A 72,089-nucleotide genomic window follows, 5' to 3' on the forward strand; every position below is an offset into this window, starting at 1 on the left:
ATATTTTTATTGTGTTTGGCCTTTGACACTTAGTTTTTCTTCTTCAATCCTCCTCTTCTCATGAAACATCTGTGAATTCTAATATTAATCCCAAGGAGTCTCTAACACACTCGGTGCACCGTTCGTTGAGGTCACCATACATTATTATTTTTTCTCTGTCCTTTCATCTTGAGACTTGGTCATATACTTTTAACTGTTTTTTATCCCGTGGAGTCAGCAATATAAGTAGTACCCTCCAATGAGTTGAATTATAAATCGCCTCTCCACTATCTTTAATTCCAAAACAATCTTCTCAGGGGGTAGAGTTCACACTTTGAGCTTTCCATGTGATACCAGGAGGGGTCAGGAGCCAAATTATACTTGAATAAATACTTCAAATTGATCTGGGAATAACAGCGGCTTTTACTTGCACATTACATTTCCCATCAACAGTAACAATGAAGTCATGAGAAAACACTGGAATCTAACTGTACTAATAAGCTTATTCCCATCACCATATTTATTTAATAAAGGATGAAAATTGTTTACATCATCCATAAAGTCTGTTTAAGTTTATTCTTTTGCACCAGACTCTCTCTTTGGTCAGCCATTCCTCTCCAATTCTCTAATCCTACAACAAACTATGCTGCAACACCCCTAACCCTATTCAGTTTTTGCCAACTGCAAAACCCTGCCAGGCTTAATGTTTGCCATTCATCCGAGTCACAGTCTGAACCATTCCTACCCTGAGTTCAGACCAGAGCAATAAATCTGATTCCTGGCCTTGATTATTTCTAATTGTGTGAGCATGGTAATCATGATCATTGGCTAGTTGTGACTTTCACATCGTGTGAATGTCATAAATATATTTTAGGTTACAGTGATCAGGTCCTTAAGCTTGTTTTGGTGCTTAGTAAGGTCCTGGTTGTTCTGATTTCAACTATGGATTTCTATCTACTAGCAGTAGTCTTTCCCATTCAAACACATGGTCCTTTCACCCATTTCCCTTCCCATCATCCAGAAGTCCAAGCAGTTTTTTCCAGGTGAAGCAGTAATTCAGTTGCACTACTACTTATCTAGTGCACTGTACAGTACAATGTTTGCAATGTGGACTACTCGACATCGGAGAAACTAAATTCAGGCAGGGTGATCATTTTATACAATAGACAATAGGTGCAGGAGTCGGCCATTTGGCCCTTCGAGCCAACACCGTCATTCAATGCGATCATGGGTGATCATCCCCAATCAGTACCCCATTCCTGCCTTCTCCCCATATCCCCTGACTCCGCTATTTTTAAGAGCCCTATCTAGTTCTCTCTTGAAAGCATCCAGAGATACTGCCTCCACCGCCCTCTAAGGCAGAGAATTCCACAGATTCACCACTCTCTGTGAGAAAAAGTGTTTCCTCATCTCCGTTCTAAATGGCTTACTCCTTATTCTTAAACTGTGGCCCCTGGTTCTGGACACCCCCAACATCGGGAACATGCTTCCTGCCTCTAGCGTGTCCAAGCCCTTAACAATCTTATATGTTTCAATGAGATTGCCTCTCATCCTTCTAAACTCCAGAGTGTACAAGCCCAGCTGCTCCATTCTCTCAGCATATGGCAGTCCCGCCATCCCGGTAATTAACCTTGTAAACCTACGCTGCACTCCTTCAGTAGCAAGAATGTCCTTCTTCAAATTAGTGGACCAAAACTGCACACAATACTCCAGGTGTGGTTTCACTAGGGCTCTGTGCAACTGCAGAAGGACCTCTTTGCTCCTATATTCGATTCCTCTTGTTATAAAGGCCAACATGCCATTCGCTTTCTTCACTGCCTGCTGAACCTGCATGCTTACTTTCATAGACTGATGTACAAGGACCCCCCAGATCCCGTTGTACTTCCCCTTTTCCCAACTTGACATAATTTTAGATAGTAATCTGCCTTCCTGTTTTTGCTACCAAAGTGGATAACCTCACATTTATCCGCGTTAAACTTCATCTGCCATGCATCTGCCCACTCCCCCAACCTGTCCAAGTCACCCTGCATTCTCATAGCATCCTCCTCACAGTTCACGCTGCCACCCAGCTTTGTATCATCTGCAAATTTGCTAATGTTACTTTGAATCCCTTCATTCAAATCATTGATGTATATTGTAAATAGCTGCAGTTCCAGCACCAAGCCTTGCGGTACCCCACTTGTCACTGCCTGCCATTCTGAAAGGGACCCGTTAATCCCTACTCTTTGTTTCCTGTCTGCCAAATACTTCTCTATCCATGTCAGCACTCTACCCCCAATGCCATGTGCCCTCATTTTGCCCACTAATCTCCTATGTGGGACCTTATCAAATGCTTTCTGAAAGTCCAGGTACACTACATCCACTGGCTCTCCCTTGTTCATTTTCCGAGTTACATCTTCAAAAAATTCCAGAAGATTAGTCAAGCATGATTTCCCCTTCGTAAATCCATGCTGACTCGGACCGATCCTGTTACTGCTATCTAAATGTGCGGCTATCTCATCTTTTATAATTGACTCCAGCAGCTTCCCAACCACCGATGTCAGGCTAACTGGTCTATAATTCCCTGTTTTCTCTCTCCTGCCTTTCTTAAAAAATGGGATCTACACAGCATCTACATTCAGTTCCTACAAACCACTTGAGCTTCCTGCTCTCAGCCACTGTAGTTTTCCATTGCCCTCTTCCGCTATGACTTAAAAACAACCTGCTGGAGGAAATCAACATGTCAGACATGTGGAGGGAAATAAACAGATGATGTTTAGGTCAGGACTTTTTTTCAAGATAGGTGTAGAGGGCAGATAGCTAGAAGAAAGAGGCAACTCAGGTGAAAGTTTGGGGAAAGGGCTTGCAAGTGATGGGTGGTGTCTGAAGAAGGGTCTCGATTCGAAATGTCACCCATTCCTTCTCTCTAGAGATGCTGCTTGTCCCCCTGAGTTACTCCAGTATTTTGTGTCTATCTTAAGTGATAGGTGGCTCCAGGTAATGAGGAGTTCATTGGCAGACATATCAAATGGGGGAGAAATTCTTACAAAAGCTCGAGGTGATAAATGGAGAACACAAAGGGCTACAGATGGTGGATACTTATAACAAAAAAGGTGAAGATTGAAATGTAGAAGCAGACCTAGTCAAGTCAAGAGTGTTTTATTGTCATATGTCTCTGGATGGGACAATGAAATTCTTACTTGCTGCAGCACAACAGAATATGTGAATATGTAAACATAGAACATGACAGGGGAAGAGACAAAAATAAAAAGTTCAATAAATAACAAAAGGTATGGGTGTGTAATAGGAGACTTGGAGAATGTAAGGGTGGGTGATTAGGAGAAGTAAAGGTTTCAAAGGTTTCAAAGGTTTTTTATTGTCACATGTACCAATTAAGGTACAGTGATATGTGAATTATCATACAGCCATACTAAAAATAAAACAAGACACACAACTACATAAAAGTTAACATAAACATCCACCACAGTGGATTCCCCACATTCCTCACTGTGATGGAAGGCAAAAAAGTCAAATCTTCTTCCTCTTTATTCTCCCGTGGTCGGAGCAGTTGAACTATCCATCGGGGCATTCGAAGCTCCCGCAGCTGGTGGTCGAAGCCCTCACGTCGGGGCGATTAAAACTCCCGCACTAGGGTGATCAAAACTCCCACGTCGGGGTGGTCAAACTCCCGCGGCTTGGAGTTCCCAAAGTCAGTCTCTGATGAGAGACTGCAGGGCTCCGTGATGTTAAGTCCGCAAGCATCCATGGTTGGAGCTCCGAGCTCGATCCTTGGCAAAGGGATCGCGAGCTCCGCAATGTTAAAGTCCCGTCGGCTCCCCGTGGTGGAGAGGAAAGAAACTGAGAGGTGGTGACAGTGAGTGGACAGAAAGGTGTGCATGAGACTACCTGGGAAGATGCGAATTAGAGAGAAAATGGAGTTGCCCAAGTAGATTTTCTCCGAGATCTTCGGTTTCCTCCCACACTCCAAAGACGTACAGGTATTTAGGTTAATTAGCTTGGTGTATGTGTCCCTAGTGTGTATAGGATAGTGTTAATGTGCAGGGATCGCTGGTTGTTGAGGTCTCGGTGGGCCGAACGGCCTGTTTCCACACTGTATCTCTAAAGTAAACTAATGTGTTCCCTTAAATAAAGGCCACCTTCTTTTGGAGAAATCCTTCCAGACTGACGAGTACCTATGCCCATTTGGGTATTGTGAGTTCCAAGGTGCACAATGATGCCAATGTTGAACCACAGACACTTCCACAGATGGGGCAGGTGAACCAGTACTTTGGCAGATGGTGTTCTCCTTTGGTCATTTATACAGGGTTTCTGTGTGTTCCTGATACCATGGTTTTAACACTACCAATACCATTCTGAATATTCCTTCTCCATTTTAAGCAGTTATGGGCCAAAGATTCCATGGAGTCAATATACCCCACGATATATACAGCAGTAGGCAAAGTAGGAAGAATTGGATAGAAAGAGTTAGATGGAAGAGTGTATTGATGGGTTATATTAAGAGTTGGTTTAAAGGCAAAAGTGTTAGAAGCTTATTTCTACATCAAAAGAAAATATGAGCACCAATATAGAAAATGTCATGAAAAAAGTTCAGTGTAGCTTAGTAGTGGAGACTTTGCTCAGGTGGAGGGCACTGACCATAATTTACTTATTCTTTCAATGAATTTGGAAGATTCTGCAGAGCTGGTGCAATTGGTAACTTTTCCAAAGCTTCTACTGTAGAGTCCTACTGTAGATAATGTATGTCTAGGAAACATATAGAGGAACAGAGTTCACTGTTGCCCAGTACACCAGGAGTTTTTGCCAAGATTGTGGACTAATATTATACACAGTGATCCAGACATGGTCTCAGCTTCAACTGCAATTATTCTTCATGCAGCCTCAAGAAAGCAGCCAACATAATCAAGGACCACTCACACCCTGGTCAGTTTCTCTTCTTTCCTCTCCTGTCAGGCAGAAAATACAAAAGTCTGAAAGCACCTGCTGTTTTAAAGCATCTGCCACCAGATTCATAACAGCTTCTGCCCTCCATAGTTTTTCCTTCTCACTTAGTTTCTTCTCTTTGAACTAAAATGATCTCTCCAGATTACTGTGCACACTTCATTTTCACGTAACTGTTCTCCATCTTAATCTTGGGCTCTATTATCATGTCTGTTTTATATTCCAGCATTCTCAATTTCTGTCAATCCTTTGACTCTCATTTGAGGACTGGAGTTCTCTCTGTAGCCAAATATTTTAACCAGGTTTATTCATGATCCAGTTTGGACTGCTCCCAATGGAGTCTATCATCTTCACATTCACAATATCTTTCCTCCGTGACTGTCCAATTGAATTGTGGCTGACTGCTTTGTTAATTGCCAGGACTAAAGGAGCTCTCCAGAGTGGAACTGCCTGACTATATACTCTATGTTCTTTGATAAATAATTCACAGTTCCTTATAGACTCTGTGATGCTAGTGTTCTCTTCCATCAGTGCAGGCTTCTGCAGTATCAATGTGCTTAATGCTTTGGCGGTCTCCCATCAACATTCCAGTCCCACACAGATCCCATCCAAATTAAAATTGACCCCGTTGTCTTAGAAATCTTTTCTTAGCTAGCTGTCATCCACATTTCACCAATATCTGATCTGGAAACATACTGGTGTTTTTGTTTATCTTACCCTATACAATCCTGTCACAATTTCCTGAGCTCAACATCTTCAGTATTGCAAATCCACGGAATTGATCGTGCAAACATCTGTGTAGTCAGTTGACCTACTTATTTTTAACATTTAACTGATGTTATCTGACTACCCAGTAGAAGCCCAAGTGCTGAATTGCAATCCTGATGTATTCTACAGAGGGAAAAATTGAAACATTCAAAAGTTGTCAAATGAATATTGTAGAAACAGGAGAGAGCAAACGATAATTCTCTGGTTCTGCAATTTTCAAACAAATTCTGTTTGCATTCTGATTATTGCATGCGGCTTTCTGTTTGGCTTCTCAGGTGGATCAATTTTCAGACTTTACTTGATTTACAGACAGTACTTGTTACCAATGGCTTTGAAGGTAGGTGACTATGAATGTCTTTGCTCTTGTATCAGGAAATTAATTTATATGATTTATAGGATGATAATAACCATCAGAAAATCAGTAAGATGCTCTAGTCCCAAAGTTTATTGATTTAAGAGTATATTTTATTGACCCATAGACTATAATCAAATGTCAGGAGAAAATGTGATTGATCTACAGAATAGCAGCATGCTACTTTTAATAGGAATATTGTCAGCATTTATCTTTGAAGGGATTGATTTGATATATCTCAATATTCTTAATCATTTCTTTTTGCAGGTATGGGATAAGGGTTCATCTAGCAATTGGCAGATTGTTTATTCGTGGCTATTTTACAACTCACTGCTACTGGTGTAAAGTCTCACTCATTATGGTTTTGCGGATGTACAGGCCAACTTACAATAGTTCTGATTATCTAATGTGTGTTACATGAAACAATGATTCCTTGCTATGAATACAGGCCACAGAGTTTATGATTTTCTTGCAAGTAACAACAAAGGAAATTTATGTTTAATTTACCTTGCATTGAATAATATAAATTGGAATAATATTTTATACTGATAAATGTCAACTCCAAAAATGTGACAAATATTAGGACACCAAATGTAGGAGCTTTTAATGTTATTATTTAACAAACCGGTTCAGTAAGTTTCTTCATAATGTATTTGAAACAAAAAAAAACATCTGTTGAGTAACCTCAATAATGAGAAAAGGAGTCACTGAATGATACTGCTCATTCCAAACAAACTACCTGATATTTTGTCAAAGAAATCCCATGGAACTCTTGGAATGCACTCCAAAGATTAGGGGCTTGCATACAGGCATATGGATAAATGGGAGATTGGCACAAAAAGCTGAGGTAACTCAGCGGGACAGGCATCATCTCTGAAGAGATCTCCAGAGCTGCTGCCTATCCCGCTGAGATACTCCAGCTTTTTGTTTCAACCATCGGTTTAAACCATCATCTGCAGTTCCCTCCTACACATGGATGAATGGGATTGCGAACTTCTGCACCACATAATTGTCAGTGTCACTTCAGTTGAGTTAGCACATGAACTCTCTTCTCTCATCTCCTAGCGCTAGCGGGGAAGTCTGCTGGGCCAGATCTGGCACGAGTGCAGCAACTACATTCATATCAAATGAGGAGGAATGGCTGAAAAATATGTAAGTTACAGGAAATATGTATTTGTTGATATAAAGTCATAGAGAGTCATAGACTCATACAGCAAGGAAACAAACCCTTCAGTCCTCAAGTAAAGTTAAGTCAATTTTAATTCTATAGCACATTTAAAAACAACTCTCGTTGACCAAAGTGCTTTACATTAGTGCAGGTACTAACTTGCTACAAATAGTGGTACATAGATCAACAATACATACATAAATACATATAGCACTCCCTCAGAGGACCTCAAGAAAGGCTTGAGAGTAGAAATAAGTTTTAAGTCTAGACTTAAAACGTATTTCTTAGTCTAGACTTAAAAGAGTTGATGGAGGAGGCAGTTCTGATGGGAAGAGGGATGCTGTTCCATAGTCTAGGAGCTGCAACCGCAAAAGCACGGTCGCCCCTGAGCTTATGCCTAGACCGCGGGATGGTCAGTAACCCCAAGTCGGCCGATCTGAGGGACCTGGAAGTGGTATGGTGGGAAAGCAGATTTTTGATGTAGGTGGGGGCGAACCCGTTAAGGGCTTTGTAAACAAAAAGAAGGATCTTGAAATTGATTCGGAACCGTACTGGGAACCAGTGGGGAGAAGCCAGAATCGGGGTGATGTGGTCCCTTTTTTGGGTGCCCATCAGGAGTCTTGCTGTGGTGTTTTTTACCAATTGCAGGTGGGACAGGAATGATTGGCTGATGCCAGTGTAAAGGGAGTTGCAGTATTCAAGATGGGAGGAGATAAATGAGTGGATGATCTTTTCGAGGTCGTCAAATTGGAGGAAAGGTTTTATTTTTGCTATCATTCGAAGCTGGAAGAGCTAACTTTTACCACGGCATTGACTTGTTTGTCAAATTTCAACGCGGAGTTAAATATCATGCCAAGGTTTTTGACGTGAGTTTTGAGTAATGGTGTAAGGCTACTAAGGCTGCCTGCTATCGTTTTGATGGATTCTGAGGGGCCGAGTAGGATGACCTTAGACTTACTCTTGTTTAGTTGGAGGAAGTTCTGGGCCATCCAACACTTTATATCCTCGAGTCCTACATGCACACACGTCCCATCTCCCGACATGTCTCATCTACATTAGACCTGCTACCCTTGCCACAAGCTCTTTGAATCACTTCCCTCCGGAAGGCGACTCTGGACTGGCAAAGCTGCCACAGCCAGGCATAAGAACAGTTTTTTTCCACGAGCAGTAGCTCTATTCAATAACCAAAAATCTGTAGCTCCTTTTATAATAATAATAAATTTTATATTTAATGGGCGCCTTTCATACAAAATCTCAAGGACACCTTACATAGTAATCGGAATAAAAACATATAATCGGAGTAAAACAAGTAATTAAAGACATCACAATGACACAAATTAAAAACAGAATTCAATCCAAAAACAGAAAATCAAAAACACAGTGTGAAGAGAGAGCAGCGGCAACCAATTCGTACCAGCGTCCACTCTCCCTTCACGGCAGCCATCTTGGACACAGACCTACAAGACTACAGTTAGACAAAAAAAAATCATCCCCCCACAGTGGATAGCACTGTGGAGGAAGGCACAATGTCCAGTCCCCACCCCTTGTTCACCCCAAAGTCAGGCCTATTGGGGCCACCGCAATTGCCTCTACGGAGGCCCGATGTCCCTGGCCGTTCTCACCGGGTGGTCTTGCCCCGGCGTCGGGAGAGTCCTTTCGGCGGCTGGGCCACTTGGAACCGCCGCTTCTTGGTTGGAGCCCGCGGCTGCCGAAGCCGACAAGGCCGCGCCGGTTTGGAGCTCCTAGGCTCCAGATGAGAAAGTCGGCGACCGCTCTCCTCACTGCCGCCTTGCCGCCTCTACGCACGCCGCCTCTCCGCACGCCGCCTCTCCGCTCCGCAAACCCGCAGCCCGGAGATGTTGCTCACGGCGGTCCAGCTCGCCAGAGCTCCAGCGCGGCGACCCAGGCAAGGCATCGCCCGCTCCGCTCCAGCGCTCCAGCGCTCCAATGCAGTGCCGCCACCCAGGCCGAGGTGCTGGGTGGTTCCCGCCAAGAAACGGCGCTCCAAGCCCGCTGGTAGGCCACGACGACGGGTCGACGGGCAGCCCGGAAAAAAGGCTGCCACACCGACCAGGTAGGGACCTATAAATAAAGTAACACCTACCCCCCCACATTAAAAGACCATATCCCCTACAAACAAAAAAACAGGACTCACTAAAAACTAAAAAAAAAACGAATTTAAGACGGACGGCTGCTGCTAGCAGCCGTTCACCAAGATGGCTCCTCCTCCTCCTTTTGCTCTGGTATTTTATTTAATTCACATGTTTAATCAATATTGTTTTATTATTAATGTTTAATGTTTTATGTGTCATTCCTAACTATCACTGTATGTCATTTTTGCACTTGCGGGCGGAGCACCAAGGCAAATTCCTTGTATGTAAATAGTTGGCCAATAAACTCATTCATTAGTCTCAGTTGCCTGTGTTTGGCTCATATCCCTCTAATCCTATCTATAATTAAATTAATATAAATATTTTTATAAATGTTTCATATATTGGATAGGTAGGTGGTAGAAGAGCGGGTGGGTAGGTGGAGGGCTGGCCAAGAGTGGATCAGTAAATGGCAACTGTAACATTATGCTACATAGAGGAAATTGAAGGTCATATTATTGGTTACAAACAAAATTAAGCCATCCTCTGAAAACCGAGCAGAGATGACAAATAATGACATTATTCAACAAGTATATTGACTTTAAAAAAAATGGAACTACAAGAATGTTGCTTGTGGGTGTTTAAGAGGATTTAACTTTCACAAAATAAGCGTCAAAAATCATATTAAACCAAGACCTCTGTAATAATTTATATCATGTCTGAGATGATGTGGCAGAATTACAACTTAATCGTCTTTTACAGCTACCAATAAATCTCCCTCACGATGAACAACTGTCAATAAAGGTCTTATTCTTAACCCCCCAAAGGACATGCCTAATATTACGTGAACAACTTTCATTCTGAAATTCGTCTCAAATCGACACCTGCTTAATCACGTAATATATCACAACTACACTTAGTCATGGAATATTGTCAGAATTACTTTCACCTTTGCACAGTTAGCTATATTTTGTTCTGGATACTGCTCTGAATTTTTGTCAATTTTTTTTAAATATAGTGGCCCTGGTGCTATTTATTACATTTACTTAAATCTGTTTTCCTAAATAAAGTTACAAAGCTTTGCATTTAAATCTGCTGACAAGGACAGTACTGATCTACATCTTGCAGAAGCTGAGTTCCAGCTCTCAGACACCACCTTGCAATGTGATTCAGCCATCGGCAAACATTAGAGCAACTGCTCCCAAAGTATTGCGGAAATCACTTCTTCTGGACATATTTTCTCCATAACCTCCAGCTTCAGTGTTCCCCCAATGTTGTACAATGTAGAACACAGAATATAGAACATAGATCGACAGTATGAGAACAGGCTCTTTGGCCCACAATGATAGATAGATAGATCCTTTATTGTCATTCAGACCTTTCGGTCTGAACGAAATTATATTGCCTGCAGTCATACACAGAATCAATAATAACAAAACATACAATAAACACAAATTAAACATCCACCACAGTGAGTTCACCAAGCACATCCTCACTGTGATGGAGGCAAAGTCTTAGTCTCCGTCTCTTCCCTCCTTGTTCTCCCTCTGCGCTGAGGCGATCGATCCAGGCCGAAGATGCCGCTCTCCAGTCCAGCGGACCTCCGTGGTGATGTCGCCGCCGCCGAAAGCCGGAACGCCGAGACGGCCCAATGTCTATGTGGAACATGATGCCACGATCAACTCTTGTCTGCCTACACAAAACCCATATCCCTCCATTCCTTGCATATCCATATGCCTATCCAAAAGTATTTTAAATGCCACTATCACATCTGCGTCAAACATCACCCCTGGCAGTGTGTTCCAGGCACTCACCACTCTTTGTGTGAAAAAACTTGCCCTGCGCATCTTTAAACTTTGCCTCTCACCTTAAAGCTATGCACTCTAGTATCTAATATTCCAACCAGGAAATAAGGTTCTGACTGTCCACTCTATTGATGCCTCTCATAATTTTTTATACTACTATCAGATCTGCAATCTTTGGTGTTCCAGAGAAAACAATCCTCTGCACCCTTTCCAAAGCGTCCACATCCTTCCTGCAATGGAGCGACCAGAACATCATGCAGTTCTCCAAGTGCAGCCTAACAAAAGTCCTATAAAGTCATAGAGCCATAGAGTCTTCCAGCGTGGAAACAGACCTTTGGCCCAACTTGCCCACACCGGCCAACATGTCCCATCTACACTAGTCCCACCTGCCTGCATTTGCCCCATATCCCTCTAAACCTGTCATAGAGTCATAGATTAATACAGTGTGGAAACAGGCCCTTTGGCCCAACTCGCCCACACCAGCCACCAATGTCCCAGCTACCCTCATCCTACTTGCCTGCGTTTGATCCATAACCCTCCTAACCTGTCCTATCCATGTACATGTCCAACTGTTTCTTAAATGATGGGATAGTCCCAGCTTCAACTACCCCCTCTGGCAGCTTGTTCCATACACCCACAACCCTCTGTGTGAAAAAGTAACTTCTCAGATTCCTATTAAATCTTTTCCCCTTCACCTTGAACCTATGTCCTTTGGTCCTCGATTCCCCTACTCTGAGTAAAAGACTATGCGCATCTACCCGATCTATTCGTCTCATGATTTTGTATACTTCTATAAGATCTCTCCTCATCCTCCTACGCTCCATGGAATGGAGACCCAGCCTACTCAACCTCTCCCTATATCTCACACCCTCTAGTCCTGGCAACATCCTCGTAGATCTTTTCTGAACCCTTTCAAGGCTGACAATAGCTTTCCTATAACATGGTGCCCAGCATAAAACACAATATTCTAAATGTGGACCCACTAACGTCCTATACAACTGCAACATGACCTCCTAACTTCTATACTCAATACCCTGACTGATAAAGGCCAAATTGTCAAACGCTTTTTTGACCACCTTATCTAACTGCGACTCGAACTTTATGGAACCAAGCACTTGTAGTCCTGGATCCCTCTGCCCTACAACAGTACCCAGAGGCTTACCATTTACTGTGTAGGTCCTGCCCTAGTTCGACGTCTCAAAATGCAACACCTAACAGTTCTCTGTATTATCCTATTCAGGTACCTGTCGAAATATTTCTGAAACGTTGCAATAGTACCTGCCTCAACTATCTGCTCCAGAAACTTGTTCCAAACACCCACTACCCTTTGTGTAAAAAAGTTACCGGATTCCTATTAAGTCTTTCCCACCTCACCTTAAATCCATGTCCTCTGGTTCTTAATTCCTCTACTCTGGGCAAAAGACACCGTGCATTTACCTGATCTATTGGTCTCTTAATTTTGTACACCTTTTCACCTAGAGAGTTGTGAATTTATGGAATTCCCTGCCACAGAGGGCAGTGGAGGCCAAGTCACTGGATGGATTTAAGAGAGAGTTAGATAGAGCTCTAGGGGCTAGTGGAGTCAAGGGATATGGGGAGAAGGCAGGCACGGGTTATTGATAGAGGACGATCAGCCATGATCACAATGAATGGCGGTGCTGGCTCATAGGGCCGAATGGCCTCCTCCTGCACCTATTTTCTATGTTTCTATGTTTCTATGTTATAATAAATAAACGAGCGCAAAAACAGCAGAATGGAGCAAGATTGTATTGCAATCTGCAGTAACAGAATAATTGAATGAGGTAAAATTAATAATAGGAGGACATGGCAACATCTCTGGAAGTGGGCGTGAAAAAGCTGATTGGTTCAGGCGTCCAATAGCAGGGAGGAAGAATCTATTTTTAATCTGAATGCCCTTGCTATCAAGCTCCCGTATCTTCTTTCAGAAGGTAGGAGAGAGAAAACGTATTTAACAACGCTCATTTCCTCCATTTCATAGATGCTGCTACGTGTGTCCATTAGTGAGATATGTGGAACAGTTTTTGTTTCAGTCCTACTCATCTACTTTTCAGTGCATATAGAATAGAATAGAATAGTTTCTTTATTGTCATTGTAACATGAACCATGTACAACGAAATTGTAAAATGTCAGCCAGTCAGTGCACCATTCAAACATTTCTAAAAGCTAACGATACATACAAGGTAAAATATTTAAAAAAGATAAACAACTAAAATAAATATCATAAAAATAGCACGCATAAACACCCAGCCCTACATCCTTCTGTCCTACTAATATACTGTATTAGTGATCGCCAATTCTGCTTGTCCTTTTCTTAACTTCTCTATCTCCATCACAAGAGGTAAATTAGTGACCAAGGTCCATTATGTGTGCACAGTCTCCCACAACTATATCAACTTCACATTGATGTTTTCATTCCATCGTCCCAATTTCTGTTGAAGAAACCTTTCATGCCAGTCCTCAAGAGATATCTTCCTTTTACAACAAACATGGTTTCCTCACCATCATAAAACGGGATTCTCAACCATGCCTGTTCCATTGCACTCACGTACACATTCATCCCCTTTCCTCTCACAGAGAGCAAGGAAATATTATCTCCTTTTCCCTCTTACCGCCGGTCACAGTCTGAATAGCCAAGCCCTTCGAGAATTCGATTTCTGTTTTGATTTCAGATTTTTAGCATCTGCAGTGTTTGGCCATCCCAGAATTTTGTATCTTATAGTCATATAATTATTTAGTTTTTTCTTCCCTTCTCTGTTTTTAATCATTTCCTTCTACTTGCACACAATCCTGACAATTCCCATGTAATTAGCATGCCCAAACCAGTTTCTGTTGGTTGGTAGTTTTGCCATTAAATGTGGCATTTATCCTATGTGTAAGAAGGAACCGCAGATGCTGGTATACATCGAAGATGGACACAAAATGCCGGAGTAATTTGGTAGGTCAGGCAGCATCTCTGAAGAAAAGGAATAGACAACGTTTTGGGTCGAGATCCTTCTTCAGATTGAGTCAGGGGAGAGATGAAAGAATGGGCTTATAGTCACAGGAATTTAGGATGAGAGGATATCTTACAGAAAAAAAAATTCTTAATGGATTGGACAGGCTAGATGCAGGAAAAATGTTCCCGATATTGGGGGTCCCGAACTAGGGGTCACAGTTTCAGAATACGGGGTAGGCCATTTAGGACAGAGATGAGGAAAAATCTTTTTCACCCATAGTTGTGAATCTGTGCAATTCTCTGCCACAGAAGGCAGTGGAGGCCAATTCACTGGATGTTTTCAAGAGATAGATATAGCTCTTAGGGCTAATTGAATCAAGGGATATGGGGAGAAAGCAGGAACAGGATACTGATTTTGGATGATCAGCCATGATCATATTGAATGGCGGTGATGGCTCGAAGGGCCGAATGGTCTTCTCCTCCACCTATTTTCTATGTTCTATGTGTCTACAAGAGCGAAACTCTATTCACTCCATTTACTCTATTTGGTGTCCACCCTATCACAGACATATACTTTATTCTCCCCATTCCTCCCCCTTGTCTGTAGCATCAAATATGCTAACTGGGGATTACACTTAAGTATAACAATAATCCCACAGATCTCTAAGCAAAAAAAAAAGAGAATCACACACTATCTTGGTACATGTGATAATAAAAAAATAATTGAACCATTAAAAATATCTCCTGTCACTCTTTTCCTATGAGAAACTCATTATAACCTTCAATTGTATTAGTATTGAAAAGGCAGTGGATGCAAAGAATTTAAAATAACAATGCCATTGCAAATAAATAATAGATTTCCACCCTGGAATTCCATTGTTTCAGTGCTTTGAGGAAATGCTCACTTAGGACAGGAAGATGGGACACTTGAGGAATGCAGCATCAAATCTGTAGGCCATGTGTCTACTGACTAAGAAGTCATTATAAATTGTTACCAAAGGCAGTGTTTGACAGCAAAATCCCGGTTCTTCCAATTCAGTCAAAGTTGAACCAACTGTTGGCACCAGACCAGAATCCTCTTTCTACCAGCACCGCAACTTTGTCAGTAACTGTTACGATTCCCGAAAGCAGGTACTTCAGAGCCGCGTAACATAATTCAAAAACCAGGTTCAAGTTCAAAAATCTTTTAATTATTCAATGGAACACAAAACCCAAACCTGATTTAAACAACCCAGTCAGGGATATGGATGGACTAACAAACAATTAAACAGTGCTCCAGCCAGCCACGTAATGGACCGTCGAACCAGAGACTCTAAAACCTGCCTAAAGAGATATAACCCTGAAACAAAATACACGAAAACACTAAGGTCAGCCCTTATCCGTCCCAATTCAATATTTGTTAACAAGTAATGGTGAAAGTACACAAAGTTCTATGCCATGTGGCCAGGCCTTCTGCAGCTCACACCAGCAGTCTGCTCACAAGTCAGGGTCGATGAAGAAGAGAGAGAATCCTGGGAAACTCTGTCACCCGTCACCTGACGCAGCTTGGCCAATTGGGTACAGGAGCCTTTAACCCCTTGATTCCAGACTCACAGCCACGAGGCCTGTACTCGGGAGAGAAACAGAGAAAGGTAAGTACATAGCATTCACCAGGGGGGGGAGCGCCTAACAGTAACTGTTAAAAGTATTAACAGCTCAGAATTTGTAAATATTTGAAAGTTCTCCCAGGTAACCTAAGGTAATAAGCAATGCACCACTGTATTTGATTTGGTTTAAATAGACCTTGCAATTGCTTGTCATCTCCATTGACCTGCCAAATTATAGACATCAAGCACTTACATTTTACCATATAACAGGCTGTCATTTATGGCACCAAAGATGTAATCTAAAGGCTCCTTGAAGAAAATCAAGATGATTATTATGCAGCAAATATTAGCATGTCATTGTTGCTATTTTTGAAGTTGCCTGGATTATTTTGTTCTTCAAACTTTTCAGTGTGATTTACAGGATGAGTACTTCAACCAGGATTAGTGACGCCACTTTGTTCTCTAAGGACATAGAACAACAATGAAACCTTGTGTGGCACATGTCCCATAATCAAAAAGACAAGCATTATTCTGAAGTTCTAGCTCCATAGCGTGATTAAAGTAGGGCACTTCATCATAAAATCTATCTAGTATTTTAGTCGCAAGTAGGATATTGGTTAAGGTTCCATCTCCAGAAGATGGATTAAAAAACTTGGATGTCTTCTTTCCTCCTATGATGTTTACTACAAAGGCAGTTAAGATGGATTAAAAAACATGTACCTCTCCAGAAATCCCCATTTGGAGTCTTATTGTCATTATTCAGTTAACCATGCTAAATCTTTGGTTTATTTCATTTTATTGTCATAAGGCCAAATGTGACAGGAGCAGGATTAGGCCATTTGGCCCATCAAATCTACTCCACCATTCAATCATGACTGATCTCTCCCTCCTAATCCCATTCTCCTGCATTTTCCTATACCCCCCTACTTTCTTGATTAGTACAGGTGTCAGAGTTTATGGGGAGAAGGCAGGAGAATGGGGTTAGGAGGGAGAGATAGATCAGCCATGATTGAATGGTGGAGGAGACTTGATGGGCCGAATGGCCTAATTCTACTCCTATCAGTTATGACCTTATGGCCTTATGACACCAGTATTAATCAAGAATCTATCTACCTCTGCCTTAAAAATATCCATTGACATGGCCTCCACAGCCTTCTGTGGCAAAGAATTTCACAGATTCATCACCCTGAGACTAAAGAAATTCCTCTTCATCTCCTTCCTAAAGGAACATTGTTTAATTCTGAGCGATGACCTCAGGTCCTAAACTTTCCCACTAGTGGAAACATCTTCTCCATATCCACTCTATCCGAGCCTTTGTCGTAAAGGGATGTTTTTAAACCAGCATCAACAAATCAGAAGAGCATGAAAGACCAATGTAAAAGAAAACTATGAACACAGTGACTAAGTTTACTAAAAGTGGTACAGTGGCAAAAATGATTATTACCTGTTCCTATTATTATTACTTTTAATAGGCAGAGTTATTCTTGGTGACAAACTATCACACAAGTCCTAAACTCCTACTAAATGTGATTTCAACTCAATGTCCAGAGGTCGCTCATTACTGGATAGATTGTGCCCTTGCTGTGCTCAAAGTAGCAACTTCTCTGAATCCAGAGGGTGGGCACAGTGGCGCAGCCATAGAGTTGCTGCATTACAGCGACCAGAGACCTGAGTTTCAATCCTGACTATGGGTGCTGTCTGTACGGAGTATGTATGTTCTCCCTGTGACCGCATAGGTTTTCCTCCCACATTCCAAAGACATACAGGTTTGTAGGTTAATTGGCTTTGGTAAAAAATATATAAATTGTCCCTAGTGCATAAGATAGTGCTAGTGTATGTGATGTTCGCTGGTCGGCGTGGATGCAGTGGGCCAAAGGGCCTGATACTGCACTGTATCACTAAAGACTAAATTCTAAAGCTGCTACTGAATCTTTTTTATTGAAGTCACTCGTTGCCACCCCACCTACCCCTGAACCCCCAGGAACATTCCACTCCCCCAGCCTGGTGTCACCGGACCATTGGTTACCTTAACATCTGATATTCTCTCACCATATTTGACAGACATTTCCTTTTTTTTCGTTGCATACCCCTTCACAACTAATCTGATCTGCCTCATTAGTTTTATAGTTGCTGCTGTATGGACAAAGGTGTCCACGGTGTAAGTCCTGTTTCAAATATTATTTTTTGCATCTTCATTTATCATGGCACACATTGTGAGACCTAGCATTGTGTTGCTAAATATATTGAAGCACAGGTCACCTCCTGAGTCATCACATTTCAATATCGACCACTTCTTAGAATATTTGAGACTTCCCGTTCCGGAACTTCCTGGAATTTTATGTCAAAGATCCTGGAATGGCTTCCCATTCTGACCTTTGATAGTATTATTTCTGCTCAGAATTCTGAGGGTTTTTGGGCTCAAGCCAAAGTGATTGCAATTGATATTGACCCATATTTTCATACTATGTCCACAGTCCGCCACTTCCTCTTTAATGTTAGATGTCTTCTGTCTCCTAAGACTTCCTGTAGCAGATTCTTTTTTCCCTGCATCCTGCTCTTTTGATGGTTCTCTCACTAATTGTCTGTCTCTTGCAGCTGCTTTTTATTTTCAGTTCCTACTATATATACTGAGTAATTCCAGCATTTTATGCTTGCCTTTTAATTTCTACACTCCTCAGAACTTTGCCCTGTTATGTCGTAATGTCCTTCTCAGCTTATAATACATTTTAGCTATCTTCCTACATTTAATATAAATGTATGTTTATAATGAAATGGGTAGGAACAGCAATTTAACTCTGCCTTCCACAGATTTGTTTTTAGAATGTAGGATCTTAGGATTTCCAGAAAACAAAGGAATTTTACTGAATTCTTTCCAAGGGCCCAGTTTGGTTTATGTGGTTTCCAGCTCCCTGTATTTCCTGTAACCTCTTGATCTCTGCATAGTTCTACAATAGATGCATTACTTCAGGGGAAATGAATGTTATTTTAAAGACTTGAAAATGTGAACAAGGCAGGAGTTGAAATATTTCCCTCACCCAAGCGAGCCATAAGGGAAGATACAGTGTTTACAAATGAGCAGGAAATCAGCAACTGAAAATTTACTCATTTAATTGAGACTAAAAGAATTCTACTCTAAGAGAAATGGTGTAGAAGATGTATTCCACCCCACACACACACACACCCTCCCTCCCCCAGAAAATTTGTGAGAGAACTATCAACAGGGCAGGATACATGAAAAAGGTTAATCTACTACAGGAAATTTTAGGAAGTCAATACATCCAACATAATTTTCATTAGTGCAATTACAAAGTTCAAAATCTATTTTTATTTAAAAAAAATTTGGAGCTAATAAATACTTTTTCCTCAAACCTTATAACTGTTATTAAACAGAAGGGATTTAGTGTTTAAGAGTCAAGAATGTTTAACTGTTACACGTTCCAGGAACGGAACAATAAAACTCTACTGCAGCTTTGCAGGGATAGTAATGCAATAACACAACAAATATACAAAATAAAAATCAGTAAAACTAGGTAACCAAATCATAAAAGTGTAAAACCAAGGTACACAGTCCAACCAAAACCGAAATCCATAGTAGATAGTTGCGGAGGTAGGATTGTGATTGGGGTTGAGAGGTATGGTTCAAGGGCCTGATGGTTGCAGGGAAGAAGTTGTACTTGAATTTGGAGGTCACAGTCTTCAGGCTTCAGTACCTTCTTCAGTTTAGTTTATTGTCACATGTACCGAGGTGTGGTGAAAAGCTCTTCCCAATGATAGGAGCAGAGCCAGGTTATGGTAGATCCTTGATGACATCAGCTATCTTTTGGAGGCAGGATCTCCTTCTGATCTCTTTGATGGTGGGGAATTCAACACCCATGATGGACCAGGTAATGTCTACAGTCTTTTTGCAGTCTTCTTTGTTCATGGACATTCGAGTTAGACAAACCAGACTGTGACATAATCAGTTATTACACTCCATACTGCACACATGTAGAAGTTAGATAAAATATTTGGTGACATACCATATCTTTTCAAACTTCTATGTAAGTAGAGGTGTTGATGAGCTTTTGTTGTTTTGTTGTGAATGCGTCAATGTGCTGGGCACAGGACAGGTCTTCAGAGATAAGCGCACCCAGGACCTTGGCAGGAGTTGCCGATTCTCTCTGCCACTGTCCAGTCGATGAAGACAGGCTCATGGATCCTTGGCTCTCTCTTTCTAAAGCCAACAATTAGTTCTTTGGTTACATGATTGAGAGCAAGATTGTTGTTCTGGCACCTTTCAATCAGGTTTTCAATCACCCTCCCATACTCTGACTCATTGTTACCTGTTATTCATCCAGCACCAGTGGTATCCTTGGGAAATGTAATGATGTTGCAGCTGTGTCTGGCTACGGAGCTATACGTATAGAGTGAGTAGAGCAAGGGACCACGCACAAAACATGAGGTGCTCTGTGCTGATGGTTATCATAAGGTCACTAATAGGAACAGAATTAAGCCATTCAGCCCATCAAGTCTATGCCATTCAATCATGGCTGATCTATCTCTCCCTCCTAACCCATTCTCCTGCCTTCTCCCCATAACCACTGACACCTGTACAAATCAAGAATCTATTTATCTCTGCCTTAAAAATATCAATTGCCTTGGCCTCCAATTCCTCCTCATCTCCTTCCTAAGGGAACGTCCTTTAATTCTGAGGCTATGACCTCTAATCCTAGATTCCCCCACGAGTGGAAACATCTTCTCCACATCCACTTTATCCAAGCCTTTCACTATTTAGTATGTTTCAATGAGGTTCCCCCCTCATCCTTCTAAACTCCAGCGAGTACAGGCCCAGTGCCGCCAAATGCTCATCATATGTTAACCTACTCATTCCTGGGGTAATTCTTGTAAACCTCCTCTGGACCCTCTCCAGAGCAAGCACATCCTTCCTCAGATATGGTGCCCAAAATTACTCACAAGACTCCAAATGTGCCCTGACCAGCGCCTTATAGAGCCTCAGCATTACATCCCTGTTTTTGTATTCTAGCCCTTTCAAAATAATTGTTAGCATTGCATTTGCATTCCTTACTACTGATTCAACTTGCAAATTAACTTTTTGGAAATACTGCACCAGCATTCCCAAGTCCCTTAGCACCTCTGATTTCAGGATTCTCTCCGCATTTAGAAAATAGTTGACACCTTTATTCCAACTACAAAAATGCTTAACTCCACACTTTGCAACACTTTATTCCATCTGCCACTTTTCTGCCAACTCTCCCAACCTGTCCAAATCCTTCTGCAGAGTTGCTGTTTCTCTAAACTACTTGGCCCTCCACCAATTTTCGTATCATCTGTAAACTTGGCCAGAAAGCCTTCAATCCACTCATCCAAATCATTAATATACAATGAGAAGAGTAGCGGCCCCAGCACCAACCCTGCGGCACATCGCTAGTCACTGGCAGCCAACCAGAAAAGCCCCCTTTATTGCCACTCTTTGCCTTCTGTCTTTCAGCCAACCTGCTTTCCATGCTGGTATCTGCCCTTTGAAACCATGGGCTCTCATCTTCCTTAGAAGCCTCACATGTGGCATTTTATCTAAGGCTGTCTGAAAATCCAGGTAAACAACATCCATTGACTTGCCTTTGTCTGTTCTATTATTTACTTCTTCAAAGAAGATGTTTGTTATCAAGGACAAAGTGTTGTTTCTAATTTGTACTGATTGAGGTCTGCCAATGAGGAAGTTAAGGATTCATTTAACATACAGACACTCAATTCTCTAAGTTGGATGCAGTTTAGAAGAGACAATGGTGTTGAACACTGAACTGAAGTCAATGAACAGTAGCCTGACGTACTGTACATGTCTTGATTGTCTGAGTGGCCCAATGCAGAGTGGAGAGCCAGCGAGATTGTATTTGCTGTTGATCTGTTGTGGCAGTAAAAGAGTAGTGCTGGTGGTGGTTGGCAAGTGACTTCTTCAACCATGCTCTACTGAAATAGGCATATTGATAGCTGGCCTATCCTCCTTTGTAATTCTTCACATTTGGGCATAATACATTGATGTATTATGGCCGATGTGTTCAGCAAAACCGGTGCATAGCACAACAAAGAAATTGAACTGCATAGGGGAGTTTCTAACAGCCCCTCCTGGTCTTCACTTGAATTACCAGGCAAACATACTGCCTAGACACAGCCAAAGTTAACCCCAGTGCTTCTGGAGAAAAATGATCAGAGGTGAAAGGTAAGCCGGAACAAGCCTCACTGTTCTCACTGTGACCACGTGGGTTTTCCCCGGGTGTTCCATTTTTCTCCCAAACTACAAAGGCATACAGGTTTATACCTTAAGATAGACACAAAAAGCTGGAGTAACGGCAGCATCTCTGGAGAAAAGGAGTGGGCTATGTTTCGAGTCGCAAACCTTCTTCAGACCCTTCTTCAGAGTCTGAAGAAGGATCTCAACTCGAAACATCACCCATTCCTTCTCTCAAGAGATGCCGCCTGTCCCACTGAGTTACTCCAGCTTTTTGTGAGTATCTTTGCTTTACAGCAGCATATGCAGTTCCTTCCTACACAGGTTAATAGCTTAATTGGTTTTGGAAAAATAATTAATTGTCCCTAGTTTGTAATGTGTGCTAGTGTAATGGGGATCGCTGGTGGATGCAGGCTCTGTGGTCTGAAGGGCCATGTTTCAGCGCTGTACCTCTAAACTAAACTAAGCTGCTATGCCATACCAGTAAGAATATGTCCAATACAATCACTACAAATGGGTTAACTCAGCAAAGCTAGTGATGCTGAGAAATGTGTTGCTTTCACTTCTGGATATCCTCATCTAATAGTAACCATGCCAAAGGTGAGTGCATGGAAATTCCAATGTATCTGATTTTGTTTGAGACCCAAGAGTCTGCAGATGCTGGAATCATTTGCTGCTTTTGTTTTTTTTTCTCTGTATGTTTTTTTGCCTGTTTTTGATAATCATTGGCTTTTCTTTTTGCAGTGGGACATATTTTACGGAACTTTGAGGCTCCTATCCAAATTATTGTTGTGTCCAGCAAGTGTTCCTGCACTACTGGGTTTCCATTGCATGTTTCCCATCTGGAGTTTTTTGGGAAAAGCGGAGGACTGTCAGGTTCTGTATCCACAGGAAACACAAAACCACATCTGCAGACATTTTTCCTCAAGGCTAATCTTGGAAGATAATTAATACTCATTCTGGCTCCTTCCCAAAGAAATGCCAGTATGATTTGCAGCCAATATACACAGCTTGGCTGCACCTACAATGATGCCTCCAACAGAACTGTAAATGTGGCAGTTCTACCTGCCAATGACCACTAGGAATTGTTGTCAAATGGAAGCAGGGCAGAAGAGACAAAGCAGGGCTATCTGCTGCAAGGAGATCTGCAGCTACTTTCCAACTGCTGGTTGGCAATGTTTAGTATTTATCAGTCAAATGTGGCAAGTAACTGCATCATCATTTTGCACATTTTTACAGGTTATACTGTAATGATGGTTACTTTTTAAATTAATTTATGAACGCATCTCAGCAACGTATTTTGGAAGAACACTCTGATTTTGATAATCCTATTGTTAAAGACACTGTGGATGGAATTTGTCTTTGCTTTTTAGTGTGAAATTGCTTTTAGTGTTAAATGGTTAACTACTGCTAGTTGAACAGAAATCATGTTATTTTGTTCATGTTCATGTTCATGTTGAAGCTTAATACACAAAATGCTGGTTAATTCCCCCCTTCTGTTATAGATGGATCCCTCACCTGCATCTCCTCTGTGTCCCATAGTTCCAATATTGCTCCCCCTCCCCCCAACGGAACAACAATACAGTTTCCCGGGTCCTCACCTTTTATTCCACCAGCCTCCGCATCCAACACATCATCCTCTGACATTTCCGTCACCTCCAATGCGATTCCACCACCACTTCCCAGCTCTACCCCTTTCCACCTCCCACAGATACTGTTCTATCCACAACCCCTTGCTTCACTCATCCCTTCCCACCCAAACCATTCCCTCCCTAGGAACTTTCCCCTGCAACTGCAGGAAATGTGACACCTGTCCCAATACCTCTTCCCATCCAGGGACCCCAGCAGACCTTCCAGGTGAGACAGAGGTTTATGTGTACCTCATCTGATCTTATCTACTGCATCATGTGTTCTCAATGTGACCACCTGTACATTAGTGACACAAAGCATAGACTCGGCAGCTGGATCTCCCAGTTGCTAACCATTTAAACTCTCCTTCCCATTCCCGTATTGACATTTCTGTGCTGGGCTTCCTCAATTGCCAGAGGGAAGCCACACACAAAATGGAACAGCACCTCATATTCCGCTCGGCTCATTTCCAACCCAACAGTATGAACATTGAATTTTCTAATTTTGGTAACCTCCAACTAAAACTCCTCTTCGACCACCTGTCCCATTTCCCCCTCACACCCCCACTTTTATTCTCACCCCCACTCCTCCACATGTGCTCCACCTAGACACCCACCTATTTCTCCCCTCACTTCCCTCCTCCTGCTACTTTCCTCCCTCTAGCTTCACAATTCGCATATATGTGTGTATGCATATGTGTATGTTTTTTATCCTCTTTAACCCTGTCTCAATTTATCTCTGTCCTTCGTTCCAACTATCTGCCTATCAAAAAAATCCTCATCTGTGTCCATGCTTTGTTCTGTCTCTCCCCTCTTCTAGCTTTCTTCTCCTTCCCACTGAGAACCAATTTGAAGAAGGGTCTCAACCTTCACCTAACAACGTCACCTAACCATGTTCTCCAGAGATGCTGCCAGACCTGCTGAGTTATTCCAACACTTTGTAGCCTCGATGTTCATGTTCTTTGCTAGGAATGACAAAACAATTCTTACACAAATGCTGGTTGGTCAGACCAACCAATCCATTTCAATACTTAATCTCAGCAGCTTTAAACCCAGGTTCCTTTATATCTATATTACTTTATCACACCTGCCTTTTGCCACTTGCTCATCGTAATACTAAATGTTGACTGCATCTTGCTTTCAACTATTAACCCCATTGTGTCATCCCTCTGAGTAAAAAGGATCCTACTACTAATTTTGCTGAATCTCTTAATTCTGATTTCAATGCTAACTGTTTATTTTGGCCTCTTATCTACTGTTTGTGCCCTTTTCCTTACATGATACCCATATGTGAAATTTTTTTAAATTCAGCAGGGAGCATTGAACACAAATCAGAGAGGAATGAAAGTCAAAACAGTGGTTGCTTATTTTCCTTCTTGGTCCAGGACCTCCATGGGCAATCATGGAATTCCAACCGCTGCTCCACATAAGGTCAAATAATTTAGATGATCAAAGATCAAAGCTGGGAATATACCCCTCCACCCACAGCAACCCCCCCCCCCAGCTTCAATGCAGCCCCTCTCCCCCAACACACACACACTCTCTCTCTTACACACTTACACATGCATACACACATTCTCTCTCTCACACACACACAATCACACACACAATCACACACACACACACACACACACACACACACACACACACACACACACACACACACACACACACACACACACACACACACACACACACACACACACACACATATATATATATATATATATATATATATATAATCCACTGGGTGGTGACTGTAGTTACCAGCTCACTGGGTATATGATGTTTACCTACAAGTGAAATAATGCTGAACATTATTCCTTTCCTATCTGTGAGCTTTCTAGATACTACAGCCAAACTATATCACAGCAATGTTAAATATGTACACAGGTATATTCAAGTACATGAATACATTTAAACCTAATACATATTATTTTGGGAATGCTGTAATTAATTTTATTTTCAAATTATAATGTTATAATGTTATTAAAGGTTTATTACATTTAGAACATTAATATGCTGACACAATGGTTTTGTCACAGAGGAAGTAACTATAATTTATTCTGCTGCACATAAATACTAAACCGATGAAGCCTATGCAGTTTGCAAAACATTGTTTTTAATATAATTTTGTTATTGTGAAGCATACTTTTCTTTCCAACATTAAAATGCAATTGTGTGTATATTAAAAAATATTTCTTTCCCAAATATTTTTCTCTAGAACTCATTGTTAATCATGGAAAAGAATCAACACTGGGGAATAAATAATAAACAATGGAGCTGATAGTCTTTTCATAACTGTTCATCTTTAACCCTCACACCCTTGCTTCAGTCTTAAGAAATGATCACCAAGGGAATAAGTACTGATTAGTCTATTTCCTCTGTTTTCAGAAATAACAATTTATAGGTACACTATAACCAATTCTGAGACAGCTGAAAGATACTCTCAACACCAGCATGAAGCCCTTGGAAAGCTAGGGGTTATATTTTACCCTTGGGTCAACTGTGGAATCTGGTGTTGGCTGCCTGATAGTCCCCGTGGGAGGCAGGAGGTCATTTTGAGGACTAGACCTCATTAGAGTCGACCCAGCGGGTTGCAACCATTGTAACTACAGTAGTTTCCCCCAGACCATCGGGAGGACAAAGAGCCAAATATCAGTCTGTGCAATGTTGGAGAAAAGTGATTGCATCGACATAAATTGCACATTTTGCACACATTTCTGGGAGAGTGAGTGCTAGCTACATGTTGCATGGGCTTTTATTAATTTTTTGGAATTTATTTTATTAGAAGCGATTGTACAGGGATAAGGCGATCGACATAACAGTTATACAATTATTGTACAGCTTCATTTTTAACATTAGAACCTAAATTTAAAAAAAAAAAAAAATACAATAAAATAGAGAGAGAAAAAAGAAGAGAATGAAGAAAGAGAAGTAAAATAAGAGAAAGCAAGCAAAAGACCCCTAAGCTACCAAAGAAGTGCAAGAGAAAATAAATAAGAAAAGAGATACACCTCCCCCCCCCCCCCCCCCCCCCCCCCCCTCACCCATCCCTGGCTTCGGGCTTAAATTTGTGTTTAATTATTCCGTTGTTGCAGAAATTCAGTAAAAGGGAACCATGTCTTAAGAAATTGATCTGCTTTTTCCGCCAAACAAGCCTAATGTTTTCCAAATGTAGTGTCTCGGACATATCAGTAATCCACATCTTCACTGTAGGGACTGTTGTCTGTTTCCAAAATTTGTTTTGTTTTTTTTGCTGTTATTAGGCCGTAATTGAGGAAACGTCTTTGGAATATCGTTAATTTAGAGCAGGCCTCTGACATACCTAAAGCGATCAGTTTTATATCTGGTCCCAATTTAATTTTAAGTATTTTGGAGAAGATATCAAATATTCCCCTCCAAAGGTTTTGTAACTTTATACAGGAGTCAAAGGAATGGGTTATAGTCGCTTCTTGGAGGAGACATTTATCACAAATAGGAGAGACATTTGGGAAGATCTTGTTTAATTTGGTCTTTGAATAGTAGAGTCAATGCAGTATTTTAAATTGTATCAGGGATGCCGAACATTGAGAGAGCAGTAGTGTATGTATAGAAGGCTTTCCTCCCAGCTATCTTTTGAAATTAATAAACCCAATTCATCTTCCCATGCTCGCCTATAAATCTCAGAAGATGAGATGTGTGCAATTAAAAGAGTATTGTAAATGTAGGATATTAACTTGCTTGTATCAACCTGTCTATTCATGCATTCATCTAGTATATCTGGACCCATAAAGTGACAATCTTGTGTATATGTTTTCACATAGTCTCGGATTTGAAGATATCTAAAAAAAATTACTTGCTTGCAAATTATATTTCTCCTGTAATTCTTGAAACGAGAGGAAAATCCCCTTCTTGTTAAGATCTCCCACCATTTTAATTCCTGAATTTTTCCATTGTGCAAACGTCTTATCTATGTAGACGGTTTAAACGAGGAATTATTAGCGATTGGTAGAAGGAGAGAGACATTTCTCAGTTTGAGGTTTGATTTCAACTGTTTCCAAATGCGTAGGGAACTGTGTATTTTCGGATTTTGCTTATATGTCGATTTATTCAGATGTGTTGGAGAAAGAAGAATCGCGCCTATATTAAAAGGCGACCAGTCTTCCCTCTCCATTTTTAACCAGTTTACCTGTTAACATATATCATCCATCCAGTAGATTAAGTTTTTAATATTAGTCGCCCAGTAATAGAAAAGGAAATTGGGAAGTGTTAAACCTCCATTTTCTTTAGATTTACATAAATGTCGTTTGTGTATTCTATGGGTTTTATAGTCCCAAATTAAATTTGTGATAACGGAGTCAAGATTTTAAAAAAACTTTTAGGGAGATAAATCGGTATTGATTGAAATAGATATAGGAGTTGTGGAAGGAAAATCATCTTTATGGCATTTACTCAACCTATAAGGGAAATAGGGAGTGTTTTCCAAAATTGAATGAGGGCATTTAATTTAGTAATTAATGGTGGGAAATTTCTTTGAAATAGAGAAGTGTATTTTCTAGTCATATTTACTCCAAGGTATCTAATTTTTTCAGTAACAATTCTGAAAGGGAATTTTTGGAGATGGAAAGGGTCTTGAACTTTTATTGGCATAACTTCACTTTTATTCCAGTTTATTCTATACCCTGAGAAGGAACCAAATTATTCTATAAGGTTTAATATATTTGGGAAACTGACTTGAGAATTGGCGATGTATAAAAGTACATTGTCTGCATATATCAAAATCTTGTTATTGATATGTTTAGTATTGTATCCGTGAATGCCCAGATGTACTCTTATGTTTTCTGCTAAGGGTTCTATGGCTAAGGCAAATAACATTGGTGAAAGGGCACAATCTTGTCTATTACCCCTGGATAATTGAAATTTAGCTGACAGAATTTGATTAGTCAATATTTTGATGGTGGGGTTATTATATAACAGCTTTATCCATGAAATAAAATGTTCTCCTAGTTGGAATTTTTCCAACACTGTAAAGAGATAGGCCCATTCTACTTGGCCAAATGCTTTTTCTGCATCTAAAGAAATAATCGTTAAGTCTTCATTTATCGTTCTGTGTGAATACATTATATTTAACAGGCATCTCAAATTATGAAACGAGTGTCGCTTAGGTATAAACCCAGTTTGGTCTGGATGTATTAATTTACTCATGTACAAACTTAGTCTTCTTGCCAAAGTCTTAGCTAATATTTTCTGATCTGTATTTAGAAGAGCTATTGCTCTGTATGATCCAGGCTCTTCAAGATTTTTGTCTTTTTTAGGTATCAATGTAATGGTTGATTCGGCAAGGGTTTGTGGTAAGGTCTGTTCTTTAAAAGCATGTATATAAAGGGTTCGTAGGACTGGGGAAATTAAATAATTGAATTTTTTATAGAATTCATTACTGAATCCACCTGGACCTGGCGTTTTCCCACTATTCAGTGATTTAATGGTCTCTTCAATATCTTTTGTTGTAATCTCAGCACCTAATTCTTCTCGTTCCTCATTAAGTGATGGAAGGTTGCAATTGTCAAGAAAATTCTTGATCTTTGCAGAGTAGGCTGATGTTTTTGATGCATATAGATTTTGATAGAATTTTAGGAATCTTTCATTAATATATTTGGGTAGTGTGAGCAGCGCACCTCTCTCTGATCTAATTTTTTGAATAGTGTGATCTTTTTCCATTTTTCTCAGTTGGCGTTGCAGAAGTTTGTGCGGTTTGTAGGGGTTTTGTGTTTCCCTTTACTCCACAAAAAGGATTCCCCTAGGTTCTAGACCTCGGAATTATGGTGGGATATGATAAAAAGGTTGAATTGACCAGAGTGTGCTGATGAGAGAAAACAGAAACCAAGATGGACTCAAAGCAAGTCTAAATTACAGGCTTTATTAAACAATGAGAAATCGAATCTCACCAACACTACATAATCAGTGGCTAAACTTATGCATTAAACTAAAACTATGGATGGAAAACTAACGGGCACGTCGTGAAACTTACTTTAACACAAGTTTACTCCCCCTCGACCTCTATCCTATTTCGGGAATTTTCACCAGGTCACCAGGATACTCACAGCTAAGTCGATGCAGGCCCACGAGCTGTCCAGCAGAGCAGGAAGAGCAGGAAGAGAGAGAGAGTTCTGGCTTGACTTCGACTTTTATACCTGAGCTTCCTTTGAAACCCCCAGGTGGTCCTCTGGATAAAAGGGGTTCTTTTGATGTTTCCCAGTTTCGATCTGGCTTGAACAATAGGCTTCCGATGATAAGGGGTTTGCTGATGTCATGATTCCTCAGCCTGATCGTTATCATCCCCGATGGTGATTGTGCTTGTGCTGGCCTGTTTACCACCGTCTGCTGAGGCTTGGTTCCTCCCTTTGTGTATCCAAGAGAATCTCGTTATCTCCGTTTCAGCCTTTCCTGTTCACACCGTTGTGTGATGTCCAAGTCCACAGGCCAGACGGGTTTGATTCTTGATGTGGATTGGGGGGGGGTTTCCGTTGCAGCCAGCAAATTTGTCTTTTAAAATATCCATGTCCTTGTCCAAGTCCGGATTGGCCCCAATAACTTACATGCCCCTACGATACGTCCAGGCTTGCACGGACCGTGTCGATTGACAAAGTTAGTGGGCAATCCTCCAGCCTCAAGAGCTGTAAACACTCCTGGTGAGTAGGTGAAATTATGTACCCCGAAAGCCCCCTTAATCGCTAAACTAGGCCCTCGAAGCACATTAACTTACACAATACACCTTTTACTTTACATCAATCCCACAAACCATACAGTACCCTCACGACCATTCCCTGAAAATGCAGGGATTACAACTTATGTACAAAAACTATTGCACTAGAGTACAGACATTTTTACAGTGATGGGGTGTTGTTACGGTGACGTCGGGCGGCTCGATTTACCAGCCGTTGTAATTTGGCCATCCTCCTCCGCCTTTTAAATTTGCAATTAATGCATAGCAAATACACCACAATTATCATCTGGCAGATGATCAGAACATGGGACACGATGCGGACCCATGCTGGTACTATGATCCAGGACTCCAGGTCCCACCAACTTGGAGACTTGATCTCTTCGATCTCCCTGGCGATATCCAGAGTCTTTTGTTCCAGGGAGAAGAAGTGTTTGTGCGACAACTCGACCGCCACCAGCAACTCTTTTAATTTTTCATTCACTGGGGGAATATCATACCCAAAATGGGCTACATAGTCAAATAAGTCAGTTACATTTTCTCGTACCGAGAGGTGAACCGAAGAAGGTTCCGGGATGGGTAATATTCGCTGCTGTGCCACATGGACTTCTGCCCTGGGTTTAAAGCAGAAGCTGCTGTGCGGTATCGGGCACCACAGCTGTGATCCGTGCTGATACCGCTGGGCACTTGTGGTGACACAGTACGTACCACTGCCTATATACGCCACCTGTGGAGGGACATGGTCTGCCGCCATCGCCTCCATGGTGCAGTTTATAGGCTGTGCCCCAACAGCCCTGAACCCACACTGAGGCCTAGCCTCAGCGCCCATGTGCTGGGGACACAGGATTACCTGTGCTCCCCGGCTCCGACAACCCAAAAGGTCAATGCCTGTCACAGCTTGCTCCCTCACTATGACATAGGGCGGGACCCTCCTGTAGCGAATATGCACCCCCCCCACGAACAACTCCCACGTTCTCCACTCGGTACAGAGGAGCTGGTCGTGCCGAGGTTCCCATCACCGGGATTCTTACGACCACTCCCATTATGGTGTGATTGGATTTTCCGCAATCCACCGGTACCGGGTAGGCCTCGGAGGCCACACGAAGCTGACAAGGACTCAAAGTGCTGTTATAAGGGTGTAGCGCTGCTAGGTGCTGGTTGCTTATCCAGGAGGGGACCCGACCTTGCCTCAGGTCTTCCAGGTTGCTCCTCCCCTCCCCCAACAACCACGCACCATACAGCCCACACACCTCATTCTGTGCAGCCTGATCGGACGCATTCCGGTCCTCTTTAATCAAAGCGTTCATCGTTTTTGCATGTGTCTCCAATTGTGCTATGATTTCTTTTAGATGTAGAGTCAATGCCACCTCTTCGTGTAGTCCCGATCCTACCACCGCATTTTCCTCCCCCAGAACCTTTCTTAACTGGCCCTTCAACTGATTGATCTGCAAGGCCAGTTCTACGTTGTCCATGCTATTAATAATAGACGTCCCCGTGTTAAATGCTGTAAACCCGTCATTAACCACCCCTCGTCTTTGCCTACCGGACCCCAAAGTGAAATCCCCTCCCCCGTGGTACATCTCTTCTATGTCTATGTCCCCAAAATCCAGGTTGTGGAATTTCTGGAACATGACTTTTAATTCCGTCTCGCGGGGGCACCATGCGGGTAACCACACTTCAGTCAAATCCGATGGACTCCTCCGTGACCCCGCGACGCGCCACGCTCATCCGGAGGCACATCATTGCCATCATCCATACGGCGGGGCTACTTATCTGGAAAACAAAGCAAAACACCTCCTTGCCTCCACAGAGCTATCCGCCTAAAATGGCATTTGGGATTTTGTTTTGAAATTCCCTTCTGTACAGGGAAGGCACTACCCACTTATCTCCCTTGAATAACATGCCTTCCTTCACTGACATGTCTTTACCCCCATACGGTCCCTCTATTTTCTCCTGCCTGCAAATGGCTGCTGAGGCAGCCTTTAAAATAGGGTCTTGTGCCTGGACCGTGGTCAGGTCCGGAGCCAAAACCACTCCCGCACTCTCCTTTTCTCGAGGCTGCTCCCTGGCTGCAGCTACCTGTCCTTCCTCATAGGGGTCCCATGCTTTCCCACTCCTGGCTCCTTCCCTGGCCAAGCCATCCGCCCTCTGATTTCCCTTTCCCCGTGGCTCCGTTTTGGAATGGGCCTTCACCTTATGGATATATCTATCCCCGCCCTTCCCTACGGCTGCTACAATCCTCTCTAATAGTGGTTTAGTGGTCAGGGGCTTCCCGTCTGATGAGGTGTACCCTCGGCGGGACCAGATGGCCAAATATTCCGTGCAGGAATTGCATGTGAACATGCTGTCTGAACATATGGTGTATGGAGTGGGGAAACGCTCGGGATGGGTCACCACGTACATTACCGCCGCCAGCTCTGCCTGCTGGGCGCTTAACGTATGTGGGAGTTTAAGAGCTAGGGCTATCTCTGCCTCGGGGTCCCAGATCCCACAGCCCGTGAGCCGTATGCCCTCGGATACGAAACTGGACCCGTCCACGTATATTTCCCTACCCATGGGATGTAACCCTGCTCTAAGCCCAAAGTCCACCTCCCATACCCCTTCCACCGAGCAATGGTGTGGCTCCCCTGGGTACACCAAATTGGCTGCGAGCTTGGGCTCACATAGCCTCTCAACCCGTAAGGCCATTTGGGAAAGGAGAAGGGTCCAGCGAGTGATCCTCGCACTGCTAACGGTCCCATCCTTAATCCGACCGTCCAGCAGCATCTGGGTTGGGGTATGGTGGGTCAGGAGGGTTATGGGGGACATTCTTATGAAGACCTGTACCTTCTTCACTGCCCAGTATGTGGCTAGCAGGTGCCGCTCACAGTTTGAATAGGACCTTTCTACCTATGTGAGGACTCTGGAGGAATACACCACTGGCCTTAACTTGCCGTGCCGTTCCTGGAGGAGCACTGCGCTCAGGCCATCGCTGCTTGCGGCTACCTCCAGGTAAAATTCCTCCCTGTAGTCAATGGCTCCCAGAGCTGGGGCCTTTTGCAGGTCCCGCTTCAAATGGACGAATGCCGACTCGCACTGCTCATCCCACTCCCACTCTACCCCTTTGCGTAGCAGCCGGTGCAGAGGTGTTGCGGTCGCGGCATAGTCCTCTATAAAGTCTCGGCAGTAGCCCGTGACTCCCAGAAATGATCTTACCCCCCCCACGTCCATTGGGACTGGGAGTTCCTGCACTGCCTGCCTTCTTGCTGTATCGATACCCCTTTCTCCGGCCCTAAGGGTCAGTCCCAAGAACTTTACCTCTTGTAACCCTATCTGTGCCTTCTTGGGATTTATTTTTAAACCGCTCTTACAGAGCAGCTTCAGCAGTTCATTTACTAGGGGCCCATGTTCCTCACTGGTGTCTGTGAATAGCAAAATATCGTCCACATACTGGACGATCTTGTGGGGCTCACTAAATTCCTTTAAACATTCCGCCATACATTGGTGGAAAATGCTGGGGCTATTGTGGAACCCTTGGGGAAGACAGTTCCACGTGTACTGCTGCCCCTTGAATGTGAAAGCAAATTTGTACTGGTCTTCCTTCCTGACTGGGATAGACCAGAAACCGTTCGAGATGTCTAGCACCGTAAATACAGATGCAGACGCTGGAATTTCTGCTAATAGGTCTGCTACAGCTGCCACAGTTGGTGCGCAAGCCGGAATATTCTTATTCAGGACCCTATAATCTACCGTGGCCCTCCAGGAATTGTCTGGCTTCCGTACAGGCCAGAGCGGTGAGTTCACGTGGGTGGCTATGGGCCTCAAAACGCCTTGCTTAACCAGTGAACTCAAGGCGACTTCTAAGTCAGCCTTCGCTTCTCGGGGAAAACTATACTGTTTCTGCGGTCGGGACATGGGATCCCCGTCTATCCTGACCTCTGTTCCTGTGACCCTTCCACAGTCGTGCTTGTGAGTAGCGAATGCGGCCAAATTTCGCTTAACATGGCCTCGATACTCTGTCGGGGTCTGCCTCACTAGGACCTCTAGATCGTACCCCTCTCTGGGCTTCACGACACACAGAGCCCCTCTCTCTGATGCCCTCTCGATGACCATTAACTCCTTCTCTCTCTCAGCCCCTTCTCCTGCTATGCCCCACAAACAGTGGTTCCTCAGGTCCACCAGGACCTGGTGGGCCACTATAAAGTCGGCGCCTAGTATCCCCTTTCCCTCCTGCTCCCAACTCATCAGGACGCATTTCCACTGCGCCTGGAGTGCTCCTAATTGAATGGACAAGAGAACAGAGAAAAACCCCGTCTTCTCATTTCCCGTAAAACCGACAAGACTATAGGGTACCCCACTAGATAGAGGGGATGTACGGGGATTGTCCATGTGGACAATAGTACTGGAAGCACCTGTGTCCAGCAGGTAACTCCCGACCACATCCTGGACCTCCATCTTGACCCAGGGTCTCCCACATGGGCCATACTCTAATGGGCATAGGAATGTGGGCTGTTTCGCTGGCAGTCATAAAGGTGCCGGGGGTGCGGATATGGGCGTGCCCTGGCCTGTTTCCATGGCTACCTGTCCGGATCCTCCCGCCTTTGACTGCAAATAGGTAATTAGATCTCTTACATCTATTGTTACCTCCGGGGCTGGGTTGGCCGTTACCGGGGTCCTATCCCCCACTGCACTACTTGGGTTTCTGCACTCCCTCTTGTAGTGCCCGGGCTTCCCACACCCATAGCACACCAGCCTCATCTCGGAAGAGGTCTGGCTGCCTTCCTGTTTCCACTGCCTCCTTTTGGGGGGTGCAGGTACTATTTCGTGCACCTTGCCCTTATAGGGCTTCTCCTCACTTCTCTCCCCGTTGCGGTATGCAAGGGTGAGCTTCCTGATCACCTCCGCCTCGTTAAGGTTTGGGTCAGCTGGGTCGAACCAGTGCTCGGCCCTTGCCCTAACTCGCGGGAGGCAATTCGCCACCAGAGTCTTCAGCCAGTGAGCTGTTCTCCCATCTAAATTCTGCCTATCTAAAGGCATCCCACACGCTCCCTCATATACTGCCCACAGCCTGTCTGCGAACATGTCCGGGGACTCAGCTACCTGCTGCTTCGTCTCCCCCACCCTGGTGAAAGGACTACCCTGATTCAACCCCATGGCCTCCAGAACCGCTGTCTGTGCCGCTACCCATGTTTCAGGTCTTCCCCCTTCCTTGGAGGTCACCGCCTTGCATAGGTATGAATCTAGGGTCATCAGTAGCAGCTTTACCCGTTCTACCTCATCGCAATCGTTTATGTCGGCTGCCTGCTGCACCTCCATAAAATGCAATGACGGGTCTCCTGCCCTGGTTAACTTGGGAACCTGAGCCACCATCCCCCTCAGCACATGTGCCCCATGGGGAATGATGATATCGCTCTCTATGGGCCCCCTATCTGCCTGCCCTACCGGGGGACCATATTTCCTTTGCCGTGCCGGGCACATCTGCCCTACTCTGGGCTGTTGCCCCTTTACCCCTGGCTCTCCCACCATGATCGGTAACCCCACCACCTCGTGGTGTGCTACACATGGCGCGGAAGCCGCTAACTGAGGGTGCTCTCCCGCCCCTCCTTGGGCCTGTCCCTCCCCGGACAACCCGAACCCCACCTGCCGACACGGACCTATTCCCGGCGCCTCAGGAGGCGGTCTATTCCCCTTTGCCCCTGGGGAATCATCTGCTGAGGGAAGCCCTCTGCCCCCAGGGGACCCCCCTGGTCCTACCAGGTGAACCCATCCCCTAGTCTTGGACAGAGTCTCCTCCAGCTGCGCTATCCTCGCCTGGCAAGGCCCGTGATCACTATTGCCTAGCTCGCTACGGGCCACCCTGTATGCTGCTTGTATATCCTGGAACTTTCCCTCCAGCTCCCTGCACTTCTGTATAATCTAAGCCAGGAGTTCCTGGGCATTCCGTTCCCTCTCCTTTGCCTCTACCACCTGGCATTGGAGGAATTCCTGGGCATTTCTGTGGGACTCCCTCGCCTGCAAGATACACTGCCTGGCTTTACTGCATTCCTCAGATAGCCCTTCCCCTTCTCTAGCGCTTTCTTCAGCGCTGGCCGTAGCTTCTCTCAGTTGCTCTTCCAGTCTATCTATCTGTCTCTGCATATTGGCTACCTGCTGTGATAGGCACGCTAGCCAAACTGCCTTTTCCTGCCCTTTACTATACGCTTTGCTTTCCGTCCATTGAGCTGCAGCTTCTGCGGGCTGCTCTGCTCTCAACAGTGCTATCACCCATTGTTTGGTGAGATTGATCTTTTTAAACAGATAAGAGGAGATTCTCTCCTCCATCTTGCTACGTTCTCTCACCCCCTCTGACAAATCACATATCCCAAACCACCGAGGTCCTGCCGCGGTCGCCATTCTGTAGGGGTTTTGTGTTTCCCTTTACTCCACAAAAAGGATTCCCCTAGGTTCTAGACCTCGGAATTATGGTGGGATATGATAAAAAGGTTGAATTGACCGGAGTGTGCTGATGAGAGAAAACAGAAACCAAGATGGACTCAAAGCAAGTCTAAATTACAGGCTTTATTAAACAATGAGAAATCGAATCTCACCAACACTACATAATCAGTGGCTAAACTTATGCATTAAACTAAGACTATGGATGGAAAACTAACGGGCACGTCGTGAAACTTACTTTAACACAAGTTTACTCCCCCTCGACCTCTATCCTATTTCGGGAATTTTCACCAGGTCACCAGGATACTCACAGCTAAGTCGATGCAGGCCCACGAGCTGTCCAGCAGAGCAGGAAGAGCAGGAAGAGAGAGAGAGTTCTGGCTTGACTCGACTTTTATACCTGAGCTTCCTTTGAAACCCCCAGGTGGTCCTCTGGATAAAAGGGGTTCTTTTGATGTTTCCCAGTTTCGATCTGGCATGAACAATAGGCTTCCGATGATAAGGGGTTTGCTGATGTCATGATCCCTCAGCCTGATCGTTATCATCCCCGATGGTGATTGTGCTTGTGCTGGCCTGTTTACCACCGTCTGCTGAGGCTTGGTTCCTCCCTTTGTGTATCCAAGAGAATCTCGTTATCTCCGTCTCAGCCTTTCCTGTTCACACCGTTGTGTGATGTCCAAGTCCACAGGCCAGACGGGTTTGATTCTTGATGTGGATTGGGGGGGGTTTCCGTTGCAGCCAGCAAATTTGTCTTTTAAAATATCCATGTCCTTGTCCAAGTCCGGATTGGCCCCAATAACTTACAGGTTTATCACCAAATTTGAATTTTTTTTGCTTGGTGTATTGAAATACCTTAATAACTTTTGCCGACAGGATCTGATTTAATTTAAATTTTAATGCTGCTATCTTATTATGTTTAACAGTAGATGGATCAATCGCATTTTCTGAATCAAGCTGTTTAATCTGTTTTTCTAATTCTAATTGTTACGACCTGTTCTTTTTTGTTTTGAAAGGCTTGGTACGAAATATTGCAGCCTCTGATAAAGACCTTGAAAGATTCCCACAATAATGTAGCCGAAATACCAGGTGTGTCATTTGTCTCATGGAATAATTCCATCTGTTGCTTCAGGTAATCACAGCAACCTGGCTCAGTTAGTATTTGTGGATTAAATCTCCAAAACGTTTTTTTGTTATGCATTCCTTCTAGTTTTAAGGAAAAGGTTAATGGACAATGGCAGAAATAATGTTATTGTGATATTTAGGATTGAATGTAAAAGTTGTATGGTCTTTATCGTGTGATATTTTCTTGTTGTTAATTTGGAGGGCAGCATGGTGGAGCAGCAGTAGAGCTGCTGCCTCACAGCGCCAGAGACCCAGGTTCGATCCTGAATATGGATGCTGTCTGTAAAGGAGTTTGCCAGTTCTCCCCATGACTGCGTGGGTTTTCTCTGGGTGCTTTGGTTTCCTCCAACATTCCAAAGACGTACAGGTTTCTAGGTTAATTGGCTTCAGTAAAACTGTAAAATTGGCCATAATATGTAGGAAATTGCTAGTGTACGGGAATCGCTAGTCAGCATGAACATGGTGGGCCGAAGGGCCTGTTTTTATACTGTATCTCTAAACTAAAACAAAACTAAATTAATACTGTATGCTGCTTTCCCAAATTATATAATTTGTATGTGATGCCCCAATTTCCTCCCAGTAGGATTTTCAATCATTTTGTTCTAAATAACAACTGGATGTGTTCACTCGTGAAGCACCAAATATTGCTGGCACCAATGGCTCTACAATTAATTGAAAGGACCAGCCACATAATTTCTGCAGTCACAATGTTGTACAATTTTCTGCATCAGATAAACTGATCCAAACTAACATCTCCTCAGGTGGCTCCATTCCCTCAAAGATGAGTGGTCAGAAGAAATGGAAATAAACAGCTTTGTTCGTGGGACATTATGTCTCACCATAGAAACATAGAAAATAGGTGCAGGAGGAGGCTATTCGGCCCTTCGAGCCAGCACAACCATTCATTGCGATCATGGCTGATTGTCCCCAATCTATAACCCGTGCCTGCCTTCTTCCTATATCCCTTGATTCCACTAGCCCCTAGATCTCTAGCTATCTCTTAAATCCATCCAGTGATTTGGCCTCTACTGCCCTCTGTGGCAGGGAATTCCACAAATTCACAACTCTCAGTGAAAATGTTTTTTCTCACCTCGGTCTTAAATGGCCTCCCCTTTATTCTAAGACTGTGGCCCCTGGTTCTGGACTTGCCCAACATTGGGAACATATTTCCTGCATCTAGCTTGTCGAGTCCTTTTATAATTTTATATGTTTCTATAAGATCCCCCTCATCCTTCTAAACTCCAGTAAATACAAGGATTCACTTTAGTAAATTTTATGAAGAAGTCACCGAGAGGAATGATGAAGGCAGGGTGGTGAAAATAGTCTGCATGCACTTTAGCAAGGCCTTTGGCAAGATCCCCATGGTAGTCCAGATGCTTAGACCACATAGGTTCCAACATGAGCTGACCAACTGGGTTTAACAGCATCCCTGGAGAAAAGGAATAGGTGACGTTTCGGTTTTTCCTGACTCTCAGTCTGAAGAACGTTTCGACCCGAAACGTCATCTATTCCTTTTCTCCAGAGATGCTGTCTGACCCGCTGAGTTGCTCCAGCGTTTTGTGTCTATCTTCTATGTAAACCAGCATAAGCAGTTCCTTCCTATAATACTGGGTTCAAAATTGGTGTAGTGGTAGAGGGTATTCATGCAAGCAATATGTAGAAACAAGGAACTGCAGATGATGGTTATTACAGCAGCTATTTATCTCATTTTGTGTAACTCAGCAGGTCAGGCAGCACCTCTGCAGAACATGGATAGCTGATGTTTTGGGTCAAGACCCTTCTTCAGATTGCTTCTTCTTCCTGTCTGAATAAGGGTCTCGACCCGAAACATCACCATGCTATATGACTCTGTGATGATAATTTTGCGGGGATTGCTGGACAGTGCTGACTCACTGGGCCAAAGGGTCTGTTTCCGCACTGTATCTCTAAACTAAACTAAAAAAGTAACTGGAAGAGCATTGCTTCTATTGTCATTTAATCCTTTAAGGACTGCTCCCTGAAACAGAATAGTGTTATAAGAGAGTGTTCAGTGATGCTTTTATCAACTGGTCATAATGAATTTCACAGATATTTTTAGAGCTTTTCGCAACAACATTTTGGGGTATAACTGATACAATTTTATCACCAGAAAACAAGTGCAGATTAATTTTTAGGCTCATTTACTTTAAAAGTTATAAATGTTATATTTTATCAGATATGTTGTAGTTTTTAAAAGTTAAAACCACTTTCCTCACAAAACAGATTTATCCCAGCATGGCAGACTGTTTGATGGTTCTGAAAGAAATCAAGTAATAGAGCAACAAATCAGCACTACATTAATTGTTCTAGGTAATAAATAAAAATAATGTTTTTAATTTCAACAGAAATCTTCAGTTTTCATTCTGTAATGATACATTAGGCCTTGTAGTACTGCAGATATATTTACTCATGTGCCACCAAGATTGTATGCTGTACAGAGCTCTTCTCAAAGAAGCAGTGTTAAAAGTAAACTTTAAACTTTTAATCCTGACTTTTTGTATTAAAAGGTTAATTAAGTCAAGTAAAAACTCCATTCATAGAGAGAAATCATTTTTTTGCCATGTAAGAATACTATCCCAAATATTCAGTTTGGAAGGGTAAAGGGCCCAATTTTTCAGCAGTGCCGGCGACTGCCAAGTTTGTGGCACTCGCTGACAAACCGGGAACTGGAACGGCGAGTGTCAGAGTGGAACACACACAAACACATCGCAAAGGCGGGGGCCAGGGAAAGCGGAGGAGCGCTGTCTGAAATTCACACGGTGCAAAGCCAAGGTGATACAGACACACACCGTGATGAACAGGAAGGTTAAGACAGCTAGCACAGTGTACGGTAAGTCCTTTAAAAGAGGAGGGGAGAAGGGGGGAGACAAGTTTAAGAAACTAGACAACTTTTAATAAGCCAGAGATACACAAATGTGAAGTTTGGCGGACATTTAACATTACCGGTCGGGTCTCCTTGATTTTGAAAACTTGTGCTTACATTTTTTCCCCCCAATGAGCCAATGAAAATGCCCGGTCTGCAAAGGCGATTAACTAAAACTACCTATGACTAGGTATGTTGCAAAGCCTACCTGAAGCGTTGCTGAAAATCTGTCGCTGCGGGTGTGCGCGATTTTGGCGCCGTTTAGAGGGGGCGGGTTTAAAACGCGATTTTCTCTAAGCTGTTCCAATCGAAAATGTTCAGCCTAGTTAATTATTAACGAAAAATCGCTGGAAGACCCCGTCGCAAAAGCTATTATTAGGTTTAAAGGCCTTGAATAATAGTTATAGTAGTTTAAAAATCAATCTCTAAACCCGCGACCGCCAGCAACCGCAGGGTCTCATAAAGCAAACCACAGAAGGTAGGCTGTATATTTTTACATTAAAAAGGGCTTCTAAAGATCCCTTTATACAAAGTTTAATATTGTGAGTAGCTCATTTTGGGCCCATTATATCCTGCAGTATTTTTCTCGGCATTTGGGGGCACAAATCTACCGCAATGTGAACGTTTTAAACCAGCGCGTTCCACGGGGACCCACTGGAAAGCTGATTTAAATGGACATTTATTTACAGCAATTAAACACTAAATTCCTTCCATTTGGCCTATAAATTAATGTAAATGAGATTTAAAAATCATGTTTTATTGTGAATTATTTGTGAATATTATTTGGACATTTAGGCTATTTAAAAATGTTAATCATTTATTAAGAAATGGATAGATGTTTAGATCTAGTAATTGAAGTCTGAAATTAGCTACAATTAGGTAACTAACTAATTATATGCTTTAATTTCAGGTCATCCAAGTAAGATTATTTTATGTTTGTTTCAGAATGCTTCAATCTATGATAACTGAAAATTTCATTCAGTTCTCTTAATTTTTAAGAAAGTTATGGGCTTTTGACTGTTCACGATCACAGCTTTTTTGTTATGTCCATAGAAAATCAATAGGGAACAAGATGCTCATTTCCCAGTATGAAAATGGCCATAACTTTTTAAATACTTGAGATATGAAAGTGAATTAGGTGTCAAATTAAACTTATTTTTATGCTTTATCTGATGGGATAAATTACAGACTTGATTTTTAAAATCTCAAAATTTTGTAACATTGCTACTATGACTACCTCGACTACCTATAACCACATGGCGACCCCACTACAACTGCACCTACGACTACAAAAGTATCGTTTTCTCCACGTATTGTTGGTCGCAGAAAAATTTTCAACGTGTTGCAAAATTTGTGGCGACCATACTGAGGCCGTGACTAGTTACCAGAATGCGGGAATTCCTCGCGACCATGAAGGAGTCTCACCAGAGACCACCAGCGAACATGTGGCAACCATGTGGCGAGCGCAGAGTCTCCAACACTCACCTAAAAAGTCACCTAAGTGGGACAGGCCCTTAAGGTTCACATGATTCAGAGAAAATCAGGATTGTTTTAAATCTTTCCCTCTTAACTTAAATCTATATCTTCCAGTTTGACCCCTAAATTTTTCTATACCCCAATAAAGTTCCACTCCTCCATCCCCCCCCCCCCCCCCCCACACACACACACACACAAACACACACACTCATCCCAGCTTCCTATGCACCAGCCTATCCTGATAACTGATAACTCAAACCCTCCAGTCGCAGTAAAATCCCTGAAATTCTATTTCACACCCATTCCAGCTTAATAACATCCTTACTATAAGAGGGAGATCCGATCTGTACATAGTTCTCCAAATGTAGCCTTGCAAGCATATTTTACAGCTGTAACGTGATGCCCAACTCCTGTACTATGATGCTGGAATCTTAAGCAAACAAATAAAGTGTTGGAGGGACTCATCATGTCAGCCAAGGTGGAAGGACTGGATAGATGATGTTTTGGGTTTAGATCCTTCTTCAGACTGGACAGACGACATTTCGGGTCAGGGCCCTGCTTCAGACTGGGCAGATGACATTTTATTTTGGACACTTCTTCAGACTGCGGGGTCCCGATCGAAAACATGTCTGTCAATTCCCTCCACAGATGCTGCCTGACCTGAATTCCTCCAGCACTTTGTTTTTTGCTCTGAAACTTAATACCCTGATTGATAAATGCAAGCATGCCAAAAACGTTCTTCACCACAAAGCCTGAATATTTGTGCGCCACAAAGATTTCCTATTGTAATTGTGTTGAATTTAGTTTCACATTTAGACAGCTCCTTGGATGTTCTTTTTGTCATAATTCAGAAGTTTTGATTTTAAAATTAAACCTGAATTCTAAGGAACAGAAAAACCTTTCGCCCTTAAACTTTGACTTTGACCTCCACCTCACCCCCAGCATTAGATAAGAACAAAGAGCATCAAGATTGAAAGTAGAGCGGAGTGATTTTTCTCCCCCCAGTTCATGCAAGCTGCATCCATCATCTTCTATTTCACTCACCGCAGGCAAGCTCATAAATTTTCAGCTACCAAGTGTGAAAACTTTATTTAGACTCACTATGATCTTTGTCCTGGGCCTCAGCTGGAACGCAGAGAGACAACTGTGCTATGGAGACCCTTTGCCAAATGGATCTTTGATAAGACGTGGGGAGGAAAGTAGGATTCTACAATTAATTCATTACTTCCTAATGAAGCCAAGAGAACCAAACTCATCTTTGGGTGCAACAAATTTGTCTTCAGCCATCCTCACCACCTTCTTACACTTTCACAGCAATGACTAACTTTTTACACCTCTTACCTGCCCATTACTGTCAATCTCCCAGCCCAGTGACTTCACTTAAGGTCGTCCATCACTATCTCAGACCTGTGATGTTCCTCTTTTTCCACCCACAATGACTTATCCACCTCTCAGCTTCCTCATCTGCATCATCGGAGTGAGCAAGAAGTTGCAAAGGATGATCTATTGAATGTGGAAGCTGGTGGTGCTGGAAAATGAGGATGAAGGGAACACTTTGTCCTTGTTCTGAATAAGAAGAGAGGCAATGAGAGAATGATGTGAGAATTAGTTAAGATGAGGTGATGGGCTTCGACATTTATGGTGGGGAACAACTCATCTACTTTAGTTTATTATTATCACGTGTACCGAGGTAGAGTGAAAAGCTATTTTGTTGAATGCTATTCAGTCAGCAAAAAGATTGCACATGATTACTATTAAGCATCCATAGTGTACAGAGAATGTGGCAGCCTTCCTAAATTCAATGGTTACAGGTAACTTACTCTCTTTATTTCAATCAAAACTATCCATTTCCATGTCTAATAGTTTTGCCCCTTCACCCTCAAACAGGATGGATTAAAGGACTGAAGATGGACACAAAATGCTGGAATAACTCAGCAGGACAGACAGCATCTCTGGAGGGAAGGACATTTGTGACATTTCGGATCGAGACCCTTCTTTAAAGGATCGTTGCATCTTCTCTGAATAGAAGGCCAACAAGTCCTTTCTACTGACCAGTTTTCGCAGTTAACTAACCATCCTTTTTCAGTTCGTTCTGCACAGTTCTGCCACCAGATACATCGGGGTACAGTTTGTTGGCTGTTGTCAGCAGTTCTGAAAGGACCTGCTGGTGTTCAGCCATTGAGACTGGTGCAGGTTTGGGGCCTAGTGACAGGTTTGCAATGCCAAACCTGTTCAATCCTCTGCTGGTTGGGCCTGGTGACGGATGCAAGGTGATGCTGATTTCACTGAGTATTGCAGAGCAAAGAATTGGGGGATAAAAGGGAAGGTAAATTATATATTTTACTAATTTATATTTATTCATATTTATTTATTATAAATTTATTATAAATCAGATTTATTACAAATATTTGTATTTATTTAAGTGTTCATCATTTAAATTTATTTTAAAAAATAATTATTTCAATTTGTTTTCTAAAAGATTTTCAATGACAGATATTTGAAAACAATTAAAATCAAAATCACTTTCAATGCTAAGAAAGCCCCAGCCCAACTTTGCTGAAAGCACAAAGACACAGGAAACTGTGGATGCTGGAATCTTGAGCAAAACACTAAGTGCTGGAGGAACTCAGTGGGTCAGGCTGCATCTGTGGAGGGAAAAGACAGATGACGATTCAGGTTGGAACCTAAAGAGGGATTTGAAGAAGAGTCCTGACCTGAAACGTTATCTGCCCATTCGCTCCCCAGATGCTACCTGACCTGCTGATTTCTCCCAGCACTTTATGTTTTGTTGAGGAAGTTTTGATGGGGAGGCCCTTCCAATCAGCGGCAAGAGTCCTACATCCATGGGAGGAAAATGGACTATGATTTTGGGTGGGATTTGACCCATCTTCACCTCCCCTTTCAAAGGTGAAAGGACTTTTTCATCCATGCCAATTCTGCTACTCTTTCATCATCCATCAAAACTCATTCTCCTTCTGATGAAGACTTCACAATATTTTGCAAGCCTTTCACCTCAACCTCCAACCAACATGCGTCTATCAGGACCATAAATACACCTTGCAAATTAAACAACAATTTACTCATGCCTGTTTCAACCTAGTGCCCCCCATCTGCTGCTACTGATGTGGTCTCCTGCACACACGAGGGGCCGAAAACCGAATTATATAATTACATTTTCATTTCACATTCATGGCCTGGGATTTTCTGTCAAGGACATTGGATCAAAATATTTATAAATATCTACTTTACCAGGTTACTAGTTTTCCTAATTTCAAAAGAACAGTCACGCATAATGTTGATCAGAGCTAAAATTTGGAGCACTAAATTTCCATTGATACTAACTAACCCCGCTAAATGTTCAGGATGGCACTGCAGATACTGGTTTACACTGAAGATAGATACAAAATGCTGGTGTAACTCAACAGAACAATCAGCATTTCGAGTCAAGACCCTTCCTCTCAATGAGACTCAGGGAAGAGGGAAACTGCTAAAAGTTTCTTGTGTTTTGAGTATATATTAAAGGATGAGCATGTCCAATGCAGTTTCCATTTTGTTTCTGGGTTCATTACTCTTGTGATTTGTTGTACTTCTGTTAATACTGGCCAAATTAAAGAAACCATAAAATGGAGGATCCATACACTTATCAGAATTGCTTAACCCTTGACAGCTGAAATTTACAGGCTTTGGATGGCGCCAGCCAGTCTCGGCTCAGACCGGTATGCAGCAAGGTGAGGGGTTTAGGTGTTCTCCTTGTTTCTCCTAAATTAATAAAATGTATAGCAGTTTTGCAAACAAATTTAAAATGCATAATTTCAATTGGATCGCTGCAAGGGCATTGTAAATAGTATAAATAATGTTGCAAGATGGTCATCCTGTTGGTTGATGATTGGTTGAACTGTTGAGCCTTGGAGAAACTGTTTGAATCTCAGGGCACATGTTTCAATGTTTATTCGTGTTAGTTTCCTTCCAGAAGCTCTATTTGAATACAATGTATTAGTTACTGTATTATTTGATTAGGGAAATGTCTATCGTGTATTGTGTTAATCGATATCTGTTATAGGACTGTATAGAGACCACCCCCATGTGTTTCGGCTCCTCAAGGTTCGGGGACCTATAAAAGGCCGCTCCAACGAGGTCCTGTGTCAATCTTCTGGGAGAACGCTTAAAGGGCTTTCTCACTGTGCGACCTGAAGCAAGACTTAACAAGATTTAACATCGTGGGAACCTTCTGCGATAGCAGTACGGCATTCGTGGACCACCGAGAACCTCCGTGGCGCTAACGGCAGGTAGTCGTGTGACTTGGTAAGGTCGGGAGAAAATTCAAACATTTTTGAATTTCTCCAAGAGTGACTTGAGCAGCATTGCAACATTGTATGAACATAGTGGCCAGTGCGATATCCGTGCGATATCCGTAATAACTCTTGCGGGTACCGTGGGAACTCCTGCGAACGGTGAGTAACTGAGCAGTTTGATTGTCAGTGCTTGTTTTACCTCATTGTTAAATAAATATATTTTTAACTATCAGATTGATGTCTGCAATTCTTCATTAACACATCACTACAAGATGAATGTCTCTAATGTTATAATCCCTCTCATGCTGAAACACAAAATAGTTGAAGGGAGGTGAAATAATCACATTTTCATTCTTTTTCATTTTTGAGTGTTCAGGTACCTCACTTGCTGAGCTATTTTACTCCAGCAGTTTGTGTCTCTTTTTGTCTAAAGCAGTTTCTAAAACTGGAGGAACTTCGCGGGCCAGGCAGCAACTACGGAGGGAAATGGACATGCGACCCTTTCTTCAGGCTGCCTTATCTCTCCCCCCCCCCCCCCCCCCCCCCCCCCCCCCAACTCCCACCCCCACACACAAATGCTGGAGAAACTCAGCGGGTGCAGCAGCATCTATGGAACGAAGGAAATAGGCAACGTTTCGGCCCGAAAAGTTGCCTATTTCTTGTGCATGTGTCGGAAGGAACAGCAGATGCCGGTTTAAAGAGAATGCTGGAGTAAATCGACGGCAGGCAGCATCTCTGGGGAGAAGGATTGGGTGACATTTCGGGTCGAGACCCTTCTGATATGCTGCTTGTCCCGCTGAGCTACATGTTGTGTCTATCTTCGTTTTAATCCAGCATCTGCAGTTCCTTCCTGGCCGAACCCGATTGAAAGATGAGAGGCTGGGCGACAGAGCACTGGGTCTGACAAGGATCAGGCTTCAGTAAGCAAAGTAAAGAGAGGTGGCAACGTTTTGGAAATGAAGCGGGTAATCCGAGTGATGGCGAGACGGTATCCTCTAATCATAATGTGTCGGAAAGAACTGTAGATGTTGGTTTGCGCCAATGATAGACACAGTAATACTGGAGACAGACATAACATCATGGACGGGCAGCATCTGGATAAAAGGAATGGGTGAAGTTTCGGGACGAGACTATGAAGAAGGGTCTCTAACCGAAACGTCACACATTCCTTCTCTCCAGAGATGCTGCCCGTCCCGCTGTGTTACTCCAGCATTTCGTGTCTATCTTCCGTGTGCTCTGTGATGGTCATCTCGGAGTCAAGTGGCAACTCTGGTCTGTAGACACGAGGAAATGCAGACGCAGGAATCACGAGCAAAGCACAGAGCGTTGGACGAGCCTGACCCTTTGTGTTCCTCCATCACTTTGTGTTGATGTCAGGTCTGGACATTGCTTGGCTCAGTCTCAGGCGCCGGCTAACTAGGAAGGTCGAGTCAAAGTCCAGCACTAACACTCAAGAAATAACGTTTGCGGCCTAATGTTATCAATATTTAATTAAAATCATTAATAAAGTAAATAACTAGATACCGGTCTAATCCGTATCTACGGGATTGGACAGGCTAGATGCAGGAAGAATGTTCCCGATGTTGGGGGAGTCCAGAACCAGGGTCCCAGTTTTACAGTCTACCGTGGGAACTCTTTAATTACAGTGGGCAGGCAACTCCCTTCAGTTTCCCAGGGGGTCGGGACGGGACTGGAGTTGGGAGGGAAAGGTGGGGGAGTCGAGGGAGAGGAGGGGGAGACAGATGGGGGTGTCTTCATTTACTGGCGGTGGGTGTCTGTCACTGAAACAGGCAGGTGAGATTTCACATCCACCTTGCGTGTGCCTCTCTCTCTCTCTCTCTCTCTCCATCCCTCCCTCTCACACAGGCATGACTGGAGGAACTCCGCGGGCCAGGCAGCAACTACGGAGGGAAATGGACAGGCGACCCTTTCTTTAGGCTGCCTTATCACTCCCCCCCCCCCCCCTTCCCCCCAACTCCCACCCACACACACGAATGCTGGAGAAACTCAGCGGGTGCAGCAGCATCTATGGAACGAAGGAAATAGGCAACGTTTCGGCCCGAAACGTTGCCTATTTCCTTCGCTCCATAGATGCTGCTGCACCCGCTGAGTTTCTCCAGCATTATTGTGTACCTTCGATTTTCCAGCATCTGCAGTTCCTTCTTAAACACAAATGCACCGAGTTCCTCCAGCACTTCGTGTTTTGCTCAGTATTCCAGCATCCGCTGTCTCTCGCGTCTCCAATAAAACAAAACTACTGTCAAAGGGGTGAAGAATAGGGGCAGAGATAGATACATTCCTGATTAGTGCGGCTGTCAGGAGGTTATGGGGAGAAGGCAAGAGAATGTGGTTGAGAGGGAGTGCCCATCTGTTACTATTAATTGGACAGTTCGGTCTGTGAAACGCAACACGCCAGCCCCGACATCCAGCCCGGTGGTCAGTCCTTTGAAGATAGACACCAGTTGCTTGGAGCAACTCAGCGGGACAGGCAGCATCTCTGGAGAGAGGGAACGGGTGGCGTTTCGGGTCGAGAGCCTTCTTCAGACTGAAAGTGTCACCTCTCAGTAGATAATAAAATAAGACAATCATCACGGTCAATGTGAGACACAATCTTTATTCCTATTTGACAAAATAAAAAGACGGCTTCTTGCACATATTGAGAGAAGGTGCATCACACCAAACAACATTTGTCTAAAAAAAAACAGATTATTCTTCAGCTCATTAAAGAGCTCGGGTGAAAAAAACCAATATAGTGTGTGAAAAAAAGTAACATCATTTGTACCACGTGATTAACAACACTACAGTCCACGATGTTCATTCAAGATTAACGGGAAAGATCGGGAGACGGACAAGTCACTCGCACGAATAACAGAAATGCCGAGTACCGTGGGAACTCTTTATCTACCCCCCGTTATATCGTGCGGAACTCGTGCTGGACCACGACCACTTCACTCGGGTGACATCTTGCTTCAGGTCGCACCGTGAGAACTGGCCATTAGGATTGCGTGACCTTCTGGAGTGTCTCTGCTTACACGAGGCTACAGAGAGCTTGGCCAGGCAGATACAAGGATCAAACCCACTGTGGTTAGGTATAGTAGTGGGGAACTGTTATTGTGTTTTTCCAAAATAAAGTTTAGATGCGCAAGTGCTTGACTCAGTATTTTATTGACTGAAACTAGGCTGGGGGGAGCTTAGAACGAGCTATTTACACTTCCTGCAGTCTAAAATTGTACAAGGGATTATTGTGGCTATATACCTTAATCAAAGTACTTATTAAGGGCAATTATAACTGTGGGAATCATAGATTGTGGAACAAAGATTGAACAAAGATTGAATAATAATTGTTTTATAATGTAAATAATTACATGTATAGCTTGATTAGAATAATGGACATAATAACAAGAACTTAAAATTCAACGTGAAGATACATATATTTCTGAATCCCTTAACTGTTGCTTCTCAAGGATATGTGTGTTTTTTCTTTGCAACTCTGCACATGAATGTTTCCAATCTGCTCCAATGCCTCTCTGTTGTTCAATTCAGTCTGACTGCTTTTGCTTGCTTCCACCCTTCAATAATTATCCGTAACACATTTATTTGCTTTCTCACAACTCTACACAGCTATCCCGGGTATCTCAAAAGATTTTATGATCATTTTACATATTCCCCTTAGAGCAGAGATCTGTTCAGGTCCCATACACACAGACACACATACACTGATGCCGGTCAATCATTCATTCATGGATGCGCAGCACTTTCCGCCATTGGGAAGTTTAAAGCCAGACACATCCATTATTTCCCCAGAAGAGTGTAATTAAATATTCAAAGTTTGACCATCAATGGTTATCATATGATTCTGAACACAGGGTTCCAACTCATGTGTAGAAGATGTTCCCAGAATATTGGGGCAGTGCATTTACATTGACACCAGCTCACACAGTGGGACCTATCCAGGTATCTTTATACAGAAGCCCTAATTTCCAGTTCTAATAACATGTGGAGCATGCAAAGCATCGCTGCTCTGTGACAGGGACCACTGTGCATTGAGCTTGCATCAGGTTAAACCTGGAACTACAAAGGCAAGCAGATAGCTTCACTATTATTGATTTCTCAATATTAATGCTTTACATTGATTTTTATATGATTTTTTCAGTGTTTTAAATGTAAATAAATCACTTTTTTTGCAAAACATGTTTATATTAATGTCCCCAGTGTTCCTGATTCTGCTTAGATGTTTGAATGTAGTTGGGGCGACATCCTTTCAAGTGAAGAAAGAGTCAGCTGTCACCTGGCAGGACAAATAGAAATGGTGCTCAACATCCTGTCAGAGCTTGAATGGTGCCAACTTCAACTCAAGCAATTTACCAATCTGATCTGATCTGAAGCAGCAGAGCTCCACTGTGGCATTGGAATAAAGTCTGTAAAACATAGAAACATAGGAAATACGTGCAGGAGTAGGCCATTCGGCCCATTCGAGCCAGCAATATGATCTATATGATCATGGCTGATCATCCAAAATCAGTACCCCGTTCCTGTTTTCTCCCCATATCCCTTGATTCCATTAGCCCTAAGAGCTAAATCAAACTCTCTTGAAAACATCCAGTGAATTGGCAGAGAATTCCACAGATTCACAAAAGTCTCCTCCCTGGCATACTGATCAATGTTGTGCTCGTTGTAAGACATTAGATAAGGAATAATATTAAATGTAGGTGCCACTGTTTGAATACAGATCAGAGAAACTGCTCATTTTTCACCGCATCCTATATGTAAGAAAATCAGATACAAACTGTTGATGTACTGAGGCTACTTTATAGTAAAGGTAATATCATTCAAATTCTGTGACTGTCCATTAAATGGATTGAAGGGCAACATCGTGCAACTGCAATGTTTTTTTTTACCTTCCTGCAAATGAGAAACAAAACATTTATTCTGCAAGTGTTCCCCACACTTCATGCACTGATGTATACTTCAATTGTTCAATAGTGGAAGAATTACGTTTGCACTTGCTTTAGTTGCCTTGTAACATTAACCAGGTCTGACCTATTTGCTCAAAGTGGCAATCTTTTCGACCCTTAATATCAGTGTGACGTCAAACATAACTCACCTCAACTGATTTCAAAGAATATTTGTCAGCTTTAAGAAAGGTTAACTGCAAACTAATTAGAAGTATCAAGAAGATGAGAGCAATTATCAAATAGCACATCATATAACTGAGCCGCTGGGTTGCATTTCCATTTGCTGTAGATGCCTTAAATGAAGTATTATCTTCAAAGCTGTCAGTCTATACTTATGACTTTAGCAAACATGACAAGCAGATAAGGAATAGCATAGCAACAGCTGCTATTTTGGACTCTTTTACTTTGCAAATAATTATTTAATGGTTATGGTTTGCATTTAGATATAGCTTCATTACTATGCAATAACATTTCTCATATCATTGTTGTATGATCCCTCCCTTTTAAAATCACATTGGATAAGCAATGTCAATGACATCTCAAGGATTTTCAGTCCAAAATGCATTTTTAACTGGTGGCTCTTGTTTGATTTGTTACATGCAACAATTTCAATCTACGCATGTTGCTGCAGAGCCAAATTAAACAGATTTTTAGCATAACATCCCTGATCCAGACATCATTATATTTTTACAGGTTACCAAGCATATTTGAAATTAGTCAGCAACACCAGCAAGGCGAAGGACAAGGCCACAATGCCTGAAAGTTAGTGGATGTATTCCCTTTAAGATACTGGAATCATGCTCACTGGGTTACCACAAGAGTGAAGTGAAATGTAATTCTCTAGGTACATCAGATGTGGCGTCATGGGTGCCTCCAGTATCTTTATGCACCATGCGGGCAGAAAAAGTGATAAATTGCCATCAGCTTCCCTATATATTATTGCATCCTCTCTCAATACCCAGTGCATCAAATTCATTTGTTGTTATATAAACCACACAATTTCTCCAGATGTCCTTGACAGTGGTATCACAGGTAGATAGGGTGATCAAGAAGGCTCTCACTGATTGGCCTCCAACAGTCAGAGTATTGAGTATAGAAGTTGGGGAGGTCATGTTGCAATTGTACAAGACGTTGGTGAGGCCACATCTAGAGGAGGGCCATCGGAGAGCGAACTGGGGACCCGGAAAGGGGGCCGCCAAGAACAAAGGGGGATATAACGGGGTGGGGAGAGGGGCTGCTGCCATGTGCAGCGACAGGCAGAAGATAGGGAGGAAAGATAGGACTGTTCGGTGAACATTTGTAACTTTGCCGACAGGCATACTGTCTGGGTAAGGTCTGCTTTCTGATTTTACTGGGTTGTAAGCATTTCACGTACCTAGGTACATGTGACAATAAAGTATCACTGAATCACTGAGAACATTGTGTTCAGTTTTGGTCACCCTGTTCTAGGAAAGATGGTGTAAAGTTGGAAAGAGTACAGAAAAGATTTATGAGGATGTTGCCAGGATTCGAGGGCCTGAGTAGGGAGAAGTTGAACAGGCTAGGACTTTATTCGGAGCGCTAGAGGAACAGGAGTGACATTATAAAGATGTATAATATGATCTATTCCTCTCATGATGTAAATGCATAGAGTTGGTTACCCTGAGCAGGGGAACCAAGAACTAGAGGACATCAGTTTAAGGTGAGGAGGGGGGGGGGGGGGGGGGGGGTGGGGGGAGGTTTAATAGGAACCTGAGGGGCAACCCTTTTACACTAAGGGTGGTGGGTATATGGAATGAGCTACCAAAGGTGGTAGTTGAGACAGGTACTATTGCAACGTTTAAAAAAAATTTGGACGTACATGGATTGGATAGATTTAGAGGGATATGGGCATAATGCAGGTAGTTGGGGCTAGTATAGATGGGGCATGTTGGTTGGCGTGGGCATGTTGGACCAAAGGGCCTATTTACACCCTGTGTGACTATGACTCTCTCTACGACTCTCTGTCCAAATCGTTTGCTCATCTGGTGTGACAAATGTCTCGTTTTGAAGATACTTGTCATTTTGGGTATTTGGTCACATTCTCTGTTCCCACCTTGTAACAAACATGGATTGTACAGTTTTGTGACTTTCTGCTTCTCGTTTTGCCGCTGACTGTAAATTTTGTGCATTGGAATTAATCCAACCAAGCAGAATTCTTGCCTGCGCTTAGGACAAGATCAAACAAACCTCTAAAAAAAAGCACCACATGACATTTTCACGTGGCATTTTTCAAAGTAACTCAGACAGAATCAAAACAAAATGACTAAGAAATGTTACTTAAAGTTAATTAGGTTTACACATTTTTTTAAAAAGCCAACAAATAAAATGTCACATTCATCCTTAACCAATTGATGTTTGTAAGTCAAAATGAAAGAGGAACAATCCATGAAAAATTCAAGATGCAACCTTGTGCATGAAAGTTGATTTCTGAAAAGGGCAAGGATTAATGGGCCACGTCTTTTCTCATTCTGACTTAGCATATGTTTGCTTGGCTATGTTGATTTATCTGCCTTTTTTTCACAAACATTCAAAATTCTTTGAAGGCTATGATGATTTGTGAGCCTTTGTTTTGGGCCTCAATAGCTGTAAAAAGCCATTCTGAGTGCAGAGGGATGCTTATACTGAAGCAGCCCTTGTGCTGAAATGATGGGAACCAGGTTTCCAGTGCAAAACTGTGCCAGAAGCCATACTGGAAGAAACTGTGTGGACAATGACTGGCAGCCCAGCAACTTGAGTGATTTGAACAATCTACCTATTGTCTATTGTGAATAGCTGTGCAACCCTGGCCTATGTTTGAGAAGATCACATACCCTGTGGTTAATTTGCAACTGCAGTTCATATTTTCCTGGCTGAAAATGACCAGCTAGCATGCATAATAAAAGAGGATCAAAGTCCATTCTCAAAACTCTAAGTACCTATACAAGAAAAATCTTGATGCGTGTTTTATTTGAATACAGTCCTTTTAGAAATTCGAATGAATAAATGCCCGAGTTGAGGTAAGAATCCAATTGCCAAACTTATTAAATTATAATTATACAACATGGTGATGCTTATTAAGTGTAGATTGGAAGACCATTGGAGATAGCCCCCAAAACTGTCTAAGGAATTTGTTGGAGGAATATTTGGGGAGACGAGAGGAATACAGTTGACATCAACATTAACAGAACCAAGCTTAAAAGTGAAATTCTAAATAATGAATACATTTGGGATCCAGTGTATAGACCAAAGGAAAGTGAGGGAAAAAAAATCAGATTAATCAACATAGCCAAGCAAACATATGCAAAGTCAGAATTAGAAATTATGTGACACATTAATTCTTGTCCTTCTCATAAACCGAATTTCATGCATCAGGTTGCGTCTTGAATTTTTCACTAATTGTCCATCTTTTAATAACCATATAACCATATAACCATATAACAATTACAGCACGGAAACAGGCCATCTCGACCCTTCTAGTCCGTGCCGAACACGTATTCTCCCCTAGTCCCATATACCTGCGCTCAGACCATAACCCTCCATTCCTTTCCCGTCCATATAACTATCCAATTTATTTTTAAATGATAAAAACTAACCTGCCTCCACCACCTTCCCTGGAAGCTCATTCCACACAGCCACCACTCTCTGAGTAAAGAAGTTCCCCCTCATGTTACCCCTAAACTTCTGTCCCTTAATTCTCAAGTCATGTCCCCTTGTTTGAATCTTCCCTACTCTCAGTGGGAAAAGCTTATCCACGTCAACTTTGTCTATCCCTCTCATCATTTTAAAGACCTCTATCAAGTCCCCCCTTAGCCTTCTGCGCTCCAAAGAATAAAGCCCTAACTTGTTCAACCTTTCTCTGTAACTTAGTTGCTGAAACCCAGGCAACATTCTAGTAAATCTCCTCTGTACTCTCTCTATTTTGTTGACATCCTTCCTATAATTAGGCGACCAAAATTGTACCCCATACTCCAGAATTGGCCTCACCAATGCCTTGTACAATTTTAACATTACATCCCAACTTCTATACTCAATGCTCTGATTTATAAAGGCCAGCACACCAAAAGCTTTCTTTACCACCCTATCTACATGAGATCCCACTTTCAGGGAACTGTGCACAGTTATTCCCAGATCCCTCTGTTCACCTGCATTCTTCAATTCCCTACCATTTACCATGTAGCACCTCACACTTATCAGCATTAAACTCCATCTGCCATCTTTCAGTCCACTCTTCCAACTGGCATAAATCTCTCTGTAGACTTTTGAAAATTTACTTCATTATCCACAACCCCACCTATCTTAGTATCATCTGCATACTTACTAATCCAATTTACCACACCATCATCCAGATCATTGATGTACATGACAAACAACAGTGGACCCAACACAGATCCCTGTGGCACCCCACTAGTCACTGGCGTCCAACCTGACAAACAACCATCCACCATTACTCTCTGGCATCTCCCATTCAGCCACTGTTGAATCCATCTTGCTACTCCACCATTAATACCCAACCATTGAACCTTCTTAACCAACCTTCCATGAGAAACCTTGTCAAAGGCCTTACTGAAGTCCATATATACAACATCCACTGCTTTACCCTCATCAATTTCCCGAGTAACCTCTTCAAAAAATTCAAGAAGATTAGTCAAACATGACCTTCCAGGCACAAATCCATGTTGATTGTTCCTAATCAGACCCTGTTTATCCAGATGTTTATATATATTATCTCTAAGTATCCTTTCCATTAATTTGCCCACCACTGACGTCAAACTAACAGGTCTATAATTGCTAGGTTTACTCTTAGACCCCTTTTTAAACAATGGAACAACATGCGCAGTATGCCAATCCTCCGGTACTATTCCCGTTTCTAATGACATTTGAAATATTTCTGTCATAGCCAGCAATAAATGTTGTTGCTCATTTGTTTCTCAGTAGTTCAATATAAAATTACTTTTACTTCAGCAGGAAGATGCTAATACCATGAGCATAGCACAAGAAGTGAAGGGAAAAAATTTCATAGCGTTGCTCTGAAATTCAACATGGAGCGAATAGCTGTGGTGCAAATAAGGTGAACAATCAATGGATTCAACACACCATAGTTAATTCAAATTTCTAAAAGTACTGTATTCATATAATGCATCCATCAAGATTTTTCTTGTATATACAGTGATATAGTGTGGAAACAGGCCCGTCGGCCCAACTATCCCACACCGACCAACATGTCCCAGCTAAAATAGTCCCACCTGCCTGCGTTTGGTCCATATCCCTCCAAACATGTCCTATCCATGTACCTGACTAACTGTTTCTTATGGGCCTGTCCCACTTAGGCGACTTTTTAGGCGACTGCAGGAGACTATGCAGTTGCCACATGGTCGCCACATGTTCGCGGTTGGTTGCCGGGGAGTCGCCTTCATGGTCGTGAGGGGTTCCTGCATTCTGGGGACTAGTCGCGGCCTCATTATGGTCGCCGTGAATTTTTCAACATTGAAAAATTAGCGGCAACTAGAATGAAGCCGCCATGGAGAGTAGCGAGAATTTTTGAGCCATCGGCAGGAGCTCCTAGTGGGTTGCTAGGAGGTCGATGATTCGCGGATGGTCTCGTACGTTGGAGCCAGTGCTGACCAGTGAATTTCATTGGCTCATTGGGGAAAAAAAAGGTAAACAGTAGTTTTCAGAATTAAGGATAACCGACCGGTAATGTTGAATGTCCGCCGAGCTTCACGGCCGTGTATCTCTGGCTTCTTAAAAGTTTACTCCACTCCTTCTCTCCCCTTCTCCCCCCTCTCCCCCCTCTCCCCCCCTCTTTTAAAGGACTTACCGTACACTGTGCTTCAGCTGTATTTTTACAGCGCCAACCTTCCTGTTCATTGTGGTGTATGCCTGTATCACCTTGGCTTTGCACCGTGTGAATTTATTGGACAGGGCAAGCGCGGGGGAACGCTGTCTAAAAAATTCACTCGGGCTGGTGAAGGAAGCGTTGTGTTTGTGTGTGTGTTCCACACTGATAGTCGCCGTTCGAGTTCCCAGTTTTTCAGGCGACTGCCGGCAACTTGACAGTCGCTGGCAGTCTGCTGAAAAATCGCCTAAATGGGACAGGCCCATTAAATGTTGGGATAGTCCCAGCCTCAACTACCTCCTCTGGCAGCTTGTTCTATACACCCACCACCCTTTGTGTGAAAAAGTTACCCCTCAGATTCTTATTAAATCTATTCCCCTTCACCTTGAACCTATGTCTGCTGGTCCTCGATTCCCCACTCTGGGCAAGAGATTCTGTGCATCTACCCAATTTATTACTTATGTACTTATATTTTTGAAAATGTAGTTTGACTTTCCAAAACTTTAGAGAATATTGTATAAATAGAGAATTCCAACAACGTGGACATCCATATAATGGTATAATATCGTGATGATGGTGTCAAACTCTAAACTGAGGTACCCTATGTGTGTTTGCTTGTCCATTGGGACAAGGGCTGACAAGGGTATGGCAACATTGCAATAACTGATGATGTTGATCTGAATCTGGTGATGATTGGCTTAATACCGTGTTCACCTTGGCATAGTTTCAAACTCTTCCAACTGCAGCAAACAAATGAATTAAGTCAAAAGTAATTTTCACATTTTCCCATAAAAGAACAACACTCCAATTCCTGTGCCAAGTGTGAGGTCACAATTGGGTGTTTATCATGGGTTTTTCACACCTTCTGTAGCAGTCAGCTTTGGCTCTGAGCAGAAATATACATGCCAAAAGATATCTTTCAGCACAGTATGCTTCACCCATACTTCACCCATTAAAAAAAAACTTGTAAACCAGAAACTGATAATAATAATAAGCCGTTCTAGACTGGTTATGAATTAGCCACTATATTTGTTGTAACGCTATTAGACATTGAAGTGAATTTAGACTTCATTGTAGTTACTGCAAGTCATGTTCATGATTTGGCTACTCATATTATACATTTTATTTTTATTTAACGATTCTCCTTCTCCCATTTAACAATTGGACTTTTATGATTAGAATAATTAGAATTTTATTTTCAACTAGACTAAGTGGGACCCGTTGGGTCCCTGTCACACAGGAGGCTTGGTCCCCCAACGTAATATTCCACCACTCGCCCATAGCCCCCAACTGCACAGGCGCAGCTCATTTCCCCTCATCCCTAGCACTCTCTCCCCCTCCCTCTTCTTTCCCCTCTCCTCCTCCCCTCCCACAATCCCTCCCTCACCTCTCTCTTCCTCCCCTACCCTCAGTCACTCCCTCCATAACTCATCTCCCTTTACTACCCCCTCCAATCCCTCTATCCCCTATCCCCCCCCCACTATCCCTCCTCACCTCCCCCACTGCCCTCCTCTCCCTCTGTTCCCCACTGCCTACCTCCCCCACTCCTCTACTCCCCCCTCCTCTATTCCCCCTCCTACCCCATTCTCCTTCCTCACCTCCTCCCTCCATAACTCCTCTCCCCTCCCTACTGCTCTCCTCTTGCTCTATCCCCTCTCCTCCCCCCCTCTCCTTCCCCAGAATCTCGAGGGTGCCGCTCCTCTCCCTTCATGCGTGCCCCAGAGGAGCATCAGTCGTCGGCGCCCTCAGAGCCAGGCCACCTACGGCCGCGCCGGCGTGCGGGCGGGAGTGGGGAGAGGGGGGAGGGTGCTCGGAGAAAAGATGGGGGAGTGGGGGGTATCATGGGGGAGGGGGCAGGAGCCAGTGAGGGGGACCAGAGGGGAAAGGGGTGGAGCTGCGGGGCGTTGTGATGGCAGTGCATTTGGGACCCACAGCGGCCACTAGATGCTCTCCTCTGCCGGGACCAGACTCTCCACTTTCCGTTTGGTGACATTGCCACGCTGCTGGGCTGCTGCTTGGGGCGGGGCTGCTTCGGGTCCCTCCGAAAGTCCGGTTGGAAACCTCCGCCGGCTTTCCTCAGCTTCAGTAAAGACGCGATGGCACAGGAAGGGGGGGGGGGGGGGGGGGGGCGTCCCAGGGAGTGACAGGGGAAGAGACTAATCCGCGCGGCGCTGGAAGGCAGGATAAGAGATTGATCTGTGCACGCGCAGTTTTTAAGATTTTTAAACCTCGCTAACTTTGACGACATTCAACTGATCAGAAGGAAACTTGGTGGACTCGCAGCACAGGAGAATGGTGAGTGAACTGGTGAAAAATTGTAGTACTATCACGAACGTTTTTTGTGCAAATAGAATGACCGCCAAACCGGAAGATAACAAAATCAGAGTTTTAGTTATGTACTAGACCAAGTGCAGACCCGTTGGGTCTGTTTCCCCAACGGCATTTGCGGGGGGGGGGGGTGGGGGCTGAGGCATCACACTCACATTAACCACCCCCCAAACACACAGGTGGGGGGAGGGGGGGTGAGAAGAGGGGAGAGGAGGAGGAGGAAACGGGACAGATTTGGGAGGGAAAGGAGAGCGGGGTAGGGGGTGAGAGAGGGGGATGGGGAGAGAGATGTGGGGGAGGGGGGGGATGGGGAGGGAGAGGAGGAGGGAGGGTGCGAGAGAAGGGTGGGGGGAGAGAGGGGAAAGAGTGGGGAGGGAGAGTGAAGGGGGAAGGGGGAGAGAAGTGGAAGTGTGGGGAGGGAGGGGTAGGGGTAGTGGTGGAAGAGGGACATAGGGGTAGGGGGAAGGGGAAGAGGGAAGGGGGTGAGGTAGAGAGTGAAGGGGGGTGGGGGAGAGAGGGATGGGTGGGAGAGGGAGAGGGGTGAGGAGAGGGAAACATAGAAACATAAGATTCTATAAGATCCCCCCTCAATCTTCTAAATTCTAGCAAGTACAAACCGAGTCTATCCAGTCTTTCTTCATAAGAAAGGCCTGACATCCCAGGAATCAGTCTGGTGAACCTTCTCTGTACTCCCTCTATGGCAAGAATGTCTTTGGGCATTGGGCATTGTGACATCACACAATGGAACGTTCACCAGGGGCTGGGGCTGGGGCTGGGGCTGGGGCTGGTGCAAAGGCATATGTAAATGGATCCATTCCGATTGGACATCTGCGAGCATTGGGCATTGTGACATAACACGATGGAACGAATCAAAAGGCAGAAAGGCAGCCGGACGGACGGCGGACGGCAGCCACAGACTTTTAAATATAGACTAGACCAAGTGCAGTCTATATTTAGACTGCACTGTTTCCTTAACGGCGTTTGCGGGGGGGGGAGGGGGGGGAGGGGCTGCGGCATCACACTCACATTAACCACCCCCCAAACACACAGGTGGGGGAGGGGAGGTGAGAAGAGGGGAGGGAGGGGAGAGGAGGAGGAGGAAACAGGACAGATTTGGGAGGGAAAGGAGAGCGGGGTAGGAGGTGAGAGAGGGGGATGGGGAGAGAGATGTGGGGGAGGGGGGGGTGGGGAGGGAGGGGAGGATGGAGGGAGGGGGAGAGGGGTGGGGGGAGAGAGGGGAAGGAGTGGGGAGAGAGGAGGGGGAAGGGGGGAGAGAAGAGGTAGAGTGGGGAGGGAGGAGGAGAGGGGTAGGGGGAGTGATGGAAGAGGGACAGAGGGGTAGGGGGAAGGGGCGGGGGAGAGAGGGAAGGGGGTGGGGTAGAGAGGGAAGGGGGTGGGGGAGAGAGGGAAGGGGGGTGGGGGAAGGATGAAGAGAGGGAGAGGGGGAGAGGAGTGGGGAGGGAGGGAGGGAGGGAGGGAGGGAGGAGGGGTAGAGGGAGTGATGGAAGAGGGACGGGGGAGTGGTGGAAGAGGAACAGAGGGGTAAGGGAAGGGGTGGGGGAGAGAGTGGAAGGGAAGGGAAGAGAGAGGGGTGGTGGAGGAAGAGGGGTGGGGTAAGGGGAGAGAAGTGGCAGAGTGGGGAGGGAGGGGTAGGGGGAGTGGTGGAAGAGGGACAGAGCAGAAGGGGGCGGGGGGAGAGAGGGAAGGCGGGTGGGGGAGAGAGGGATGGGTGGGAGAGGGAGAGGGGTGATGAGAGGGAAACATAGAAATTAAGTGCAGGAGTAGGCCATTCGGCCCTACGAGCCTGCACCACCATTCAATATGATCATGGCTGATCATCCAACTCAGTATCCTGTACCTGCCTTCTCTCCATTCCCCCTGATCCCTTTAGCCACAAGGGCCAGATCTAACTCCCTCTTAAATATAGCCAATGAACTGGCCTCGACTACCCTCTGTGCCAGTGAATTCCAGAGATTCACCACTCTCTGTGTGAAAAATGTTTTTCTCATCTCGGTCCTAAAAGATTTACCCCTTATCCTTAAACTGTGACCCCTTGTTCTGGACTTCCCCAACATCTGGAACAATCTTCCTGCATCTAGCCTGTCCAACCCCTTAAGAATTTTGTAAGTCTATAAGATACCCCCTCAAACTTCTAAAATCTAGCGAGTACAAGCTGAGTCTATCCAGTCTTTATTCATATGAAAGTCCTGACATCCCAGGAATCAGTCTGGTGAGCCTTCTCTGTACTCCCACTCTGGCAAGAATGTCTTTGAGCATTGGACATTGTGACATCACACGATGGAACGTTCACCAGGGGCTGGGGCTGCTTCTATGGGTGAGAAGCCAGTATTTTTTGAAATATTGGGGGGGGGGGGGGGGGGGGGGGGGGGCTGCAGCATCACACTCACATGAACCACCCCCAAACACACAGGTGGGGAGAGGGGGTGAGAAGAGGGGAGGGAGGGGAGAGGAGGAGGAGGAAACGGGACAGATTTGGGAGAGAAAGGAGAGCGGGGTAGGGGGTGAGAGAGGGGGATGGGGAGAGAGATGTGGGGGAGGGGGGGGTGGGGAGGGAGGAGAAGAGGGAGGGAGGGGGAGAGGGGTGGAGGGAGAGAGGGGAAAGAGTGGGGAGGGAGAGTGGAGGGGTTGGGGGGAGAGAAGTGGAAGAGTGGGGAGGGAGGAGGAGAGGGGTAGTGGGAGTGATGGAAGACGGACAGAGGGATAGGGGGAAGGGGGCGGGGGGAGAGAGGGAAGGGTGGGGGAGAGAGGCATGGGAGAGGGAGAGGGGTGAGGAGAGGGAGGGGGAGGAGAGAAGGGGTGGAGAAGTGGAAGAGTGGGGAGGGAGGGAGGGGTAGAGGGGTAGCGGGAGTGGTGAAAGAGGGACGGGGGAGTGGTGGAAGAGGGACAGAGGGGTAGGGGAAGGGGGCGGGGGGAGAGAGGGAAGGGGGTGGGGTAGAGAGGGAAGGGGGGTGGGGGAGAGAGGGATGGGTGGGAGAGGGAGAGGGGTGTGAAGAGGGTAACATAGAAACATAGAAATTAAGTGCAGGAGTAGGCCATTCGGCCCTTTGAGCCTGCACCACCATTCAATATGATCATGGCTGATCATCCAACTCAGTATCCTGTACCTGCCTTCTCTCCATATCCCCTGATCCCTTTAGCCACAAGGGCCACATCTAACTCCCTCTTAAGATCCGATTGGGCATATGTGAACATTTGGCATTGTGACATCACACAATGGAACGTTCACCAGGGGCTGGGGCTCCTGCAAAGGCATATGTAAATGAATCCATTCCGATTGGACATCTGTGATCATTGGGCATTGTGACATCACACGACGTTCACCAGGGGCTGGGGCTGGTGCTGCTTCTATGGGTGAGAAGCCAGTTTATTTTTGAAATATGGGGGGGGGGGGGGGGGGGGGGGGGAGGATTTGATTAAAAACATGTACTTAAACACGACAAACATGCCTAGGTGGTGTTTCAGGTCAGGTTCCTTCAGACCGCATGGACAGGTAACATTTTCGGTTGGGATCCTTTATCAATGTTATGATAACTAGACCAAGAGCTACCCCAACGCAAGATTTCACCTCTCACCTGTTCCCCCAAAGCAAGCCGTTCTCCCAATGCAATATTGCACCACTTGCGCATGACCCCCAACTGCGCAGGCGCGGTTCATTTCTCCTCATCACCCAGCACTCCTTCCTCCTCCTCTTCACCTTCCCTCTTCAGTCCCTAGAGAGGGAGAGGGAGGGGTGGTGGAGAGAGGGGGGGGGGGTGGAGAGGGAGAGGGGTAAAGAGGGAGGGGAGCAGACAGGGAGGGGAGGGGGTAGAAATGGAGAGGGAGGGGGTAGTAAGGGAAGGGGAGGGGTACAGAGGGAGAGGGAGGAGAGGGAGTAGAGAGGGAGGAAGGCAGAGAGAGAGGGAGGGGATAGAGGGAGAGGGTGGGGCAGAGTGGGGGGGGGGAGTGTGGAGAGGGAAAGGGTGAGGGAGGTTGAGGGAGAGGGGTAGAGAGGGAGGGGGTTAGAGGGTGGGAGTGAGGGTGGATAGGGAGGGGGCATCTCCCGCTTCTACCCCTCCCCATCTCCCTCCTCCAACCCCCCATCTCCCTCCTCTACCCCCCCCCCCCCATCTACCTCTACCACCCCACCCCATCTCACTCCTCCTCTCACTTCCATTCCCTACCCCTGGACATAAGCAGTTCATTGAGCAGCGTCAGGGCCTGGAATTCGACTGGTTCTTGTACTCGGCCGAGCCCTGGCTGTAGACTCCAGCCGTCAGCTCGGCCATCATCTGGGCTCCAGTGCAGGCCCTGACATCATCTCCGGGCTCATCCCTGACCCCGGCTCGTCCTTAGTTCCAGCGGCGGCTTCTTTCTCGGCCCCGGTCATGGCCCCATCCCACGCCCTGGGCTCATCCCTCACTCCAACTCCGGCACCAGGCTCAGCTTCAGCCCAGGCCCAGGCCCACTCCCCGGGCTCGGCCCTCGGCAGCACCTTCCCCATCAGGTACCGGGCAGGCGTCGGGCGTCGGGTGCCAGCAGCCACCACCACTCCAGCACTGGAATGATCCTCCCTCCCGGAGTGTCCCGTCCTGTCTTGAGAGTGCATTGTGACGTCTGTCTTTTTTTCCGAAATGGGTGAGTTTTTGGGTCTGTTTTTAAAATTTAAAGGATTAATAACTTTGAAAATATAGGTGGAAATGCAACGGGAAGATGTTTATCACCAAGACGGGAAAAATGTGAGTAAGATATGTGAAAATGGGAAGGCTGTGGCCTAGCATTTGGAAGAAGATAGGAAAAGCATATTGACACATCATGGGCACATCATGGGCACATCATGGGCACATCGTCGGCACAAACAAGATGAAGACTTTTTGTTATATAGAGATTACAAAAGAATGGAGTCATGTCTAAATCCCACAATTTGACAGTGAAAGCCTGCAGCTCACCACCATACTTATTTCTAGTGCGTATTAATTTCAAAATATTTGTGTTTGGTTGAGTTTGGAATGTATGCAATGCCTGAAGGAAACACTTAAGCATCAAAAACATGCGACTAATGCACTGAATGCACAGTATTTTTATGTTGAGATTTTAGCATTGTTCATAAAATAAAATTGTTCAATAGGAAATATGTATTTATGGCAGTTTATATGTGCCATACTTTTTCTGTCGCAAGAGACTTTAACATAGGTATGTGTTACCATAGAATTTGGTGCAACTTTGATGTAGAAATTGAAGAATTTTAGGTTTATTTCTTTCCCCGTCTCTTTGATGATTTAATAATTTCAATTTGCGAAATTGACATATAATTGATATACTAGAACACACACACACACACACACACACACACACACACACACACACACACACACACACACACACACACACACACACACACACACACACACACACACACACACACACACACACACACACACACACACACACACACACACACACACACCATATATATGACTAATCTTTCTTGAATCTACTCACACGGCTGAGTGCGGCCTCTCCACTGTGGGGCTTCCGCAGTCAGTGGCACTTCCACAATCAGCGCGACCTCTGCACTCACCGGAAATTACACAATCAGCGCGACCTGTCCACTAAGCGGAAGTCACGAAATGAGCGGGACTTTTGGATTCAACACATAATAAAGCATTTATTCCTTCCAAACACAGTCGGACCTAATAAAGCATTTATTCCTTCCAAACACTGTCGGACCTAATAAAGCATTTATTCCTTCCAAACACAGTCGGACCTAATAAAGCATTTATTCCTTCCAAACACAGACGGGCCTAATAAAGCATTGCCGTTTCAAGCACAGGCAGGGCAGCAGGCTAAACAACTCATGGCATTGTCATTTCATTTCATTTAATTTCCAATTAAGCATTGCACTTTCAAGCACTGGTAGGGCAGCAGGCCATGCAAGTCATGGCATTGTCATTAAGGGCTAACAAATCATTAATTGCAAGTACATTGCAGATGCACAGTTCAGTTGATTCACAGCTTAGAATGACAGTCGTGGCCTCTCCCTCGCGATCTGGCAGTGACTGACTAACATCCAAGCATCCGGGGTTTTATAGTCCTGCCCCCCCACCCCCCCCCCCTCCCCGGAAGTTACCCTAATCGCAGTGACTGACGGGCGAGAGGACCAATCAGCTGATCTCAAGGTTTTTTTTAAACACTCATAACCTTTTTATATTTCATCGATGGGAAAAATCCTCGGGGCTGGCTCAGCGGAGGAGGACTGTGAGTAAGATGGCCACAAATCACAGCGATACAGGGTAGCGTTTTTTTAAATAAAATCAATATACAGCACACAGGAAGTGGTCAAGATGAGGCTTTTAATTATATAGATATCATTCACATATAATATGTGAATTCATTACAGCTTCATTTTTTAATGGAACTATGCATTTGGATGGAAGGATTTTTTAAATAAGGAAGTATTAATACAAATTGTGTAGAAAGGAACTGAAGATGCTGGTTTAAACCAAAGATAGACACAAAAATCTGGAGCAACTCAGCAGGACAGACAGCATCTCTGGATAGAAGGAATGGGTGATTTCAGGTTGAGACCCTTCTTCATTCTGAAAAATTGGATTATCCAGATTCGCTTTTGTAAACTTTGGAAAAGGGGATTCATGAGCGGCTGAAGTTAAACCATGAAGAGTATACTTAGTGTTAAGGAAGGAACTGCAGATGCAGGTTTACACAGAAGATAGAGAAAAATGCTGGAGTAAGTCTGAGGGTCAGGCAGCATCTATGGAGAAAAGGAATAGGTGACTAAAGAAGGCTCTCGACCCGTCACCTATTTCTTTTCTCCAGAGATGCTTCCTGACCTGCTGAGTTACTTCAGCATTTTGTGTTGATCTTAAGAGTATACTTAGAATTGATCCTATTGATCGACTTGACCTTATTCTACCCAAGGTTTAACTCATTAATATTAATAACCATGATTGCAGTTAATATCCTTCGTTTCTGTGGAACCAGTGTTGAGATCTTCCTCTCCCATGAATGTCAAGCATGAAATAAAATCATTGCTCCCTGCATGATGATCACGGCGCTGTATTATAGACAGCTCCAATTTGCTGTTGAAATATTGGTGTGGCGGATACACTATAATTTATGGACTACTAGTTCAATGCACGCAGACCTGCAGCAGATACAGGTTAAACTCAGATTGCATTCTAAATTGCAGCACCTTTGTGTAAACAGGGTCTTTTTGTCAGCAACACTATGACATTGCAAGTGCAGATAGACACCCCACCACAGAAGATTATTCCAGGGGAATCAGTGGGCAATGAACAGTTGCACATTGATGGAGGATCTCTTTCATGTTCTTGATGGCAACTACATCATGATGAGGAACTGAAGAACCAACTGATGACACAGATCACTTCTCGCACTTCAGATTGCAATGGCCATGGATAGCCAGTCATGCATGATGTTTCTGATCAGTGGGAAAGAAGATGAAATTGTCAATTATTGTATCTGGAACCGAATATTTTGTTCTTGCAAGAGCAGTGGCCAGAAAGAAAGCATAGATATTATATTTTTAACCTCAGAACTAATACTCCAGGTAGTTACAGTATAATTATATATAGCTAAAATCGTAGTTTAGTTTTATGCTGTTGTCTTTATTGCTCCTGTAATACATTGTGAACTTCATTAGAGGTACCCCTCAATTCTGGTAATTTTCTTCCAATGTTTATTGAGGGTATGTCTGGTTTTGTGCCTTATTAACAAAATATTACTGCGGCAATATTACAAATATTTTTAATTTCTAAGTACAATTACATTGGCGTTTCTTAATTTTGTTTCTTGCTTAACTGAAAATACTTAATATTTATTCAACAGACTATTCAAATATTTGTCATACGAAGATAATGTATCATACTGACTGCAATTGTAAAATAAAATATAAAATAAAAATGAAATTTAGCCACAATAATTAATTTATAAATTAGCTGTACTTGAATTTGGAACCATTATCAAATTGTAAGTAATGAAGTGTTTGATTGAAACAACATACGTAGTGGAATGATTGGGCCAACATTTCTCAGTTGTTATTTGAAAAGGAAATAGCTGTTTTGAGTACAGACAGATATCTGGGAATGGAAAAAGAATTGATGAAGGGGAATAAGAAAGTAAAATCCACGAAGAATGAGAACAGACAGGGATTAAAGACTTCAAACATAAACAACACACTTTGATGACAATTTAGAAATTAGATTGTGAAAGCTACCATCATTCAACCTTTTAGAGGTAATATTTAGAATACTTTAATAGGTCAAGTAGATAAAAATAAAATATTATTCCTTTTGCCTCTTGATCCATATGTCTTGTGGCATTGATTCAATACCACACAAAAAAGTGAAACTGCTGAAAATGTCAGATCTGTGGCCTGTGGTAAATAACATTATCAAAGAGTAAGATCTGTTTCAGATGAAAAAATAATCAGCAGAGCAACTGTTCAACCGCAGATGAAAGGATGTCAGGGGAAAGAAGCTGTCATCAAAATGCCTGGGATTCAGGCAACGTGAGGGGAAAGGCTATAGTTAAAAATCTAAGTCTGAGTCTTGATAAGAACAGGAAGATTCTCATGATGACAAAATGACATAGAATGCCATCTAGTACAGTGACCACAAATGTCACTGTATCGGTTGGTGCATGTGACAATAAATGTCTCTTGTCTTGGGGATTGCCTTCACGGAGGAAATATTTAGATTGATTAATTTATAAAGGTTTCAAGATGCAATTATGATCCCAAGATGATTTGGAAATGGAAATTCTTAAGTGATGTATAATAGGACAGGAGCACATTTGTTAAGTATAATCTATTTAAAACGGTAGGCTTAATTATCAAGATCAGTATAGTATGATCTAGGGTTAGTTATTTGGATGAGAATGGCTAAAACGGGATTAGATAAACCAGAACAAGACAGATGTTAGGTTCTGGGGAAACAAGGGCACAACAAGTGGGAGGAATTGAAATAGAAGTTGTTGAGGGTAAAAACAAGTTCTGCCAGGCAAATGGGAGTGTTAAAGGGGAGAACTGGTTGGGTCTTTGTTCCAGTAAGGTGGAACCTTATCACCTTCCTGATGTGGATGATGATGTCTAAAGACAGGTCCTTGGACACCATCCATGATAAAGATAAGGTAGTTGTGGCCAAGGTTTTTAGGTTCCTTTGCCCAAATATATTACATTGGTATAGTAATGATATATAATTTGGATGGATGTGATATCTTTGAAAAATATCTCAAATTATAGATGATAATAATAGCCTTTATTACTCGTCCTTAGATTTCTCAATGAGAACAAATGGGATTTGGAGCACCTGCATAACATCCCTTATTAAAGAGTAGTGATTAGAGCTTTTTAAATAACTTGTTCTGGAATTCTATTGTTCATTTTAACGTAGTTTGTATTTAACGAACTTGTCCTGATACACAAAAGATCTATTTTTCTCGTGTTTAACTTGAGCCTGCATCCAAGCCTGGAATCACATATTTCCTTCTGATATGCAGATGTTGCTCTTTCTGCAAACATTTGGTCAACATGGAAACATTTGACCATTCCTGCAATTTGAATAAGATATATACAGTAACTGCAGACTCACCAACACCCCCCTCCCGTCTGCTCTTATTGTTTATTCTACTTAGTATTCTCATTTACTAACGTTGTTGTATTTGCTTTACTTTTCATCTTTCCAATGAGTTCTTTGTGGCCAAATCATGGTTTTGCTTTGTTACAATTGCTGTCCCTCCACTCTTCCAAAATAAGGCTGTAGTAAAAGAAACTTAAAAATAAAACGTAAATGCTGGAAATCTGAAATAAGAGCAGGCAAAATATTAAGCAGGTCAGACAGCAACCTTGGGAAGAGAAACAGAGTCATCAAAATTGAAAGAGTGAAAAAAGGTAGGTTAGCTTAAATAAAAAGGTAAGGTGCAGAGAGATTTGGGGAGTGATGGAAAATAGAAAGGGAGAGGAAAGGGCGAGGCCATTGTGGTATGCTGCTGATGGCTTTGACAGGTTAATAAGAGCATTACGAATGTCAAGAAAGAATTCAGGACCAAGCTAGAGTCCTGAGGCAATGACATGGATACCCGTAGATTGTAGCAAGGCTTGCACGCTATAGCGGGCTACAAATCAAAGGCGGGCAGTATCGCTGGCAACAACGGGTCCATCTTTATATAGTCTACCCCTGCTATGAACAGAAAGTTGGTGAGGAACATCACCTGCCCCATCGGTCTTTGGTGCACCTGTACCAAAAGTTGCTATGGCAGACGCAAGATCAGCCTTCTTGGGAGTGAATCCGCAAAAAGAAATTGGCCCATATGGAGCCCCTCAGGACCAGCACGGATAAGCTAGCAAAGGCATTCCGAATTGATGAAACAGCCAAGAAGGCACACCAATGCCTCTACTCTCTGAGGAGATCGAGGAAATTTGGCATGTCTCTGATGATTTTTACAAACTTCTACAGATGCACTATAGAAATCATACTGTCCGGTTGCATCTCGGCTTGGTTTGGGAACTGCAGTGCCCAAGATCTCAAGAAATGGCAGAGAATTGTAGATTTAACCCAGTTAATCACACAGACCAGACTTCCTACCATTGATCCATCTATACTTCATGTTGCCCAAGAAAAGTGCCAACATAATCAAAGATCTTTCCCATTCCTTCGTCTCCATGCTCCTGTCTTTCTTCTCCAATTCCTGCAGAATGCACAGAAGCTTAAAAGCACACACAACCAGGCTCAGGAAAAGCTACTTCCCCTCTGTTATCAGGCTTCTGAACAGTCCTTCTATAATCCAGGATACAGTCTAATTCACCTCTATCCCATTGTGGAGATTGGATTTTGTCTGTGGAACTGGTGATATGCAACTGGTGAGGTCTATGGAAATGCTGAGAACTATATTCTGCACTCTGTATCTTTGCCTTGCTCTATCTATCACACTTCGTTTGACTTGATTGTATTTATGTGAAGTATTATCTGATCTGATTGGACAGCATGCAAAACAAAGCTTTTCACTGTACCTTGATATGTGACGATAAGGAACCTAGATCTATTAGTGGGAGAATAAGAACACAAAGGAACATTAGGAACATATTAAAGTGGTGAAATGCAGAGCTATAAGAAATTCCCAGTAGTTTGCAATTTGCTAGTGGAGAGAAAGAAAATTGAGTCAAAATTGCAGAAGGATACCCTGCATCTGAATTACATGGAGCGGTGAATGTAAGGATCTGTCTGGCGGAGGTGTAAAGAGAGGTAGATGAATAATGGCAGAAGGGAGATAACATGCAAACATACCATTCTGGAAATGTGAGGTACAAAACACAGCAGTTGTTGGAAACCTGAAATAAAAGAGAATCCTAGATGGGCTCATAATGATATAAATGGCTAAGGAGACCACATTTGAATATTGTGTACAATTCTGGTCATCCAGCTAGAGGAAGGATGTCATTCATCTTCAAAGTGTGTAACAAAGATTCACTTGGATGTTACCGGATCTGACATAAGAAGAGACTGGGGTGTTTTCCCTGGGTGTAGGAGTTTGAGGGGTGACTTGAGAAGAATACAAAATTGTGATGAGCATGAATAAGGTGAATAGTTACAGATTTTTACCCGTTGTAGTGGAGTTTAAAACTTTTGTGCACAGATCCAAGGTGAGAGGAGAAAGATGAAAAGGACCTGAGGAGCAACTTTTTCCACACTCTGTGGTAGATAAGTGATAGAGGCAGATACAAGTAAATTATTTCAAAGACATTTGGAGAGGTACTTGGATAGGAATGTTTTGGAGGGGATATGGGCCAAATTCAGGCAAATGGGATTAACTTGAGTTGGGAACTCGATTGGCATGGATGAGTTGGGCTGAAGTACCTGTTTCCGTGCTGTATAATTCTGACTGATTTCAAGCCTCAGATCTGTGAATGCTCATTCAATTATTTAACCCCTACACTCCAGTATTGTTGAATAACTGGTCAGTGCAGACTCAGGGACTGTTTCTGCACTGTATCTCTAAAATAAATGAATAAATACCGCAGCAACTATCGCAGTTCTTATGATGGTGCAATCTCACTATACAGCTCACTATTCCAAAAATAATACAGCCAAGTCTTTTCCCATAACTGGAACCAGCAGTCCTTTCCTGAGCAGCATCCATATTTCCCTCTGTGGACAAGAGCAAAAAATGCAGGACGCATCTCTCAGGAGCTTTCTTTCCCAGCTGTAACCAAATCACCCATTACTTTCCATCCAAAAGGAAAGTAAAAAGGGAGAAATCAGAGGAAAAAAAGGAAAGTAATAATGGTAAATGTCTAAATAACTTGTCAACCAAAAACATCTACAGAGCCTTAATTAATGTCATCCATTTTCTTCATCACAAAATGACATTGAACTAATTGCCTGTTAAACACCACGCCCAATTGAAAATTGCACATTTGCTTCAACTCCAGCTGCCCAGCTGATTCAGGGTTGTGCACTCCAAGCTTAGCAACTCAAACCTTAAAACATCTGGAACCAATTTCGCAGAATAACATCTTAACATTAATTGTTTCTTGTAATCTTTTCATATATCTTTT

This window comes from Amblyraja radiata, chromosome 5, assembly GCF_010909765.2.
Source record: "Amblyraja radiata isolate CabotCenter1 chromosome 5, sAmbRad1.1.pri, whole genome shotgun sequence".
In the NCBI taxonomy this organism is placed as follows: domain Eukaryota; kingdom Metazoa; phylum Chordata; class Chondrichthyes; order Rajiformes; family Rajidae; genus Amblyraja; species Amblyraja radiata.